Source organism: Atractosteus spatula, chromosome 6 (assembly GCF_055471065.1).
Source record: "Atractosteus spatula isolate fAtrSpa1 chromosome 6, fAtrSpa1.hap1, whole genome shotgun sequence".
Taxonomy (NCBI): domain Eukaryota; kingdom Metazoa; phylum Chordata; class Actinopteri; order Semionotiformes; family Lepisosteidae; genus Atractosteus; species Atractosteus spatula.
In genome coordinates, this window is record NC_142711.1 from 29,864,249 (window position 1) to 29,936,337 (window position 72,089).

General features: G+C 35.1%; 1 protein-coding gene across 1 annotated transcript; it reads right to left on the reverse strand.

The window, feature by feature from the left end:
- Window positions 1-19,980: 19,980 nt before the first annotated feature.
- myl13 (myosin, light chain 13) lies at window positions 19,981-37,182 on the reverse strand. The gene is made up of 7 exons (XM_088918190.1): window positions 36,946-37,182; window positions 31,172-31,199; window positions 25,167-25,316; window positions 23,974-24,147; window positions 22,104-22,181; window positions 20,173-20,206; window positions 19,981-20,089 (listed from the first exon to the last, which is right to left on the reverse strand). The coding sequence occupies exons 1-6, from the start codon at window positions 37,048-37,050 to the stop codon at window positions 20,178-20,180; spliced, it is 564 nt and encodes a 187-aa protein (XP_088774316.1). The 5' UTR covers window positions 37,051-37,182; the 3' UTR covers window positions 19,981-20,089; window positions 20,173-20,177.
- Window positions 37,183-72,089: the final 34,907 nt, after the last annotated feature.

A 72,089-nucleotide genomic window follows, 5' to 3' on the forward strand; every position in this document is an offset into this window, starting at 1 on the left:
AGATACTATGCCCGGATAAGTAGCATCACTTTGGCAACACAGGCAGCTGAGGAATCTTCCAGTCTTTCTTCCAGCCAGTGAACATCTTGCCCAGAGTTTCCTTAGGCAAGCAAAAATCAGTCTCCAAATATTCTAATATTGCCCTTTGTGGCTTGCAGAACACATATTTTTCACAAAGAGGATTTCACGTTTGGATTTCTTTTACAGAATGAGCCCTGCTCACCCTGAAATCATGTCAGAGGTCTGTTCTATATAATTTCTTAAGGAAAAGTAAAATTGAGTTTTCATGGTCCTGCTTTTGAAGGCAAGACAATCATCTCAATTTCACAATTGAAAATGTAGAAGGACTACATTTATGCACCCAACAGTTCTATTACTCTGTTAGTATTTTTTGTGGTAGTACTGTGTTATAGCAGGACAGTAATAAAAATGTGTTTTGTTTATATACTGTAGTGTTTAATTTAATTACAAAGTATTATTTTCTGGTGGTTGTTCCTTAGGTGGCCATCCTATATAGTATGCTTATCACTGTGTAATAACAGTATATTGTTGAGTCTATGTTTTGTATTACTTTATCTTCTGTTTGAGCTTAGTTAAACAGAGGATGGCATAAGACCAACTAACGAAGATAATGTTCTTTGTTGTAGGAATATATTTCCCTACTCCTGGCCTAATAAAAACTTGTTTCCTGTTATAAGTGGATCCTGTCACTTTAGTTAACATCCATGCTTACACTATTTTACCATCACTGCTCTTACTTAAAAAAATAAAAAAATAAGCCACCTTAATTCTGAGTCTGAATGCAAGCTGGCTCTATTTCCTGAGGGATATGCTATTTTTCCAGTGTATGAAATCCAGGACATCTGTGTTTTAGTCAGCCAGTTGTCAGCAATCATATTACTCTGCAACTCACAACTGGCAACCCACTGAAGCTAAGCAGGTGTGAGCATGGTCAGTACCTGGATGGGAGACCTCCTGGGCAAAACTAAGGTTGCTGCTGCAAGAGGTGTTAGCGGGGCCATGTGGGTCCTAATGCCCCAGTACAGTGACGGGGACACTATACTGTACACAGGCGCTGTCCTTCGGATGAGACGTAAAAAACCGAGGTCCTGACGCTCTGTGGTCATTAAAAATCCCAGGGCGTTTCTTGAAAACAGTAGGGGTGTAACCCCACTGTCCTGGCCAAATTTCCCATGAATGGGGAATCTATGAATTGGCTTCATTACTCTGCTCTCCTCCCCACTGAAAGCTGATGTGTGGTGAGCGTACTGGCGCACTATGGCTGCCGTCGCATCATCCAGGTGGATGCTGCACATTGGTGGTGGTGGAGGGGAGTCCCCATTACCTGTAAAGTGTGTCCAGAAAAGCAATATATAAGTGTAAGCAATTATTAATATTATTTAGTGGAATTCATATGCAGGTGTTCTCTTTTTCTAATTCCTGATCTAGGGTTACTGGAGAATAATTCAGTTTAGGCAGACCTACCTTGTCAAAGTTTATATTGTATAAAAGCTCAAATAAAATCCATAAACTAAAACAGTAAGCTACTGTGTGAAAAAAAAAATCAATATGATTACGTGCAAATAATTTGCAAATAAAACTATTTTAAAAACAATGACAAAACTGTCAACCTTAATATTAAATTAATAAAACAATAAAATAATACAGTCTGCAATTAAGACTCAGTTAAAACTCTAAATAGGAAAATATATTTTTAAAGTTCTATTTAAAAGCCTCACCGAGAATAAAAGAACCAAATATAGTTGTGCAGTCCGTCTATGAGCATGTGACTCATGTATTTTCCACACTGCTTACCACCCACCACTAACAACATTCTTCCCTTCCATTCAGATGAAATTGCTGAACAATAAGACACATATAGTTAAAAATGACTTAATATTTAAACATCTTACATAAATACATGTGTGTCATTATATATTTTTTTTCAGGGGAAGTTTGACTTTCTGGTTTGGAATGATTCCCATTGGGAATTATTTTTCATTTTCACAATTTTGAATAATGCTGTTTTTTCAGGAATGCATCTCCTGTGTAAATTAAGAAGTATATATGTAATCTTTTTACATGTATTCTTATGGGAAATTACTTTTAATTTTCAGGATTTTGAATAATGCTGTTTTTTTTCAGGAAGGCATCTGCTGTGTAAATTGAACGTTCCATGCATCTCAAATATCACAGTTCTTCCCTATAGTGGAGGCTTTACCAGGAAATGTGCTCTCACCAACAAATTGACCAGACCCCAGAGAGAACATTGTTCCTCTTCAAATGACATTTTCAAATTTTAAATTTCAAAGAAGACAGCTGCTGATGAGGAATTTTCGAAAACTCTTTTGGAGTGTATAGAAGTATGGGCATACAGTATACTTCTGGTGAATACAACTGTACTTACTCCCAAAAGTTTCCATTTCAAATTGTTAATTAATTGGAATAAGCACAGCCTCTTTCCACCAGACAGGGATAATGTTGCATTTTAATTCATCCATCCTACATTTTACAAGACAAATTTCTGTAAGTAGAAATGGATTACAGTGCAAAAAGAACAGTTCTCTATATGCCTAGATGCATTCTGACACCTCTTACAAAAAATAAAATTCTGTATTTAACCAGAACTTATTGAATCACTGACTCCAGATCAGGAATTGAACCTAGGTCAACATCCTACCCCTAAATGACAAGACTGGTATGTAAAATAATTTCAAGGCGAGAATGTACATTCTTTATAGAGCGTGCTTAGGAATAACAAAAAATAATACTAAATTTTAATGTATTGTAATCATCATAACTTCAAACTACTGTCTAAAATTGACACAGGATGAAAGTAAATGCTATGATGAGGTAGTATATAATAGGAAATCCCAATGATGAAAATTTTGATTTTATATACAATCCATGTATATTCTGTATTATACAGAAATTGTATCGGATATTACTTGTTAAATCAGCCAACATGAAAGCAAACAGCATCTTTACATACTGTGAATCTTGAATAAAAGTATATAATTGGGCAGCCACCGTAAGCCCCACATTAACTGCAACAGAATTTGACATTTCCTGCTCTCTGCTGGAATTCACTTTTTTCTAAAACAAGATACTGGCCAGTTATAAATTAGGAGTTTTTTTATCAAGCGATTTTTGTTAGTGTTTAGAGCTGTTACTGTCTTAGTAATTTTAATAAAAACTATAAATTATGAGAGAACTGGAAATCAAGAGATATACTGTAACAAACTGTCAAGAAGACCTGCAAAAAGCACGAAAAACAAATAAAAAACAAAGCCGTATTTTAAGTTATAGTAGGTGAACCCTTGAATCATTTTAGTAAAGTATTCAGAGTCATGTGGAATGGAATAAGTCTCTGAAATGTTGGGATCTCACAAAATAAACCAAGGTAAACTACAAAAAAACATCCCTCTGTAGGGCCTGTGGCAGTTTTAAATTTGTATTTAGAATGTTTAAATTAGCAACATAAGCAAAAATAAAGACAATTTCTTCTGATCACTTTTAAGCATTTTATTTTGTGTTCTCAAGATAGCTCATTCGATTATTACTTTAGATTTCAGTCCTTCAAGAGGAATACAAATAATGAGAATGACCACTGATATTTGCGCTTAATTATTAAACCCTAGCAATTATATTAGCTTATGATTTCTCCCTGGTTCATTCAACCAACCCAACCTGCAAATTCATCCTTCAAAAATATTTATTTTGGGATCACATGCTCATATGTGGTTAACTTGGAAAATATATCAACATGTACCGTGGAAAGTTGAAACGTAAACATCTATTTAAATAATAAACCTCTTTCAATTAAAGTCAAATATAAAGGACTATCTGCTTACTGACATTATTTTTGGCTGGCACCATTGTCATGTTTTTCTACCACAAAAATCAATAAAACTGCATTTGGAGCATTCATGCATATGAAGAATTTTAAAATATATTTACATTATGTTAAAATTCACAAACCAGCTACTTTTATGTTTATTTGTGTATGCTCCCTGTGTTTTAAATTTAGTGAAAAAATAAATATATCTTGAAATAGGAACAGACCATAGTCATTAGCTGTCTGTCCAGTATGTCACCGCATCCCCACACTAGCCCACATCCCTTTAAAAAATAGCACATCAGAAGCATGAAAGGAAGGCTTATTAGGTAGTTTTATAAAAATACATCAGTGAAAACACTCCATAAAAAAGCAATCTGTAAAATGCTAACCTATGATCATTGAAATCCACACAGATATTCCTACTTATTTTTTATAAGATACTAGATCTTTTTAGGTAAAATTGTTCACATCAAACATGTTGTTTTGTGCTTTTCTCTACAGTAGGAATGGTTGCATATTTGGAGCTCAATGTTTTAATTAGTGCTCACTGTTAATTCTAAAATGTTGCTGGTGGTATTGTTGGTGTCAATTTAACTCTGCATAAAGTACTTAATCTGAGATGCATCTTATTACTGTACTAATATGGAGAGATTTTCTGGTGCTTTTGGGTGGTGCTTATGTACCATTGTTCTGCTAAACTGCTGTTAAAATATAACTTTTATTTACAAGTTTAATCTGGTTTCTCTCATTTACAATATAAATCATCCACAATCAATACAAAGTCAAATCCACAGAACTGAGATAAGACTTATTCTAGCTGAGATACAGTGGTTCTTCTCTATGTTTCATTAAACCTTTCCAACGTTCAAATTTTTATGAGCACATTTTTGTTTTATTTTTCTGAGCCTAGCAAATTGAATTAAAATAAAACTCCACTCCACAAATCCCAATTTTCATCTCTGAATTCCCAACTGTAAGAGGTGTCAAAAAGGGAATATACTGTAGATCTTCTTAGCAAAGAGCTAACAACATTTTCTAACCATATTAATTCCAGCCCTTTAATTTCAATCATTTTATTTTTCCCCTGAGGTAAAACATATGTATTGAGTGCATAGGCAAACGTGTACCCCAGGGGACACTGTAGATACTCTTTTATGAATGGAGACTTAAGTACAAAAAATAGAAGCCTTCTAAGTTATTTTTTCAATTGTACAGTAAATCTTTGAATAAGAATATCTGCTATATCTGCTATAATGTAAATCCCTTTGACACTTCAATGTGAAATCAGGAAAAGAGATTGGCCCATAAAAATATGTAGGAATGCCATGTCTTCTGGGAGTTCATGAATCGTTCCACTAAATGCCATCTTATAATTATGTATGTACTTATAGGACCAAAGCATAATCTAGTGTCTAAAGGGAGCACATGTATAAATTAAATCAGATTAAATCTTGAGTCCTGTATGTAGAGCCCACACTTTTTTCAAATGTACATTAAGATACAGGAGTGTTAGGATTAAATCAAGCAGAAACCTATTGCAAAACAAAGCAGTAAAATGATTAATTTCACAGACTTACGATCTTGTACACCTTGTACAATATTTGCATGCTGCCAATTCTGATATCAATTCTGATATAAGAGGGGAGAGAAGCATCAGAAACCCAATAAAATCTAGCAAGAAAGAAAATGCATTTTTATCATGGAAACAAGTTTGAAATTAATTGTAAATACTGTGTCTGTCTATTTTTTTCAAGTCTGTGTTCACTTGTTTAAAACTGTATTAAAATAATTTACTGTTCTCAAACAAAAGAGGAATGAAATTCAATACCAAAAAAATTGAAAGTGTTTGACAAGCATCCCCTTCAAAGGTACTGTAGGTTCCACTGAAAATTTAAAGGCAGACAGAGCATTAAAATAGTCAGACATGTTTAACAGATGAGACAGGGACTGATAAAGATAGACTATTGTCAACACAGAGCAGCAAAACATTGAAATCTCTTCCTCACCTTTTTCATACACATGTACCCAGATTTAATTCCTAAATGTCTTCAAAGTCTGTCAAATATTATATTCAAAACAGCATTTATGTCTGTACCCTGTATCAGATCAATCTCAGTGTGTTTCTGCAGAGATTAATCACATTCTAGGGGATTGAATTAAATCAAAGGCATTTTCTTCCCCTTGGGTTTACTAATATATGAAATATTGTTGTTTTATATGAGACTCCTACTGTATATCATGACAAAATTTGTTTTACTCATGTTATGCAAATATAATCCAGCAGCACATTTTGTGGGAGAATATATTGTAACTCACATATTGTCCTGGACAGAAAAGAATAAAACATTAATCATCTGTATCAGAGATAACATCCAATATCAGCAAGGAATATATATATATTATATAATATTATATAAATAAGTTAATTATATATATATAATAGATACTAAAAGAAAATGGAGAGGCAGAATAACAAGACATAGAATGGAGATCCTTAATTTTGTTCTTAAATAAGTTACCATTATCACTGCCAACACATCCCTGCCCTATAGAAAAATACCCAGTGTGAAGATACCCTCACCTGGTACAGTATACTGTCCCAACCTCACTTCCTGTTATTTTTTAATCCTTATTCAATATAGAAATTACATATAGCAATTATGATATACAGTGCTTTGCAAAGTACTCAAAACCTTGGACAGTTTTTTTTTGCATTTTGTTCTTTTAAAACTTTGTGCTCATGACACTTTGAAAAAGCAATTAACATCATCATGTACAGTACAGTACACAGCATTCACATTGCATTCCAAGCAAAAAAACAAAAATAAAGAGGTGAATCTATACTAAATATGAAAGAAAAATGGAAAATGATGATTGAATAAGTATTCAAACCTGTTTCAAACCTATGCTGTAGGAAACTTAAATCAAATCTGGCACACACAATTTTGTTAACCAGCCACAACATTAGATACTGTAAGTGGCCTCTGTGTGCAGTAATGGTGGTTCACATGACTGAGGAAGAAACACATTTCTATCTGTAAGCTTCTTCAGTCAGGTATAGACAAACAAAGTTAGTCTTTGCAGCTTTCAAAACAATAAAGGAAACAGTAATAAAGTTACAGAAAGGCAAAGATCAAGAAACGCATAAAAAAATAAAAAATACACTCCATATTCAGATAGATATTCATGGTAGAGCAGATAATTAAAAAATTAAAGTATTATAATTTTTTAATGATAATACTATCCACACTTTCCATGATCAAGCTATTCCTCTAAACAGAGAAGGCAAACAAGGAGGAAACTGATTAGTGATGTTGCTGTGAGGCCAACACAAAATAAAGTGAGGCCAGCAACTTTAAAAAGCTGAGTTCAATGCTGATATGAGAGAAGAAGGAAGAATGGCACTGTAATTATTCTGCAAAATCTGTTTCGTCATCAGATGGACAAAACAATGAAAAATGAAAAATGTTATGTCTAGTACAAACAACAGCATATCATCTAATGAGTTTTATCCTTGCTGTCAAACATGGTACAGCAGGTTCAACATTATATTATAGGGCTGTTTCTATTTAGCTGGGATAGTAAAACTTTAAAACATGGACACAGCAAAGGCCTAAGCTTCAGTACACTGGTTTAAGAATAAGGAAGTCAATGTCCTTAATTGGTCCAGTCAAAGTCCTGAAACAATCTGTGGAAAGGCTTGAAAACTGTTGTCTGTAAGTCTATATATTCTCAAACAACTTGAGAAAGAATTAGAAAATATGCCAAGAAGAGTGTGAAAATTTGCACCAAGCTGGTGTGCAAAGATGGAGACTTAACCCAAAAGGCCTGCAGCTGGCGAAATATATTGAGTTTGCGGACTAAGTACTAATGGAATCAACATATTTTATTTTTCTTCTCTTTAGTTTTTGCTGCCCTTAACTGAAACTTACTCTTAGATATCTTTAGTTTAACCATTTAGGTTTTGAATAAAATATTAAGTTTAAAAATTGTTTATAAATTATTTAGTAATTTCACAAAATGGAACGCCATAGAAAGGGTCTGAATACATGTGCAAGCCACTGTATAGTCAAAAGACCAATATTCTCCCCCTTTAAATTCAATCATAGATATTGATTAAAATAGAAGTTACAAAATAGTGAAAAACCAGAAAATGAGCATGTGGATAAATCAATAAATAAAATAATCATAACTCCCAGATTGATAGCCAAGCATATATCCATTCTTTGTTCTCTGGTACAGCTTTGGTGAACAGAATAATAAGTCAGGTACTGTACAGTACACTGGGTTAAACAATTATTTATTAATAATGACAATACACACATTGAACAGTACTTAACATACAACATACTGCACATGTTATACTATTTACAAACATACAAACAAGGCATTTCAAAGGCCTACATCCTGACCAACCTGAAAACCCCAGATTTCTACCAAGCATTCAAATCGTATCTAACACATACAAAGGAAGACAGAGATAAAGCTGCCTTCTTAACTAAACAGAATGTGAATATAGTTATAGAATTCTAGTTATATAACATAGAATTATAGTAGTTCAAGTAGGTAGCTGCGTCAGCATGCATTGGCTGCAAAGGATCAGGTAACAGGTTAATTCCATGCTGAAAAGAAAAGAAAGGAAACACAACATTTCGGCTGTGGAGCCTTCTTTAGGTGTGAGAAAAACAGGGTAGACGGAAAAGATTAAATAGCACAGGAGAACAAAAGTTGGAAAAGTGGAGGAGGAGGGAGAGGGGAGAGGCAGTGAAGCCACTCAGGAAATGCAAAGTGGAGAGGAGTGGAGAAAGTTGTGAAGTCAAAACATGCATGAGAATAGAGCAGATTAAACAAAAATAAGTCGAAAATAAGTCTTTCATTGAGGGAAGGGGGAAGGTGTGAACCTAATTTCAGGATGAGTTTGGTTTCTGTTGTCTTTCTGCTGTGGGAGTTGAGAAACCCTTCTTTGAGAACAGAGACAGAGAGATCAGTGTGATCATGGCCGTCTGAGGTGAAATGAGAAACTATGGGTTTGGAGAAATCTTTAATCTTCACAGCCCTAACATGTTGTTTGAAGCGATCTCCTAGTCTCTTTCCAGTTTCCCTAACATAGATTGCTGGGCATTTTTTGCAAGAGATACAGTAAATTAGGTTGCTGGTGGTACAGGATGTTGTCTGGGTGATTCAGAATTGACCTGATGGGCCCTGAATGAGCGTGTTGTTACAGATGCAGCCATTCAAAATGCGCGGGCGATACCGCATTATTTTCCGGTACGCTGTACGCAGTCTACCGCAAGCTACCGGTAAATACCGCGAGTTACCGGTAAATACCGCTAGCAAAATAATAGTATCCGGAATTTCCGCAAGGTGGAGCTAATAAAGCTCAACCTCTCATGTTTGAGCTGTAGCCATCAAAGTCTTTAACGAAGATATTAATAATAGTATTAATAATAAATGACCTTGGACAAGCTGTAAACTCAAAGTATTGCCCTGGTCCACATTCTTTTTTTCATTGACCGTCTTTGTAAAAGTAACGCCACAGCATTTCGCAATCACGCATTTTTTTCCAATCATGCAAAGTACAGTGATTCACCATGCCTTTCACATGCTCATAAAAGAGATTGATTTAGGGACATAAACATATTACCGTATGCAAACTGTACTGTATACAGTATGTATATGTATATTTAATGTCTTAACTGTGCCCGTTTAAGTATTGAATATTCATATCTAATTTTACCACTGAAGGGAAATCTTAGTAGCTGAGCATAAAAACAATAGGAGCATACTGCAACGCGTGTGAAGGCCATAAACGATATTAATTTTGGAACATAAACATACAGTATATGGCTGGTCTCGGTACTTTAAAGAAAACATACACGAAACATGGTTTCATTATGACCAGAATCTTGAGATATTTTTAACTTGATTTACAGTATTTGAGAGGTATGTCTTAACACCGATACTACAGTGCTTAAGTACTACTCACGTATATGTTTCTAGGTTTATATTATGCATTTCATACGGTCAAATTACTTTTGAGCAACTAATAAGAAGCGCGAAACGGTATGCGTTTTACTTTCGTTTCGTGCTGGGACCCGTGGATTGATTAGAGATATCAAGTACATACAAGTCATTTTTTAAATGTTGTAGTTCGTCTTGAAAAAATGTTACGAGTACATCATCTATCAACAATTACACAGGTTCTGTTTCCATATTGCGGATTTTGGTTACGTAATATTATTTTCTAGATTTCACGTTGTGAATATATGATTTGGGCAAACAGAGCCGCAAAGAAGTACATTATGGGTTGTTGTTTTTTTTTGCAGTTTTATCTAGAACAAGCGATGCTTAAACCTTTGTCTGATTCTTGTGAAACTATCCACACGACAGTTACAGTACCTAGGAGTTGACTTCAGTGATGTCACTGATGGGATGTTTCTAAAAATCCATCCTCTGTAAAACGTCTTCTCTAGTTGTCCTGCATATGTATTCGCTAATGAAGCTGTGTGTTCTGAGCCTGGATCTCTACATTTCTGTATGAACCACCTTAGAGGGCTAAAGACAGCTTGTGTTTAAATTGAGTGTAAGGCAATTTATGCTTCTAAAGTCATGGTCAGCATTTTTGTACTGTGCTGTAAACTTGTTCTGTGCCTAGTCACATTATTTTATAGCGTTTTCATAGCGTTATCAAATCTGGTGGCGCTGTGTTAGTTTCCTGACTCCCATGTCACATGGTCTGTGATTGTAACCTGTAATACCGGTTTAATTCGTCACAGCCAGCACTCCGGTTGTAAAGTAGAAGCAGGCGAGATTTCCAGCGAAAAACACCTCCCCCTTCTTCAGGTGTGAGGGTCTTCTGCTCAGAATGAAACGCTAAAATGTAATGTAGGCTCTGAATGGGTTCTGACTTGCTTTAACAAAATATGTTTACAAATCCTTTCACCTGGCATTTTCGTAGTTAGAAATTATGGAACGCTCTGTTAAAAGCAAGGGAGTTTTTATGTCCGTTGCAGTTCTTTTGCAACATGAATATAATTATATCGTTATTAATTTCTTGAGATACGCGATTCCATATTATATTCCCTTTTAATCAAATTCTAAAAGTATGCTTGTTGACTCCGGTATCGCGTTAGTTAAAGACTTCGATGCTTAAAATGTTTAGGAGAAATGGAATACTGGTGTGTATGTTTTCTTTAAAGTACCGAGACCAGCCATATACTGTATGTTTAAGTTCCAAAATTAATATCGTTTATGGACTTCACACGCGTTGCAGTATGCTCCTATTCTTTTTATGCTCAGGCACTAAGTAAAAGGAGATGCTTCATATTGCTTGACTAATTTTAAAAACTAAGTTAGAAATGCAGACGCTCCCTCGGTGCGCTGCTCTGGTGCGCCGGCTCTTACACAGTGCCTGTCTGCCGTAAGCGTTACAATATACATACCCAACACTGCTTGTACCCATCTGTCATGCAAATAAAACACCTTGAATTGAATTGAATTGAGGGGAGAGGGGGGAATACTAAAGGCAATACTGGCTCAATACCCTCGATGGGCTTTGACGTGCTAATGCGTTGGTTTAACAGTCCGGGTGTGGCAGGCTTCCAATGTCAACTCGACTCGATTGGAAGACAATGAACGTATTTTGTGATATTTAGAAATATAAATTTGTTTGGTGCGAGTGAGGTTTTATTTAATCTCTGACCAAGGGAAACGTTTCATTTTTTCAAAGAAATGTTTGTTAAAAAATAAAGTCATAGTTCTATGGGATTCAATCACAGACCATGTGACAAGGGAGTCAGGAAACTACTCTAACACACAGCGCCACCGGATTTAATAACGCAATAAAAACGCTATAAAATAATGTGACTAGGCACAGAAAAAGTTTACAGCACAGTACAATAATAAATGCTGACCATGACTTTAGAAGCATAAATTACCTTACACTCAATTTAAACACAAGCTGTCTTTCTGTATGAACCTCTAAGCTGGTTCATACAGAAAATGTAGAAATGCATTAGCCTGATTATGATTAAAAAACACATAATTAAACACGCGTTTGCGATTTAAATCAGAACACGATTTAAATCAATATAAATGTTTATATTGTAACGCATACTGTCCAGCCTCCATTTCTCTATAAAAATTTACTCTGTTGCACACACACACACAATAGAAGGAGGAACCGCTGTCAGAAGGGAAGATATGTTCAAAATATCGCAAATATCGTTCATGTTGCGATATTTTGAAATATAAAAGTCAATTTATTGTCCATAATATCGCTATTCTATTTTTTCGAAGAAATGTTTGTTAAAAGAAAAGTCCGGCACCAGCTGGATTCGATCACACAACCTCCCAGTTGCTAGTCACGCACCTAGACCAGTCGGCTAGAAGACAGCTCGCATGAACAGGCAGGCGAAAAAGCCCTACACAGCCCTGTCGCAGCACACGAATACCGTTATTAAATTCTTTAGATACGCGATTCCATATTATATTCCCTTTTAATCAAATTCTAAAAGTATGCTTGTTGACTCCGGTATCATGTTAGTTAAAGACTTCAAAGCTTAAAATGTTTAGGGAGAAATGGAATACTGGTGTGTATTTTTTTCTTTAAAGTACCAAGACCAGCTACAGTATATACTGTATGTTTATGTTCCAAAATTAATATCGTTTATGGCCTTCACACGCGTTACAGTATGCTCCTATTCTTTTTATGCTCAGCTACTAAGATTTCCCTTCAGTGGTAAAATTCAATATCTACAACGGGCACAGCAAAGACGTTTTTACTGTAAGTCTTTCTACGACAGACCAACGGACCACGAGTGCCCCTGTCGGTCAACCAATCACGTACTGCGGTGCCACGCGTCATCTTGCGTCATACTGAGCGACGTCACCTGCGGTACGTGTCTGTGACGCGCACTTTGAATGGCTGCATCTGTAGATATGTATTTGCAGGTGATGCAGGGAGTTCTTTTGCAGGGGAAGGTGCCTGGTGGGGATGATTGCCGAGTGTGGTCAAGGGAGCTGTGAACAAGAAGTTTACATAAAATTATAGTTATAATTATGAATATATAATATAGTTAAATCTCACTCTGTATAAATCACAATGTTACAAAGTGAACTGAAAACTATCTCCCTATTCTAATAAATCCATCAACTAATCAGGGGATTCTGTTTTAAACCTCAGGATTCTCTGTATAGGAAATCAGACTTTCCTAAAAATAACAGAATGGCAAGCTTTCTTTATAAGGTTCAAATACTTAACTCTAATTTGGCCTTAAAGGCTGATCAGAACAAAGAGGTTCTGCCTTGTGTTCCTTTCTTTTCTGATCTCTCTTTCGTCTCCCTTCTGTCTTTCTCTCTCCCCTTATCCACATTTTTTTATGTTTTGTTCCTAGACTGTTGATGACACTTAATCATTTACCCAGAACTTAATTAACCAAAGTAAATCAGAACTCAGTAAACACCCCAGTTCCTTTCTTGCTTCGAAGCTCCCCAAGAACTGTAATTGTTGACACCAGCCAGATGTTAATTATTGTCTCTAAATTTCTAAGATGTTTCTTAAATATGGGTATCATTTCTGATCTGTAACAATACAGTGCATTTCCCCTCTTTTTTCTCTACTACTGTATATAATTCAGTTTACACAGTAATCATCTATTCTCCTCAGACAGGAACCATCAAACCCCCCCCCCCAAATTAAGAAATTTCAAGATGGAGGGCTAGAATGCTACAGGACATTCAAAACTCAAAACAAAATTAAGAAAAACACTGAAAATATATGTATTACAGAACACCTCAGAAAAATAAGTAAAAACAAATGAAAATGGATCAAGTGTCAGTTTTGACAAATAATAGATGTGAATAGTTTGACAGTACATATCCATAACTAATACTAGCTAAAGACAAAAACTTTAAATTGACAGTACCCCAAACATCTAAGAAGCAAATGTGGCAAAAATAATAAACATTGGAATGACAATTTATTAGTTCATTCTCTAAGTACAGAAGTCTTTCCTTTCTATCTTCTATCTATGATGTATTTAATCATAAAGACATTAATTCTGTGAATGCTACTACTAACACATAGTGTAAGTAACAATATTATAACTAAACTATCTATCTAATTATATTGTATTATAATTATATTGTATATATTATATTGTTTGGTATTTTTTTGGAATTACCTTTATTCTGTCTACAGTACAGTATATAAAGATACTATTAATAGTGCTAATACCTCAAGTCCAAATATTAGTGATAAGAACTAGTGATTTTCAAATATTATTGAGGAAATTCCACCCACCAAAAGTCAATGGAATACTGTTTGTACTGAGTGAGTCTGTTGTATGTACATGGGAGTGACCTGGAGGCCACAATCATAGTAGTTTTGAACCTCCCTACTGACATCTTTGTGTCAATTGGATTTGTGATTAGGAGGTAAGATAAATATGGCTTTGCAACTTAGGTGGCCAAGTGATTAAGGTGTCAAGAGTCAAAGAATGTATGTCTGTGTGGGTTCAGATCCCACCTCTGAAGTATGATGTTCTTTGAAAAAGAATTCAAAGACTGATGTTTTAATAAAACACTTTATGTTTTTTAAAAAGAATTTAAACAAAGACTTTGCTGACATTTGAAAAGCAGTTAAATGTCTTTAAAACAGTTAAATGCAGTCAGTTAAATGCAGCTAAAAACAGTTACTGTACACTCAAATCTGAAAACACACTATAAATGTTGAGCAAGCATACATTAAACCACTCACACACAGATTTTAGGTGAGGAGAGGTCATGGGCAGATAGAGATAAGCACACACTAATAGATGTAGAGCCCTGAAGACAGAATTAAATGAAAAGCATAAAGAATACAGAGGTTTAAAAGTTTCATTTACACTTTTAACACGGAAAGCAAGTACACTCACTTGAAGATCATAGAACACATTTTTGGAGGAGATGATACATTCATTACTAGTGGTCACAACAAGATGACAGAAGAATTCAGAGCTGTTTAACAACATTTTGACAGTCCCATCCTCTTATCCTTTCTGTAGTGGCTAAAGGTTTAAATAATAACAAAGTAAAATGTTTATTCTGACTTCACTACCTTGTATTATGGAAGGCTAGGACCTCTCAATTACATTACGCAAGTAGGAGTTTGCAGGCTAGAAGGAAGGCAGGAAATAATCTTTAACATTAACACAGGCTTACTTCAATAAACCCAAAGCAGTCAACAAAAAATATATTCCTTTTGAACCCTGCACTACTCTACTTAATTCTGTGAAGCAAAACTAGCTTGTTCCAGGGTAAGAAAAAACAAACAACAAAGCAATGTGCCCACTTTCATAGATTGTAGAAGAAAACCCCTGTCTTCTAATTCTCTGGGTGCTCCTCCTCTTAAGTCTGCCATCCTAATACTATGAGCACAGCAGCAGTAATCTTTACAGAATGAATAATAAATTGCCTTGATACTCATTAATTATCATTATAGTCAGGGGCAATTAATTGGATGTGAACGACACTTGAACAGAGGGACAGAAAGAAAACAGCACAGCACAAAACTTGTGAATTGTCATGCAATAACAGTTTTACTATAACCTGCAGAATTGCATTTCCACACTTCGTACTCAAATTGTCAAATTCATTGCATTTTCAAATTAACACCTCCATTTATTTTCAGTTTTATATCTAAATACAACTGCAAAACAGTAAGTTTCATTTTTTTTTTACGTTCAGCTGCATGTCTTTCACTGTTTTCAGGACTTTACAGTTTTTTTTCTTCAGCCTGATGGGCTATTGTAAAGGAGGATTGAAAATACATTTTCTATAAATTATTTTACATAGAATTGAACTTTCACTGGGAGATCTATAAAACATAGGCAGAAAAGTGTATTGTGGTGGAGAGAGGTCACAATGCAATATTTTTCAACTTTACTTGAAACCTTTTTTGTTAAACAATGTAGTGTTTTTTGTGATGTCTCGGATAATTCCAAATATTATTGCATGTACATTTTCAAGCGAGAAATAGATGTTGTGGTGGGTTATGAAAACATCCTTAATAAATGTTAGAATATTACATTTTTCCTGCTCCTGCTCTGTTTCTTGTGTGATATTAAATTCCTCAGGAAATGGGCTGTAAATAAAACAGTGCCTAATAAATATGCACAGCTTCTTATAAATGATTTGTTATAAATATCAAACACAACAAATGTTTGCATGCCCAGCCCCTGTCTCTCTCAATAAACACATACTGCATGCTCTGCCTGATTGGTTTGTCAATTTCACAAGCAAAACAATAAGCAATTAAAAAACCCCTCTAAACAATAAATGTAATGAGTATTGTAAGGGACTGGACACACCTGCCTTGATAACCTAATTTGCCTCCAGTGAAATAGAATTCCACAGGCAGAAAAGGGTACATCTGATTGACCCTCTGCATAATTCAACATTCCTCAGGAGTAGCAGGGGTTAGTATAACATCAGTCAGGTGCAGAAGGTATGGGGCTGTGTCTAAGCTCCTGTAGTCTAGGGAGGGAGCGTGTATGAGTGACATCCTGAGTTGTGGAGTGTTTAGATAGCACAGGAGTGTTTATTCAGCTCCTGTGTGTTACCATCAGCAGGCATCTGGCATTCTTAAAACCAGTTTAGGTTTGATAAAAGTAAGAAAGAGATAATGAAGACTTACAGGGATTTTGTTGTGAGTTCCTTTAGTAAAGAAATAAGAGAATTTAGCATTTGTTTTGCTTGCATGTATTCATGGATTAACTTGAAATCTATGTACTCTCTACAGAATAGAAAACTAGTGTTTATAGCTAGAAACTGGGTGCCAGTGGTTAAGTCAGGTATGATGTTCCAGTAGATCTCTGATGAGACAGAGACTGTGTCCCTTCAGTGAAAGGAAAACTGGTTGTAGATGTCAGAAGCTAGTTTAGTATTCCAAAGGTTCCAGGGCATTAAAAGAAAGAGTTTTTATTTTGCAAGGAAGATAAATAAATTTTGATAGGAATTTGTCTGGTCTGACTCTCCTGGTGGAATAGATGACTGTGGAGGTTTTCCACAGGAGAACAGGGACTGAAGACCTTTTGGCTCACTAACACTGTACCTCTGTGATGGACTAGTTTTTTGGGACATGCTAGGAGCTTAAAGGGGTTCCGCATATCAAAAGTGCCAGACCACCCAAATGCATATTAAGTGTAAGCTGGTGACATACTGGGTCAGGACAAGAGTTTGTGCCAGGGAGGCTTGAATTACCACAATTACCTTCATATTAGTTACAGTGTATAATTAATGTTAAATAATATCAAGGATCTTAATGGAGTTCCCAACCTAAATTACAGGTGGAAGACTAGATCCTAATTTCACACTTCCATTCACCTATTTATGTGTCTTGGATGTGAGACTTTGCATCGCATATTTCTTTCACCACCCCCTCTATTCCCTTGCAGCAACTCTCTGGCTCAATTCTTATTATAGCAAGGAGGGTTCCGAGTGTTCTTGCTGTTCTAGTTAGGCTGCTATTCTGTCAGATAGGTGAGAGATACACTTTACATATCTTTTCTCTCTGTTACATTAAATAACAAAGTTACTGAATAATTAGTTAATTCACTTCAGTTAGTTTGATATTAACATTAATAGCAACACAAATATGGTACTTGTACATGTGCATGAAAAATCATTCTTGATGACCAAGAATTTAATAACTGCTTTTGAGCAAACTGTGAAGAAGCTACAGAAGTCAAAACAGTTTAGATTACACTTTATTATGCAATACAAAAGCACTGTTTTAATAGTGCAAGTGATTATACACCAATAGTATTCACTGTAAAATAATTTTATGTCTTAGTTCCCTTATCATGTCCTTGTGTGTGTTTGAAACTCAGTCTGCATCCAGATCTGTATTCAGAAAATCTACATTTTTTTGTCTTTTAAAATGATAAAAAAACTGTACTGAACAGCTGCATTATTTTTTACATCCAGCACAATTAATTTATTTTTCACTTAAGAAATATTTTGTATTTTCAACATTTTCTGAATTTTTAATATTCAGAATGTCAAGCTGAAGTGTTAACTAAAATACAAGTCTATTTATCTGTAAATCAATTTTCAATAAAGTTACAAAATTGCAATGGTATAAAAATAACAGAAATCCTCATAGCAATAGTGATATAAAATGTTTGATAGCACTTTTTCCCCTTTTTCTGTTTTGGTATTTAGGACACTAAAAGTAATCTACTTTGAGAATCTTTTTACTCCAAGGTGAATAGATATTCTCCTGTGTAGCATTACAAACCACATAAAAATCTATTTGTATGTTAACATCAAGCATTTGACATTAGTAAATAATTCATGACACTGATTACATCCATATATAAAATCAATTGCCTATATGTGACACATACAAGACTACTTTTGAGGCTTAAAATAAATAATCTGTTTTCAATCAATAAACCAATAAAATAGGAACATATTCCAATTGTATTGTTTTTGTCTTACAAAAAACTGCATTTCTGTAGTGGTGTTTTGGTTTCAGAGGGAATGTTATGCATTGTACAGTGTGATGTTTCAATTTCATTGGATCAATAAAAGGAATGTAACAGGTTAATATAATTCATGTACAACATTACACAGACTATTTCATAATAATATGATGTGCCAATTGCAGATGTACTGTAGATGAAGTTAATAAAAAAATTATAAATGCTACATTTCAATGTAAAGATACATGGATCTATAGTATAGTATTTTTTGTTATTCTCTTTAGTGTCCTTCTGCTGTATTTATCCATTTTTTTTAAAAGAGGACCCTGATGCCCCTTAATTGATCAAATCCTAATATTAAATTTGCTAATTTGGAAAATAAACTATAATGTTTCAATACTGTTTATATGTATATATTCATTATTCTAACAAATAATGTTATAGTAAATACAACATCAGCACATTTTAATTGGGTCAACGTTTTTTATTACCCTTATTTAGTTATAAATAAGAAGCATATGATAAAATCAAAATGTGTAATAACTAACACTATGCACATACAAGATCCTTTTATTCAGAACCTAATGTGTATTTTTGGCTGTGTAAACTTATGTATTTTGGTTCTGGTTTCCTTTTATTTGCTTTCTGTTAAATATACATAATGAAAACTCAATAGCTGCATTTGGCTACATCTGTGGCATGGCATAGGCTTTTAAAAAAGCCTACCTGGGAGTTAGCTGTGGTTTTGGCAGAAGTGCATAATCTATTTGTATCAGCAGGAGACAAAACCTCACATTCCAAGTACTGAAAATCTATTCAGTGACCACCAGCTCCATGCTCACATGCTTTCAGTTATAGGTCCATTTTAAAAATTTTACTCAGTACATCATCTTTTATTTCTATGATGCTTTGTCATGTCAGATAAGTTAATAAACACCTTGTGTGGATTTCTTCTGTAATGTTCATATTCTTCTTATCATTATTAATAACACTAATTGAGGTAATGTAAGGCAAATCTTATTTGAAATGGTAATAAAATAAATAAATAAATGTAAGAAAATGACAATAATACTGAAAGTTATTATAGGAAGAGTAACACAAGAGCCATTTGAAAGTACTGAGAACTAAATCATATACAGATTGTGCGGATGCAGAGCGGTTGTGTAAATTACTCTGGCAATATTAGTTAATGATTTCATACAACACTATGATGGAACGACAGAATATATATATATATGTGACTTCAGGTACTTGTTCTAGTTTGAACAAATAACATAAAAAAGGACATGTTTTATCATGCAATTATCATATTTGCTTTATTTTCTTGTAATTACATTATTACTGCAACTTATTTTATTTGTTAAAGATCAGGGAAAACTGGAAACAAATAATTAAGTGGTAGAATTAAGTTTCATACAAATATTTCAACATTTTAAAATGTTGTGTGTGTTCATTAGTTTGCAAATTAGCATGTCAGAGTTGGTAATAAGTTATTGTTCATTTCAGCAGTGCATTTTGCCTTGTACTTGATAACCTAAATATTAAAAGAATAACGAACCCCATGAACTAGTTCAATGATGTGAATCATTCACAGTTTATGTAAAAAAAAGTTTTTCTTATTTTCTTTTTTGTAAATATTGTTCTGATATACATTATTTTCCAGCCTTGTTATTGTTTTTATTTCATTTATTATCAAGGGCATCATTACAAGAGAACAGACAATAAAAGCTTGAAACTTCCCAGGTCATTTCCAGTGGAGAATTCTTGGTATAATAATTCCCTGGGAAAGGAAGAATCACAATGAATTTGATTAATATATCGTAAAACGTACTTAGAATTAATTAAAATAAATAAATATGATACCTCTTTTATCCTGCCATGATATGTTTGACGAAAGCTGTTGAGGAGAGAAATACAAAAAGGGTATGTTGTATTAAACGAGATACAGTATATGATGATTCTCCATTTACTTTGTTGTCAAAATCATGCAAAAGGTCATTTCTGCTGATTTTTCTAGTTGTCTCATTGTCTGTTTTTTCTGTCATTTTCTCTGTCTGACGATGGATGTCAAATGGAACTTCATGCATCTGCAAATTAAATGGTCCCACCCAGGCCTTATCATACATGATGACTGCTAACTCCAACATCAAGGGACACAAAGACAAATAATTACAGTACATTTGGATTCAGTGTGTGGCATTAATTAATTTTACATTTCCATTAAATAAAACATTCTAGGGTCAGTGTCTTTAAAATGGAAGAGGAGCAGTATCTGTCACCAAGCACAGCATGTAGTTTTTAATTTGGCACATGAGCCAAATAGATGAAAAACTACTTTCCCTGAATTCCCACATATGTAATGTTACCATTTATTACATATAGTATCAGTTAGATCAAGCAATGTCAAAATGAGTAAGAAAATAGTTAGAAAGATAAGAAATCCTTTGAAGTAATATCAATACATCAACTATTACATCCATTCTTGCAGACTGCCTCCTTCCAAATGCAATTATTTATACTACTTGTTTTGCAAGCTATCATAAAAATGATATTAAAACATTTTAAGTGGTGTTTGTTGTTACAGTATATTAAAAAATATAACAAGAAATAGTGAAATTAACAATTTAAATATATTTTCTAATAATAGTGCTCACTCTGTTGAAGTCTGCAATTGTATCAACTACTATATTAAAGTATGCAACATATTCAAATTATTACTCAAAACTTTATGTGTTTTTGCTCTTAAATATGGTTTTAAAGCCACTATACATATATAATGTATTTTATAATTAAAATCTAAAATAAAGGATTTTCTGATTTTTTAGATTTTTTTGTTTTCTTATTTCTATTTATATACAATTACTGATAACTGTACTGCTTGTAATTTAAAAAAAAGATAATTCTATTCAGTATTTTGACATACTGTATCTCATTTGGAGTTGTGGTAGCAAAGTGGTAACATCTTGTCTCAACAATGTGATCATCGTATTTAATGAATATAAGCACTAATGGGTTAATAAATATTTAATACTGTATCAATTAGACTGACACCCACACATAGCTGTAACTTTAAGGATTCACGTCATCACCTGGTAGTTTTACAGAGAAATGCAGTCTTACTTCAGATTATTCAAAAATATACAGAAGTGATGTGACCACACTAGCACCTCTTGTATTCTAGGTGGATACATCTGTATTTCTGCAGTTTATCACACTTTAATTAAAAATCAAAAAAGGCAGCACAGAACATAAGACTCTAGCAAGTGTAAAAACAAGCTGTTTTCACAGCTGTTTCACCAAGCTTTTTGCTGTTGCTGATTTGTATACATTTTCAAATATATTCTTCATAACAGAAAACTAAAAAAGAATGTACAGAACTGCATATACACTCTTCATTCCAACTAAAAATTTTATTTGATACAGTATGTGTTTTTAAAATATTTAAAGGGTTTGTTCAGAAAAATAAAATGGTAAGAAGAACTTTAGGACAGAAAGAGGTAAAACTACCATAGGCTAGCATGTACAGTATGAACTTAAAACACATTACAAATATTATAGCATTAGTGATGTTTATGCCTTAGTTATATGTTACATTTTTTTTCTAATACTGTCTGTATGTTATCTAACTTATTGTGGTTGCTGCTGCTGTTCTATTTTTATGTTTCTAGTGTTTCACTAATGTTGTGTATTCTTTGTATTGGAGCATACATGTAAATACGCATTTCATTGCACTTGTACAAATGACAATAAACTGAACTAAACTGAACTGGAGCTTTCTCTCAAAATGACATTACCTTCATAGTTTATGCAGCCATTAGCATCTTCTTGTCCAGCCATGAGTTGCTCAACCTCATCTTCTCTCATTTTCTCACCTGTACCAACACAGTAGTTAATGAATGCATTTGTTTTTGCTGTGCACTCAATTGAAAGTTACTTTTTATTGCACTCCATTATTAAATCATCTTACATGATGGTTGTGCTGCATCTCACGGGATGGTTGTGTTTCACTTGAGTTTGGTTTGCAGTTATCTGCACTTTATATTCAAGAAATTGCTACAGTAACATATCCACGGGCACTTACCTGTGTTTTCCATAGTATTTTCTTAACCAAAACATGCTGTCTTAAAACCTTTTTTTTAAAATCTCCTTTAAGGCCTTGAAAATAGTTATATATTGTAACGCATATGGCCGACAATACGGGTTGTGCGAGCTGGCTTGCCAGCGCGGTGACGTCACCGCCCTTCACTGTGAATAGCAGGGACCTCAGCCGCCAGGTTGAGGGGAGATCTCCCTTAAGCTCAACTGGCTGGTTCCCTGTTGAGTGAAGCTGGAGGCCTGGGTTCGAGCCCTTAGCGGTGGGGGACCGACCTGAGGTGGCAGCGGTGGGGGCGCATACTCACGTAAATCCAAAAGCGCTACAATATACTCAATTCTACAGAATGTTTCAAAAAGGTTTAAAAATACTGGTTAATGTCTGCAGAGGTGTGCATTAAAGCTATACCAATGTAGACTTAATCTACAAAGCCTGTAGTATTCATTCTGTGGGGAACATTCAACAAAATTTTCAAATGTGAAATAAAGTTTATACAACAGGAAATTTCAAAAAGTAATTGAATACATAATACAGCAGTAGCTGTTTCTAGTTTTTGTTTTACCCATGAAAAAACATATATTTGTAATGAAACATGATAGATCAGTATCTGCTGTGACTTCCCAAAGCATTCACAAAATTGTGACACTATTACCACATTAATTTTATTATTTTATCAATAGAATGTCAAGTGATATTTTGTCCTATTCTTTAGAGGTTGTGTCAAGCTAGAAAAGGATCACAAGTTGATACTGTCTTCTGCTAACTGTCGTCCATTAGGTCAAACAATGGACAATTCTAGTCATCACTGAATGAAATACCCTACCAAACTTTTTATTGATTTATTCAAGTGTTGCATACACCTCAATATATAATTGTGATGTTCAACTGCCTGAAATGTCTCCCAAACAGCCTTCAAATACAAGCATGTGTGACACTGTGCTACCATCATTCTGCTGATTCACAAATTGTTTTGCCCTAGAGATTCTTTCCATTGTAGGTAAACATTGATTCCAGAAATATAGGGAAAGATGGTTAAGGTCCTAGATGAGTGGGGTAACTATGTTAAATGAGGAATTTTCTTGTTTTCTTCATCAGACTGGAGCCATGGCTAGATAACCTGTTCTTTTTCTACTTGCATATCCTCTCAAGACAGCCTTCAATTGTATGAGAAATGATCACTCTGTTTCAGTAACAAAGATCAACTGCTCTTATTTCAGCGAAATGTCTTTTTGTGAGTTTTATATACACATTGTACTTCAACATATTTGGACATTTGTGTTGATTTTAAAATCAACAACACACACAAGCATTTTTGCCAATCCCATGACTTACAGTAGCACAACAGAATCATTGGCATTATTTATTCTGTACAGCAAATTCTGTATGCCTCTCTAATACTCTTTTAGTATTGTGTTTTTAACTGCTGCATTTGTATTTTGCATTAGTAAATGTATTGAAAATCTCAGTTCCATTGTACTTCCTGCCATTTAACATAAATAAATATAAATATACAATGATGTAGAGCATGTACAGCATCAGCACAAAGTATGCAGTCCTCATACTGTACTTACCAAGTGTAGCCAGCACATGGCGAAGTTCAGCTCCCATGACAGTCCCGTTTCCCTCCTTATCGAAAACCCTCAGTCCTTCCACAAAGTCCTCAAAGGTTCCTCGATCTTTGACTTTGCTGATATGTTGATGCATTGGCAAGAAGGTCTCAAAGTCTAGCATCTTGGAATTCATCTCTGTTAAGAAGATGTTTGTGATTAATTCATTAAATATCAAAGTTAGACAGTAAAATCCAAGAAGTTATTATGTGTTGTTTTAACTTAATTTTATAGATTTTCCAGTGCCATCATATGTTTTGATTAATTGTTGTGTGTGGGTTATATCAAGTGAGATAAAATCAAACAGAGTGTGTGTGCCATTGAGTTTTGTGGTATGTTTTCAATCTGGGTGATGCAGGGAAGGGGCAGAAGTGAGCTTAACAAATACTATATATTTGTATATTAAGTGCAGTTCGATCCTTTTGACACTTAAAGAATCTAATCAACGGGTGTTACCAAGTTACAAAGTCTGAAATGATGGGCTTTACAACAATAATGAAGCAATTTGACTCAAGCAATCTCTCTTTCATGAATCCATTCACGTACTAAAGCTAAATGAGCAATCACTGCAAAAAAAGCCTGGCCCTGAATCAATAATTTCCTAGATACCAAGTGTGACTTAAAGTCCTATGATGTTCTAGTTTAACTAGAAGCAGTTTAGAGGACTCACTTGTATAGATGAACTAACAGTAATTTAAAACATATTTGAAATTAATAGAACAAGTCATAAAAAATGAAAAATTGAACACTCCACTAACCTAATAATACAATTAGATTTATTCATATTAGAAAGTGTCCCTTCAGCCTGTGGCCTTGTGTTTTCTACCTTTCCAATTATATTACTTAGATATATATATGTATTAATTTGACTTTCTAAACATCAAGCAGATAAAAACTATAATCAGTGTAGAACTGACACCTATTATTGGAGAATCTTAAAATCTATATACTTATTAGCATGATGCTGGGAAGTTTCTCTAAACAGAAAATCAAGCTTTTAAAAATGCTAGTGAAAACAACAGAGCACATCACTTACAATTAGGATTATATTCACTTTTCTAAGGTATTGGGTATGTATTGAAAATGTGTATTTGTAGCTCTCTTTTAAATATTACTTTAAACAAATTTACTTAACTGAAAAATAATGATTCACTTACCCTCAGGCTTTGGCTTCCCTAAAACTTTCATGACTTCAGCATTTGTTGGGTTCTGACCAAGTGCTCGCATTAGATCGCCACACTGAGCGTAAGTAATTTTCATTTCACAAGTCGGAGTTCTGTCGAACAGGGAGAAAGCCTCCTTGAAGTCTAATGGCAGTATGGGGGAGAAAAAGCATTTTTGAACAATTTAGTAAATATTTTTATATCTTAACACAAAATACTGTGAAAAAAATGTAATATATATAATATATTTTAAAGGAGCACTGTTTCAGACTAGTTACATGAAAATATTATATTATAGCAAATAGAAAATCATAACCTTATAAAACCTTTAAGTAATGAATGATTAAATATGCCATCTTGTGGCATGTAGTTGTTTTAAAATACCTTTGGTATGAACTGAAAATCAAAGCCTACAAAATTGAATTGTGATTTTATCATTTATTTACAGTAAATAAAATATTATGTAGGATTTCACTTTCACAAATACAGTAGAGAAGTTACTAAATGTTCAAATTGGTATACATTTTCTTAGCTGTCAACTTTATAATGAGATTTCCATTTTTCCTCTGGGCATCTGAAAACAGTTTTAGTTTATTTCATCAGACATCCCAGTGTTTATAGACATGAAATGTAAAAGGTAACATCTGGGTCAACATTTATTTTAAAAATAGAATTTTACTTGGAGTTAAATATTTTTTTTTATAAACGCCATATACAGTACCTAGACACTGATTATGACATATTCAGAAAGACTGGAGGCAGATAGTAGCAAAAAAACTACACTGCCTGGCAATAGCTCACCATCCATAATTTTGTGTCTACTGAAATACCCTTCTCTGTCTGTGTTAACTAAAATAAATAAAAAAACAAAGTTACATTGGCACACATGGCTTTCTTTACTTATTATCCAGTTGTAGAATGTCAGCAGTGCTACCAACATATGGTTCAACAGCTGACAACTTATAAATAGAAATTATTCTACATAGAAAGATCAGTGTATTGTTATCCCTGAGAATCAAAGCCTATAATTAACTTCTCCTGTGAACATGCCCATTTTTGATAATGGCTGCCGTGTACCACATGATTCTTTCACAGATTTATATGCATGGGTAATATGGAGGAATTTGTTGGCATGGTTTAAGGTATGTCTTGGCATCATCTGTGGTAGGTCACAGGTTCTAAGCTACTTCCAGATGAGTACCAGGATATTTATAGTAACAGGCTTTTTTTTGTCTTGCCTAGAACAGCAGAACACTGACCTAAAAAGGAACCACAGTCTTAATGAAAAAAATCAAGTACCTGTCTTTAGTTATATACATATAATTAAAATATTTTTTGTGCATTCACATTCTAGCTTTCAAGTAGATACAGTAGTTTGAATAAAACATTGCATCTGTAAGCTTAGGAGATAAAATTGATACAACCATTTCAACCTTGACTAATTATGCTGAATATTTAACTGAAAAACTTTACTTGACAAAATGATTTCTGTAACATGAAGTTTGCTTTAAATAGCTACCTATAGGTCTAAGGCTATGTCAGTACAATTATTTTATACAATTTTATACCAAATCACTTAAATGCTTTGTCGCATCTTAGGGATTTGTATTTTTCACAGGCAAGTAATAGGATTGTACAGTATGTTTGTTCATCCTGTTCCTCATTTCCACAAAACACTTACAGTAGCTGAAGTAAGTAAATATGACTACCTTGTATCTCCTTTACATTTTCTACAGCTAAACAGTCATTTTAAAGTAAAAATATTTTGAAGGAAACAATAATGTATAAGTTAAATCCCATTCAATATCTGATTCCTATGGTTACAAAGCAGTTCAGAAATAGTTTATTACAAACTTCAAAAACTCAGTGACCGTAAATATACGGGACCTTGCAACAGTTTTAAGATTCCAAACTGGTATGGATTGGCTGTGTCATTCTTATCATATTTGCTAAATATGCAGTAAAAGTCATGGAAGGCTTGTGTTGTGGCAAGGGCTATCATTACACTAAAAATTAACTGTTACTAAACTTCTAATAATTTTTCTGTCACCTTAACCAGGCAGCTAAGGCCTCTTTGTAAAAGCAGAGGAATGTAGCTGAGAAGATAAAGATCTTCCAGGTCTGGAAGGTAGACTGGGACAATATAAAGCTTTACAGTATATTCAAATGATACGTGGTGCAGCTTGGCTCCATGCAGTCTCCCTCTGCTAAGACCAGGTGTCAAAGTTTACTTCACCATTCATCACCCAAATGATGGGGCTACCAGAAGTATACCTGATAAAATCCTAACCAATCATCAACTGTGATTTAACCCTTAAAAGCTAGCCCCCAACTCATTTTTTTTGGCTACTTACTATCTTATTTATCTTTTCTTTCCAGCTGAACTGGCAATCTAACTTTACCCCGTCTGCATGCAGTCCGAGTCAGGTTGTAAATTTTTCTGACAAACGTCACAATAAGAATGAGTCAGTAAGGAACATAAATTTGCCCAATATGTTGTTTCTGCAACAGAAGCAATCTTGTCTTCTCAAATACATTGTTCTTTTGCCTGATCAACCAAATAAGACAGATGGACTATTTCTGTCAAAATCCTAAATATCCAGGTACATTCCAGGTATATTCAGTAAAAAGCTATATTGTAGAAGGAACTAACTTTCCTGCAGAGCTACTTTCAGCAACCCTAGGCAAAGCACAAAGCAAGCAGCTACCAAGTTGGACTACAGACCAACCCAGTCCAACTCTGTCTTCTCACCTGGAAGTTTAAACTAATCAATGTACAGTACATGTGCCCAATAGGTCTTTGACTATAACGTTTATTTATTCATATTTTAATATCTGACAGTTGAGCTATTATTCCAATCATGTTTTATAGTTTAGTTCATGACAGTTTACTTGTATCTGAGAAAATGAATGATTTAATTATATGCGACTGATAAAACCTAAGAGATACTGTAGCACTTTATGGTTGATAAATTTTAACTATGAAGTTAGATCTGATCTTTGTAATCACTAAGTGAACAATCTGTTGTACTGTATATATTATGTTTCATGTGTGGGTTTGTTAAGCATGTTTCAGTGTAATATCAATAAATTGAATATTTAGAATCTGTCACGAACACGGACTGAGATCCGTGTCGGGTCTTGTAGTAGACCCTATGCGATGCGGTAAGAGCTGGAGAAAACAGGAGGCGTGGTAAAAGGGAACACACAGGGATTTAATAGTGCACAAAATAATAGTGACAATCCGTGAGACAGTGAACGGGGAAGACAGAACGGGATCCGAGAGTCCATCAACGAGAAATCCATCCTGGGACGCGACAAAGTTAAAATCCCTGGGAGAAGGGAACACACGGACAGACAAAACATGGAGGTCCAAGGGTGACGGGGCGAGATCCTCCAGACCCTGGGCTCAGGAAGCAGGAGGTGTTGGGGATGAGGCCTATGCCCTCAGGAGACGGACGTAGGGTTTCCTGGTGCTAGGCGGGCCTCGCGACATCTTTACCCTAATGATGAGCCCCAAGGACTGAAGGAGCTAGTCTTTAAATAATTAAGCTAAGAGGGTACACCTGGGGAGCTTAAAAATCACAGGGACAATAATGGGAGCAGTGGAGCGCCCTCTAGGGAGGGATGTCGGGCGTGACAGAATCCATGTGTGAGACTCTAAATTATTTGGTGAGATGGATCCCTAAGATTTATCAATGCACTCTCGCAATTTACTGTTTTAATGTATAATTGATACAGTATATTAAAAGCCTCACATGGATACACTTGTAACTTCTTCTCACTATGGTGCAGAAAAAAAAGATGACTGTATAATTGTCTGTAAGGGCGAGAACATGGTTTTTGGAAAATAAGCTGTCTGTGTCTGTATTGTTGACCAAACTGCGGAAAAAGGACTGGTCACAAGATGTTATCCAAATAATATTAGACAATAAGCATACGCTACATTGTAAGTTCTGCCTATAACATAACAGTAATAGTACCCTTAATGATCATTCTTCCTGCAACAAACCAATGTTGTTGAACAAATTGCAAACTGTTCACCCTGAAATTGATACACAAGGAATCCACCATCAGCAATGCCCAAATTAAACCCAGTTAATGGCATCTCCCTTTTGTCTGTGACCGATATAGTAGATCAGACATCTTTTAACTGTTTTGTCACTAATTTGTATGTTTTTGTGAAGTTGTGGCACATTGATGCCAGAATTATCATTAAAATTAAAGGATGATTTAACATGAAAGCACAAACTGTCTGTGAATCAAATTTATGAGTAACATATTCATTTGCTATTTTCCTAATAATGATAAAATTGTACCTGCCTACTTATGCTGTACAGTATATAAGATATTTTATGTTATATCTGTCAGACAGATTTGGTATTTGCACTGCCTTTTTATTATTCAAAGAACAATTATCACTGAAAATAGACTTCCAAGGCCCTTGGATACAGTTGGTATCCTTTACACCTTTAAGGAGCCTAACAATTTCAGCAATCATTTTTATTTTAGTAATAAATATATCTCATAGGCTGAAAGGCCTGTTACAATTCTTGATTCTTCTGATGTGATTTTTTATTACTGTGGAAGTTGTAAAACACATTTTGTACTTACAGGGTCTGTCTTAGACTTTTTATTTGTAAAATATAAGGTATTTGTGCCTTTAGAGCTGTAAATACCTTACCAAATGCTGAAGAATTGATACAATACCCTTAGATTCACCTTAATATTGATCCTTAATGCCCTGTTTTCTGGAGAAAAGCATTTTTAAAGTTAAAGAAATTCCAATATTCATGCTCATCTGCTGTGTAAGTAAGTATTGTTTGTATTATTTGATAAATGAAATATTCTGATTTTCTCTGAATCTCAAAAATCTACATTAGAAACATACATTTCATAGAGATATATGGTAAATATGATATATTATATGGAAATGTTCCAGTCATCAATGCTAAATAGTACAGTAAATTATACATACTGTAGAATATTATGTTTTGCCATACTATACTGTATGTAAAGCTACAGTATGTGCTCCTTAATTGGCCTTCCAGTGCAAAATTTGACAAGATCTGTAGTTCTACATAAATAAACCTGCAGGTGTTTCTATTTTCTTATGATACTCTCTGCTATATAGCATTCACTTCTTCCTCATTCAGAACATTCAACTCTTATTAAATATCATATGCTATAGAAAATCTATTTGCAGGTGTTGGCATTAGGCATGTTTACAAGTTGTTAATCATATATAGAAACAGCCATTTACAGTATTTAACTGCGTCAATATCTTCTTTAAAATCTTTCACAAACAGCACAAAAGGGAAGCACATACTCTTTGAAATGAGCCTCAGCATTTAGAGTACTTTGGCTTTTTTCATTTTATGCTATGTAACGCCACATAATTCAGATGTCAAATAAAATCAGTCTCAGCACAACATTGCAAACTCTGTGATAAATGACCACAACCATTTTGTCCAATTCATATACACTGTACATGCAATATATTATGCAAACTCTAAGGATGTTTGTTATTATCAGTTAAGATTATTTAAAATATCAAATTTGTAAATATAGTACACAACTTCCATGTCTGTTCTGCTGAAAAGAATATTATCATGATACTTCCTTAACAATATATGTATATATACTGTATATGAAATCCTTAGCAATAACAATTACCTTAACAATATATATATCACTTCACAAGGATTAACAATGTCATATACAGTATACAGTATCATGAGTTAAGTCACAAAGGTGAAGAAGAAGGTTGCTTTCATGATGAAAAAATGTCACAAGAGAAAAAAAAAACATACTGAAGACACTAAGCATAATGTGTAGTTAAATAGTTGCCTTCATTATTGAAACTTTTTCCTTGAAGTCTTGTAAATTATTTTCCCTTATTTTAAAATAGTTGAGCTTCTCTGAAAATAGGAATGTTCCCAGACCTTTAGAAATTAAAGAAATGTAATAGAAAATATTCCGTTTAAAAATTAACTTACCTTCAATTTGTTCAGGTGTAAATTCGATCTGAAAGAAGCACAAATTAAGGTTGTAAAAATTAACTTCTGTTAAACAGTGTATAGGCCATGCAGTGTCTCTGAACTGTTTTCTTTGATTTGAAAACTTGATTTTTTAAAAAAGCTGTATAATTTCAAAACAAAGAAACACACAGAAAAGAAAATGATGTAAACATTTTTGCAAGCATAACAAGTGAGATTTATGACAAAGGCACATGGACATAGTGCCCCACTAAGTTTTACAAATATGGTCAATTTTCTTCATTACCACCTGTTTCAGGGAAGCCACACTGCAAGCAAAATCAAAGTAGTCTCTCCCATATTCATCAGCCTAATGATATAAACAATTCTCAGTACTGTATAGTCAGTACAGTATATACTTTTTTAAATATCCACCATGTGGGAAACAGCATGGGGTTTGTAGTAAAGACACATAAGGACCCTGGAATGTACACTAAGACAGTAACCAACAGCAGTACTCAATACTCTAATTACTACTTGACTCCCGTACAGGTGATATAACAACTCATATGTTCCTCATGTTTACAGGGTCAATGAATATCTAATGTCAACCGAACTTTAGAATTATAAATATTAACATTTATAATGAATAGTATTTTTTGACTGTCCTGTATACCGCAATTAACAGATATGAAAATATTTTAATGTGTATCTTTTCCAATGGGAACTTCTATGCTAAAATAGAAGCAAGGTTTTGACAAATTGAAAATGTTTCTTAGACACATTACATTAAGGAGAAATTTAACGGTGGGTACAGAAAAAATGGGAAGGGACAGAAATGTATAATTAGAATACATTAAGAGTAAAAGTACTGAAAATCACTGACATGTAAAAAATGAATGTTTAAAATGAAATGACAAAAAACAAGAACTCAATATAAAAACAAAAAGTACCATATACTTGTGATACATAAGTTTGCTTAGTAAATTTGCTTTCCAAATGCCTAGAGCAGTACTGTATCATATTGTGTTTGTTCACTAAATTAAGCACTGTTACCACTCCAAGAATAGTTTGTGATAGGAATTAATAACAGTTCATTAATGTAAAATAACATGATTCAAAACTAATTAACCTAAACAGCATTCCAAAGATAATAATTCTTCTACAGCACAAAGCAGGGAATATAATTGTTAATAACATATTTATATCTTGGATCATCGTTCATAAATCCAATTATTTCTGTTTAAGGTTTTGCTTCCCTATAATCTTTTTAACAAACTTAAAATAATCAATGTTTATATTTCAGAAAGGTTTTGCAAAACATAGCTTAATAAATGGAATCTGTGTCAATTTTCATTGTAATATTCAGTACACCTCAATGCTTATTCTGTGTTAATTAACTTCTCATAATTTATTGCACTCCCTTCCCCTTCATTTTTATGTTTGTGAACTATAGATTAACTAAGATTAAGAACTAAGATTTACTTAATCAATATACAGTATACATATTACCCATTGGTTTTGTCTTTAATATACATAATGCATTAGCCATAATATATGAGCTAAATGCAAAACTAAAATTCAAAACAATGGCAGTGGTGCACATTGTGTTATCCAATGGTCCTCTTCTCTTTGTTTTGTGACATAGTACCACTTCTATCTTCTCCACATAAACCAATAATTTTGTCACCTTGTTTCAGTGTTTCTTAGTCTTACTATTCTTCTAAACTTATTACATAGAACAGCAGTCCTTAACATTAAAGAATAAGTAGAGGTCTTGAATATGGACTGCATGAGGTTATTGTTCTGCATGATAGACTAGCAGTGCAGCTGCTTGGAGGTGTTCTCAACGTGTCATTTTAAGTGGTTGCCAGGTACAAAATATATTACCACCATTTACTAAATTAGTCCCGTAATCTTTGCTTATCAGCTGGAGTTATTTTTTCTTTATATGAACAACAGGATGTAGTAGATTAGTTTAAAATTTGAATCTGCAGTTTTACAATTAAAAAGAAAAGTGGAAGCACAAGAAATTATGTGACATATTGCTTTTCAGTAAGGTAGAATCTAAAGAAAGTTCTTTAGATGGTTTCTTTTAGTCCATCACATATAAAAAAAACAATTTTGCAGCTCTACTATTAAAGTACAGAAAAAGTATCCAGCTTTCCAAATGGTGTATCAAAATACCACATTACTCAGCTCATACTGAAAAGAGAAATGCTGAACACAATTCTTCATCTCAGTTTCCATGTGATCATCTGAAGAAATTTTTGGGTTATGCTTAGAAAAGGGTTAGAATTATGGTTTACATAGTAACCTACGTCAGTGTTCAGAAGATGTGGATAAGAAAACCGGCTGTTATTCCTGTAACCTAATACAATTAATAATTTGTGCCTACAGGTTTAATGTGTGAAAAACTATTAAAACTTTTCAGGTACATACAGTACATAATAACCAATTTTTTTTTCAGTCCACTTTTTTGTGGTATGGGTCTAGGAACATACTTAATAATCCATTCTCAAAATTCATTTTTGTGCAGGGAACCTGTATGCAAAGGTGATCTTGAATTCTACCACAGAAAAATCTCTTAACTTTAACCAGAGTGTTTGAAGTTTCCAGTGTTGTTGCTCTTACTTACAGCAAATATTAAGATTCCTGAGGCTCTATACACTGCACACTCAGTACAATCTTTGTACTTTGTGTTGCTAATGATGTTAAATGGTTCTGTGATTTACTAACCTGACATTCAGTAGAATAACCTTCTTGTGCTATACACCTGTTGATTTTTATTTACGTGGGTAATTCAAATGTCTGTACAACAATGTCACAGAATATTGAATAATTACTGTATGTAAGCTTGCATGCAATAATACAAATTCATAAGCTTTAGTGTATTTTTACAAGCTTTAATTTTGCAATTCTGATTTTCTCTTATTGACAAAACCATTAAGATGGGCTGAATCTCTTATACATTGTTTTTAATTAGAACATATTTACTTCTTTTAGCATTCACAAGCCTTTGTCATGACATACTCATTTGGTTAGGTCTTACAGTATATAACCATCCATCCATTTTCTAATTGCTTTATCCATTACAGGGTTGCTGGGGAGCCGGAGTCTATCCTGGACTATCCTGGGCGAAAGGCAGGATACACCCTGGATGGAATGCCAGTCCATTGCAAGGCAAACAGGCAAAACTACCCACATACTTACTGTATACCAGGGCCAGTTTTTCTAGAAGCAGATTTACATACCATTATCTCTATGGACTGTGGAAGGAAACTGGTGGATTCAGAAGAAACTCACATGAACATGTGGAAAACATACAAATTCCATGCAGATAGTACCCCAGGAACGTAACCCAGGCCCTAGTGCTGCAAGGCTGCAATGCTAACCACTGCACCATTGTGCCACCCTTCCTATATATAAACAAACATTTGTTAATTATTAGGATTCCTCATAAAAAAATCAAATAAAAAATGAATTTATCTTGCCATTAATATTTTTCAATGAACTCACCGAGACTTACAGTAAATGTACAAGTAATACAAAATACACACTAGAAAAATGTAGATTTCATGTATCATACTAGATATACTGTAGGCACTTTTTAAATACAATATTAAAAGCATTTTTGGGCAACTATACTGTATATACAGTATTGAAAAAGCCAGAAATCTAATTCCATGTCTAATCCATAAGATGTTAAAATACTAAAATGAAAAACATATAAAGCTTCCTTCTTTAAAAGTACATTATTGATGCTACCACCTCTCTTAGAGATGACAAATTGCATGATGACCAACAGTAAAGTGAATGGTTAGTGGATAAGTAATGGCGCCTTATAGAACTATAATGTTCAGCTATTCAGTATTTTGTCTTTTTTGTTTCTATATACTGTATGTTTTTCCTCTTGGACAAGAGACCATATACATCTGACCATATGTCGTATGTGAAATAATTTATTTTATATGAATATTTACAGTAGCTTGTGTGAGGACACTTCATAGAGCAACATTTCACAATACTATTACACTGCTCACAAGATGCACATTAATAATAACCAGCAGGTCCAGGTGCCAGCAATGTTTGCATTGGTTCAGTTATCTGCTTTATCCAGAAGACACTTTGCATTCTGTCCATGTTAAAAAATAAAGGAATGTTCCAAAAAAAAAGTGTTTCAATTTTCTATCAGATCGTAAGATGTACCAATGTTTATGTGGAATGTTTTAATACTGTACCATCTGACTATTAGAGCTTCTGTAAAATCTTTTTTTTACAAAGTCACTTCACAGTACATAGTTTTAGAGGTGGTATGAAATGATTTAAAATGCATTTAAAAAGAAATAAAAGCATACAACAAGTCCAATAGAAATTGTTATGCTAGGAAGAAAAACATTTGAAAACAAGACCATAAACATGACATAGTAAATATAGTAATAAAATTTAGTTATAAGAACAAATGATGTATATAAAAACAAAATATGGTCAGAAATCTCACAAAAGAGCTTTTAAGAGATTTTAACATTTCTTTTCACTCCATTTTCTTTTGTTCAGTTAGAACAGGATGAGAGCATTTAATTCAAATGATGTTGTTGGCTTAAAATATAAAGCCACAGGTTTTCATAAAGGAAAAAAATGAAGTAAATTGTGGGTGGTCTGCACCAAAATCATAAGCATCATATTTCAAGTGTCAAATGCCTCATGCCATTGTAATTTATCTGGTTATTCCCAAAACCATTTGTTCAAACTTTTGCAGGAGGAGAAAATATGGAAAAACTGCCAAACCTTTCTTGAATGTATTTCATAGTGTCAGATGTGGACACTTTTAAAGATCAAACACTTAGTATTTTTTCAGCTTGACCATAAAAAGAAACCATGAATAGAAAATAATAATTTTGCCAGAATGAACTAACTGCATTTGCTGAATCTCTGAACAGTCATACAGAGATGTACAGTACAGGTCTGCTGTGCAATTGTTTGACTGCTTTTAATTGCGAACTCCACCCTTCTGGCTAGAAGTTGTGTGTTTAATAAGACTTTCTGTTTTCTGCTCTCTTTTCAATGATACAAAATTTAGGGTGTATATTTTGCAAATAAATATTGATTCCCATAATTCATTGTGACTGCTTCTTAAATTACAAAATGAGATTAAATCTATGAATATATTAAACAAAAACCAGTACACTAAATATTTGAAACCTTTATAGACAGATACCTTTCTGCAAATTTGAAATGCATTTTAAATATAATGTATGTAGATCTTTGTAGAGGCAAATGTAGATATGGGGGGAGGAAGCTTTAAAGTTCTAAACCTTAAGTGATTGTTTCATAATCACTTAAGGAAACTCATTTTTTGTTACTTATTTAATGCTTAAAAATGTTCTGACAACTATTTGGATTTGTTTTGCCTTTGCTACATCTGTATGAGATACAGATGAGATACTCTAGAGAGAATTTTAAAATGCAAGTTAAATACAGGTATGTAAGATACTATAAATACAGTTGTGTGTATATTGAACTAGTGGATTGAGTTTTGAAAGAAAATATTGGTTTTGCACATTCCACTGTATTTCTCTAATAAAACGTAATGCTTAAAAAACAACCGGTATTTCAAACTTCTTTTTATAGTGGTTATATGACATTATTTTATAGGACAATAGACCTTTTAATGAAGTCTTATGTGAGACATAATCAAAAAGGCATGCCAATAATGTATTGATAAATCAAAAAATGTAGATGTGTCAATGGTAGGTAACAGTATAAAAGAATTCATAAGCAGCTGCACTACATACCGCCACACTTTTGGGTTCAAACTCGGGTTCTTTTGGGAGCTCAGGTTCAGGAGGCTTAGGGGCTGGCTTGGGAGGTTCCTCCTTCTCTTTCTTCTTTGGTGCCATGGTGCTCCTGTTGTGTAGTTGGATGAGAGAAACTGAGAGTTCAGAGGTTCGAGCACTCGATGGGTAAAGAAGTCCAGCAGACCAAGGGCTTTATTGTGTGCCCTTTATGTCACTCACACCCACTTTCTTCATGCCTCTGCTGATAATAGTGGAGTGCTATAAAAGGACATTGGATTTGTGATGCTATTTAAAATTACTGGACACATCCATACTCACAATTATGCATCCAGTAAGGCACACACCTCATTTATTTATTGATTAAACTAGAGCTCAGGCCATTTACACATTACTTTCAGTAATGTGTAATTTAATTTGTGAGAATTTTGTTATATGATTTTAATGTATCTGTGCATAAAAGCAGTTGTAATTGAGATTACACTTCTTACTTCTCGCTGAAATATTCTTACCTCCTATAATAATTAATTTAAAACTGACGTCAGTTACAGAAAACAAGGAATAGTTAACAAAAGATTGGTTTTGTTGATATCTTGCTCATTACAGTTAGGTAGTAAATCCCATTTTCTACCATTTCACTTACTGTACATACTGTATGTCTCCTTTAATTTATGTGGCCAATAAGAACTAATGAAAAATTCTCAATGTTAGATTAAATAACATACAATATATGATGGTAAATAATTCAATTTCAGCTGTGTAAGTGACAGCTGCTTTAATAATATCTGATATTTAAAATGAATCACAAACAAATTTAAGGAGCTGAAAAGGCCAAAACATTTGGTTTTACCTGTCAAAGAGGGTTAACGCTGTCAAGCTTGACTGATCCTACCCGATCAATCCAAATGCTGAATTCAATCTGCCATTCTGATGTGAAACTGGGAAACTCTTGGGTCAATTGTTCGGTCAGGAAAGAAAAAAAAATGCCAGGCAGGAAATAAATCTAAGGTGACATTTATATTTAGTTAGGACTGAATATTTCGTTTTGCATTAGCTGCTCTTATTGCTGGCTACTTTCAAGAAGGAAGCGTCAGTTAGAGCTGTCCAATACATGAAAAAATAAATCTGAAAGTTATGAAAAATAAATGGTTGTAACTATGGTCTCATCTTTACTACATTTTTAGAGATTGTGATTTTATCAAGTCTATCTCCAGCCTTGTTCTCTGGATGACGACATCTGCAAAGGTGACCCCTAACATTATTTCAATTGCTTTCCATGCCATACTGAATGAACAAATGTAACCTACGTCAGCAAAGCTATGTACCAGTCCTAAGTAAACAGTGGTATTTAATTCCCCTGGGGTTATCTGAGGATGGCACTTCACTTTTGTGGCAGACAACTGGTTCAGACTTTATAAGGAACCAGGGGATTCTGCTAGTTACAGCTTGTGAGAAGTGCAAAGATAGTAATAGCTGTGTGGTGCTGCTCAAGTGAAATAGCTGTAGTCTGTAGAACATGCTAGATAATTTCAGAAATAGCAAGAGTAACAAATACAGATATATTTTAAACACAGTTAAATGTTCTTTGAGTTTCTACAAGCCCTTAAAAGAATAACTTTTAAAACATGAAAAAGAATCCCACATGTAAAGGAGCATATTGCATTACTCATTTTGGATTTTTTAAGAGATCAGAGAAAAATAAAATGGAAAGGCAAGGTCCAAAACTAAATACCAAGTCCTATAGGGAAGTACTGCATATAAGTACATTAGTAACAGAAAACAGAAATAGTTCTGTTTAGGTTTGGAGTTTAACTACAGTAGTAGTCAATCTTACAAATGACATTAACATTTTTTCTATTAGTTAAAACTATGCTCACAGTGGATTTGATGTACTTAAAAACATGAATTTTTCAGCATTAATATTCTGTATCCACTGCAACAACTTAGTTTAAATAAAAGCATACAGCAGCTCATACAATACAGTTTGAACACAAAGTTCAATATCAATGTTAAACATACAGACACAAAATGAGTATCTCAAAACTGTATGAATAGTATGTGTAATAATTAAGAAGTAATTATTGATAGAGTACAGTATTTCCCAATCATAAAATAAACTGAAAAATGTTTTAGATGATAAGGGTGCCCTTTTGCTTACGTTTTCCAATGGATTTCTGCAGAATTAAATTATGAAAAAAAAAGACCAACAAATGAAGCATTCCACTAAAACAGCTGCTACAGCATGTAAAAAGGGGTGTTTATAAACTGGCACATCAATAATCGTTTGGCTACATACTCTAAGTAAATGGCTGGTACAGTAGATAAAAGTAAGAACCCGTGGCCCACACCTCTTCCTGATCAAGAGAAAAGAGAACACTAAAGTTGATTAGCCAATTAAAGGAAGAGATTAAAAATGTTTAAATTAATAAGGAGGCAGGAAAGAAGAACCTTACAATATGTACATTTATAAACACACAGTTACAGCTGTACATGGGCTTTTGCTAAACATTACAAACCATTACAATTATCCAAATGAATCGGAAGATCTTACTGATTTTATTTTGGAAAACAAAATAAAACACTGGAAAAGACATTTTGTGCTCTCACTCATTCAAAGTGTTAATGTGGGTTAAAGTTCTTTTTCAAATCAGTTACTGATGAGCCCTTCCAGTATTGAGAGCAAATCAGGCTTAACAGTAATATTTCATGTCACTAATGAGTATGAATAAAGTTAACCTGTTTCCCATTTATGGGCTAAGAAGATTGAGATGTTTAAATCTTAGCGTATGATATACAGTACTGTACCTAGAATTAGTTCAAGTGGATAGCTGAATCAGCATTCTTGTTACTATCTGTTTTACTCTGTTTAGACCGGTAACATGTTTTAGAAGTACTCTACCGAACACTGAAAAACGAAATATAGGTTTATATACAGTAATCTGCAAATTAAATTAAATTTCTAAAGCAAAATGTCTGATAAGTGTAGTGTTAAGCAAGCCCATTCAGTCAGTTGCTTAGCTGAGCTAATGCCATCTGTGCAATGTAAACCACTTCAAAGACTCTATCTGGCTGCAATGGGCCAACACAAAACATTTAGATCACAAGCACCAGAAAGGAAAGCTTATAAACATTGAGCCTGTCCAGCTGTCTATTTTAGTTTTAAACTACTGTTCACTTGGTATGTAGCATGTGTGAACAGAAGGTGATTTATAAGAATTGCTGTCTGCAAAAAGGGTGTCGGTTTCCTCTGCATGACCTTCAGAAAGACACAGATTGAAATACAGTTATTAGGATGCCTCATGCAGAAAATGGTACTGAAAGAATGGCAGAGAATGCATATAATAATACTAATATTAGTAATCATAAAATATATTTAATTTTATAACCAATATAATCAAAGTATATACAGATATATTTTAAATACACTGTTGTCTATATTTTATATGTATATGTTGTCTATATAAGCTGTATTTTTAAATGTGTTGGAAATATATTTGTATATAAATATACACCTCAACTCACAGTGCATTTCCAAAACTCTGTGGTGTGGCTCCAAATGTGCAGGTGTGAACCCATGCGAGTATTAGTTCAATAAGAGTCAAACCACACTGAACTTTCCACGTGACTGGTCTTAGTCCAGCTAGAGGCTCATGCCAGGGTGATGTGACTTGGCTGTTCTTCATACAGTATATGGATCAAGAAAATCATTACCTAGACTCCATTATGTTATTATGAAAAAAGTGTAGAAGGTAATAAAGAAATAGTTTTTCAACTTTATGATATATTTTAGTCATCAAAATGTATTAAATACCCATATAAAAAAAAACAAGAAATGCACACAAGGAAAACAAATTCCAAAAAAGCTCCATTGCAGCACTTAATAAAACTTACATTAAGTATATTTCAGCAGTCTGTGATGGCTAAAATATGCTTTATATAAATTAAACTATGAAAATGTTTAAAAAACTACAATACTTTTTATACAATAACATGTCTGTGGCTTTACTTTAGTTTCATATCAAAAACAATAACTTGCAAAATTACTTGCAATAGTAAAATTATAACAGGCATATTATTACACTAAGAATTAAGTGTTTTAAAGATTTCAAATATTTTTTCTATTGCCTTGCCTATGAAGCTTGGGCCTCTGTAGACAATACTAGGAAAACAGCTAAAAGGTCCTATCTGATCAGCATCATACCCTGGGTCTGTGGTGACACAGATAAGGACATCGTAAGGCTATTCATTTTGAAACTCCCTAATGATACAGTACAGTATATTATGTAGCATGCCTCTTCTTGGTCTTGTACCTACAGTATGACAATGGGTCAGAAATCACCGTCCATTACCCAAATGGGTAACAAACCAATGAATCCAGAGGATGGATATAAAGATCAAGATGACATCATAACCAATCAGCAGCTGCCATTTCGTGCTTTAATTAATAGTGAAAAATTCATTTCTTAGCTTGCTTGCCCACTGGATCACTCATCTTTTCTCTCTCCATCTAACCTGGCAATCTGACTTTAAAAACCATGTTACTGCAAGCTGTCTAAATAAGAACTTTCTTGCCAGGCAGAGAGAGTCAAGTCAATAAAGAACAGAATTCTTTCTGCAACCAGAGGAATCTTGTGTGTCACAAACCAATTGCTATTTGTGCCTGATCAATAAAATTTAGACAGTTGGACACTCTTTGAAAACATTCTGAATATCCAAGCACATTCAATAAAAAGCTATAGTCTGTTTGAGCTGAGTTTCTCCCACCCAACTCACTTTTGGCCGGGCTCAACCAGACAGATGTGCACAGCCTGTTTTTAAACAGCAGCAAAATGCTAACTTCCTTGCTGAGGCATCATCAGCAGTAGCTAAGCAAAGCTCTCTCTCTCTGCACTAGATACTTCCAGAACAAGCCAGCAGCTGATGAAATGGACCTAGGAGACAATACAGCCCAGCTCCATCTTCAACGGGAAGTCCAAAAAGAAATGTTTGACCAACAGATCTTTGAATATAAAATGTCTATATTCACATTATAAATCTTCAGAAGTTTAGTTTAATTCATGATAATAAGTCTTTAAGATAATTAATGTGATTAGCTATATGAGATTGAAACCTACGAGTTAGACAATAAAAAATGTGATAGTTGATATACTGTATTTTAACTCTGATGTTATCATTGTACTGTAATACCTGAGTGAACGATCAATTATTCTTATCAAAGCAGTTCGATTCACAAGAGTAATATAATATATTTGTTGGTTTGCTGTGCATGTCTTGGTGTTGCATCAATTAATTGTATATTGTGTATTAAGAATTCTTGTGTGAGACTGCAAATTACCTGTATTGTGGTTGACTAATTTCTAACAGTCATTAAGTATTCAAACCCTCATCACTACAATGTAAAGACAGCTTCATGTCTAAAGGCAAGATAGATGTTCCACAAGAATAACATACACAATTGGCAACAAGCAAGTATTTGTTTTGAGGATTTTAAGAACCATAAAAATGGTTACATGGGTTTGTTTGGGCTTTCTAGTCCAGTGTTTCCAAAAACATTTTGACATGATGGTTCCATTTTAGTTTTCACCAAACCCTTACCTAATTGGAATAAATTTAACCCCTTTCATGCATAGTTATTGTTCATTTGCATTTTATTTATTTGTGGTGTTTTTATTTTAGATTTTGTAATGTATGTAATAATATATTGTATTGTAATTCTGATACATTCTATAAGGATTTTTAAACAGATTTTTTATTTTTGTAAAATAACTTTGTACCCATCTGGTGCAAAAGTATCATATATTTAAATATGTATATATTATTGAACATTTCCAAACAAACAAAACATATTTTCAGTAAATTTATTTTTTTTAACATTTTAATGTAGTTGTAGGAATGTAATACAGTAGTTCAAGTTTATTGCATGCTGAAAAGAAAAGAGACACAACTTTTCAGCTCTGGAGCCTTCTTAGGGTGTGTACACACTTTTACTTGTCCCTACTGTATGTAATACAGCATAAAATATAAATTATAAATTCAAACCAATTCAAATCAAACCAAAACCAGACTAAACTGTAGTAAACATGACTCTTCCAGGTATTTACTTTTAAAGATAAAACAGAAATTAAGCAAAAAAAATAAAAGTTTATCATAATAAATTAAATTAATTTAAAGGGATGGAATGAGATGGATATTATTTTCTCTCGCAAGCTCAGAATTAAGTCTAAAGGATCAAAAAGCACAAGGTAAGTCACTTTCTCCTTCCAGCCAACTGCTCTCTTTGTTTTAAATACTGTGTGAGTAAAAACAATAACTGATTCTCAGAGAAAAGAAGAATAAAAGTGAATGATCAAATGATCAAATTCTCTCAAAACTTCTTTCCATTTTGGGTAAATGGGGTAAATTTTACCCAGTACTCCTCAGACTTGAGGCTTTGATGTTCTTTTTACACTTGAGTGACAGTTGTCTTCCTACTGTGGTCTGTCGCCTACTGTTGCAACAGGTGTGGAAATTAATCCACAAAAGCACTGAACGGATTACATTTCGATTTTGCAACAGGATTATCCAACGCAGTATCTGGAAAATAATGTATTAACTCTTCAGAAAGGCAGTACAAATCAGAAACATATTTTTCTTTTGATCCAGGAAATGCTGATCAATACTGTATCTCCCTTTTGAGTTAAGAGTTTGTTGATATAAGGGAACAATACTTTCAGAGCTGAATTTTCTTTGTGAAAGCTCTGGTGGCATTGTAATGAGCAGTGATGTATGTGTTTCTTCCTTGAACTTTCAAATTTAGTTTATTGGTAGCCTCAGAAATGTCTACAAGGTAGATTAAGAAGAATCTTTACTTCATGCTTGATTTCATAGTGTTGACTCAGCATATTTCCCTTTGGCAATTTACTAATAGTTCTGTGAAATAAGAAAGTTTTATCCGTAAAATCTGTGCAGAAATCTGCAAAAGCCTAGCATTTAAAGCACACCTTTTCACAAAATTCACAACTTAAATGACCAAATTCAACACATTTATTTGTATTATTCATTATTTAATTTAATTTATTATTAATACATTTATTCAATCTTATAGCATAAGATGAAAAACAGACAATTAGCTGGTAAAAGGTCTAAAACAACAACAATAATAAGGGTCCTACCTTTATTATTTATTGGTTAATTTATTGGTTACATTTATTGATTAGGTCTTAGCACCACATACTTGTCTATGAATCGCACATTGAGTCCCAATTTTGTATCAGGATGGGATGAATGGCAAGAGTTATACAGATTCTGCTTGAAGCACAGAGCAAAATTATTTAAAAAGTCAGTAAATCAAAAGCTACAAAATACTACACCAAGTAGTTCAACTAATCAATTAGGAAACTGTGCACAAAGCAGGGACACGAATGGCTGCATCTTGACTATGGACTGGGTGATTGAAAATTGTCTCAAAAAGATCCAAGAAGAGATTCTGGTTGGAAACTTCAGGGGCATTCCTCTCCAATAGTGCAGTAGCCTATTCCACGACTTAGCCCAATAATTGTCTTGCACATCACAAGCTCATATAAGATGCTACATATAACAGTAATACAATAAGACAGTAATACAGTACAGCAACAGTACAATACTGTCACGATTGTAATCCTTCTCCCTAAGGGCGCTCCAGCTCGTTCACATTCTAGTTGATTTTGTGCACCTGTTCCCTGTTCCAGCCTCCCTACAAAAGCCAGACGCTCACTCTGTTCCGGGCTCTGCGTTGGAACATGGATGCCCAGAGGCCCGCCTACCACCGAGTTGCCCTATGTCCGCAGCTCGAGGGCATTGGCCTCCTATCGGCGTCCCGAACCAGCCGAGTCTGGGACTTGGAGCTCCTGATCCCGTTCACCTTTTTCTCCCTGACCCTTTGCCGGATCCAGTTTTTAACTTTGTCTTGTTTGTTTCGGATTGGATCACTCAGCTCTGGACTTCTGCCTGTACTGGATTTCCCTTAGGACTGTTTGCCTGGACCATGCCCCCCCCCGAGCACCTTCGTCACAGCCCCCTGTTCGTCTGCCTGCCCAGTTCCTCATCTCCTCCCCGTGTTTGTTCACTCCCTTCCGGATTGTGCTGTCTGCAGAGGGGCCTGAAAGACGCTTCCTAAAAAATACCATGATACAAAACAACGTTTAATTACATTGCTTAGTCAGAACTCAATCCAGTATCATAACATGGAAAACAGACCATTAGCTGGTAAAGTGTTTAAAACAACAACAATAATAAGGATCCTATTGGCAAACAATCTTCATCTTTCAACAATTAATTGCTTTTAGGTATAAATGAAGTAAATAGTCTCTTAGTTTTTATACAGGGGATCTGGTACCTCCTTCCAGAGGGTAAGAGAGTTCTGTATTTTTTTAAAAGACTGGATGAGAGGGGTCATCTAAGATTTTATGTGTAAGGTTAAAAATATGCCGCTTCTTTAGACATAGTTATTGAGTACAAGGATGCACCAGTAATCTTGCCACCAATCCTGATCACCTTGTTCAACTTGTTTTTGTTGTGCAAGGACAAAGCAAGTCCACAGCTCTGAATACGAAAGGTTTGATGCTTTCAAAAATGACACTCAAAAAGTGTCAGCATTGTGCTTTCTACATTAAAACTCCTCAATGTTCTTATAAAATACAACCTTTGTTGTACCTTTAAATACTTTGCTTCTGTATTGGTGCTCCAAGTTAATTTACTATCAATACTAGTGCAAGGGTATTTATAATCTTGTTACAATAGCCCTTCCATTCAGTTATAGAGTTCATACAGATGCAGCCATTCAAAACAAGCGGGGTATGCTGCGGTACAACACGGTGGGCAGTTGCAGTATACCGCAATTACCATATGCAAATTAGATTCAAATTAGATTATGTTAATAGTATCCAGAATCACCTTGTAAAACCCGCAGGTGGAGCTGTCGCCAGAAAACACCCAGTTTTAAATCCTGATCACTGCTGAGGGACAATCTTTATTCAATTAAGAATTTAAGTAGTGTACTCTTTAGACTTTTAAATTTAAACTGTGCATTACAGCATATTAATCATTATAAATTAAAAAGTTGGTATATTTTATGGAAGCAAGATTGTTCTGTTTGACAAAAGTACACAACCTACCACCTTTAACACAAATATTTTAATTATGCAGAAATATTTTCTTATAAGTCTTTACCGAAGATATCACTAATAGTATTAATAATGAATGACCTTGGACAAGCTGTAAACTCAAAGTATTACCCTGGTCCACATTCTTTGTAATTGTCTTTGTAAATGAAAAGACTTTATTTTTTCATTGACAAAAACTAACGCCACAGCATTTAGTTGGTCCGATCACGTATTCGTTCCAATCATACAAAGTAAGTCTTAAGAATCTCCGATTCACCATGCCTTTCACATGCTCATAAATGATATTAATTTAGGAACATAAACATAATATGTAAACTGTACTGTATATTGCTGGTCTTGGTAGTTTAAAGAAAAAATACACACCAGTATTCAATTTCTCCCTAAACATTTTAAGCATCAAAGTCTTACATATGGTTATTTTGGAAATGTTTTTTATGTGCTCCTTCTGATCATATATTACTGTATGTTTATGAACTTTGTAAAAATTGATCGTTTAAACCTTTTCTGCGAATACGCTTGTTATCGGATTAAACAAAAGCATACTTTTAGAATTGGATTAATAGGGAATATAAGATGGATTCGTGTATCTAAACAAATTAATAACAGTATAACTATATTCATGTACTGTTGCACAAACAGTAGTATAAGAATTTCCATTGATATATGCTTGTCACATGACCACCTCGGTAGCATGATAGCTTAAGTGACTGACTTTTAACCGTGAGGTTGAGTGTTCAAACCCAGCTGTTGCCATCAGTTTTCTTTTAACAAATAAACATCTCTTTGAAAAACTAAAATAGCAAATATTATAAGCATTATATTGGCATTTTTTATATTTCTAAATATCACCACATGTTCATACTGTACGTACACATCGGTACCACAGGATGTAGGACGCAAATCCACATGAGCCCGAAAGCCCTACATTAATGTTGTAAATTCGCCTGGTGCTGCTCGGTTATCGCATCTCTATCTCTCTCTGTGTCTACATTTTTTTTGTAAACAAACCGGTTTCACAGGTATTTTCAAAGTAGAATAAGGGCAAGTCCATCTTCCCCCACTGACATGTTTTCTTAGAAAAACAGATTCACAACGCGAAGCTGTGTCAGTCTTCTGTGTAAAAAAAATCTATTTGAACACCGTGGGTGCTGTTTTTAAGATGCTGCTGAGTAAAGTATAGGAATTTTCCTGCTGTTAGCAGTATTGTGTAGATAGTGTATATATGTATATATACTTCTTTTTGTGCTCAGCTACTAAAATTTCCCTTTAGTTGTAAAATTCCATATAAATATTCAATACTAAGTGGATTAAAACATACACAGTAAGGAGATTAAATGATTAATCATGCATTTTGAATGGCTGCATCTGTAGGAACAAAACATTTCTTTGTGAAACCACTTATCATCAATAGGAAACTGGTTCCGGAAGAGATGAACTATGATATCGGGAACAGGGAGCTTCTAGCCATCAAGCTCACCCTGGAAGAATGGAGACACTGGATGGAGGGGGCTCGACATCCATTCACCATACTCACGGACCATAAGAACTTGGCCTATCTGCAATCAGCCAAACGCCTCAACTCTCGCCAGGCAAGATTCCATTCTTCTCCATATTCTTCTCCAGATTCAATTTTTTCATCGCTTACACCCCAGATCCCAAGAACATCAAGGCCGATGCCTTTTCCTGCCTACATAATCCTCCCAACGCTGACATTTCCCCTGAACCCATCATTCCACCTACCAAGATTCTCGCAGCTGTACGTTGGGACATCGAGGACCAGGTGAGATGTGCTCTTCGAGATCCGGGCACTAAACAGTCCATTGACCTAATCTCCAGCGTTTTCTGGTGGCCTTCCCTGAGGACCAATATGACAGAATATGTCCGGGCCTGCACTACTTGCTCCAGATTCAAAACCTCCCGGCAGAAGAAAGCAGGTCTTTTACAGCCCCTTCCAGTTCCCACACATCTTTGGTCCCATCTTTCAGTCGACTTTCTTACAGATCTCCCTAAGAGTGAGGACAAGACTACTATCATGGTAGTAACTGACCGATTTTCAAAGGCTACGCATTTTACATCTTTTCGTTCTCTTCCATCTGCCCGGGAGATGGCTGACCTGTTTGTTCCATTTGCATTGCATTCCGAAGGGCGACATCTCTGACAGGGGAACTCAATTTATTTCCAGATTCTGGAAGGCGTTCCGCAAGGTCTTCGGGGCATCTTCCTCACTTACCTCTGGATATCACCCAGAAGCTAATGGCCAGGCAGAGAGGATAAACCAGGATCTGTTAACTTTCCTGAGAGCGTATGTCTCCACAACCCAAGACGACTGGGTCTCCCTTCTTCCATGGGCTGAGTACGCTCATAACTCCCTCTACACTTCTTCCACCAAGATGCCCCCCTTTCTTTGTTCACTCAGTTATCAACTTTCACTTTTCCCTCACACAATTCCTGAAACCAATGTCCCTGCAGTCAAGACCTACAGTACTTCTCCTCCCTCCATAAACTTTGGTCAAAGGCTTGAACCGCACTGTTAGGAACTGTCTGCAGACAACAGACTTCCGCAAATACATACCAATGACCCTTCACCAGATTAAGACAAGGACAATTTGTTTGGTTATTTACCAAAACATTCCCCTCCAACAACTGTTCCACAAGCTGGGTCCTTGTTTCATAGGATCCTTCTGGATTCTTGCCCGGATCACACCTGTTTCCTACCGTCTCGCCCTTCCTCCCTCCCTTAAGATTTATCCTACCTTCCATGTTTCCCTTTTGAACTTACCACAGATCCTCGCTTTCTAGACCAGAACCTTCACATTCCCATGCGCACCCACTTAAACAGATGCTCACGCCCCAACTAATCTTCCTTTCACTCTCGTCACTTTAACCCTTTCTCTATTTCCTTACTGTTGCTCTCTAATTTGGATTCTCTTTGAAGCTCCCTAGTGTGCGTACACTTTTTCTTTCAGTTTGATCTCTTCGTTGGTTCCTGGACTCTCGCTTGTTTCTGACCTCATTTCTGCCTTTGCAATTTGGATTTGTTGTCTTGATTGAACTGTCCCAGCCCAGTTTTGACTTTCGCCTGCCCATTGGTTTTTGATTATTAGGACTTGCGATTCTGTGACATTGTAACACTTTTTATAAGGACTTCCTGCAACAACGCGGGGAAATCACCAACTTGAGCCCTGCAGAGGGTCTTTATTTTTTAGCATAATGATTACTAACTCAGAGGGCATTAACATAACAGAGAGCAACATATTTTACAATAAAAATCAATGTATACTGATGGAAAAAAGAAATGCAACATTCTCTGGAATAGGAATACTAGTTATAGCTTATGTACTTTCACAAAAAGTTATCAATTTGTTTTAAGCCCTCTGACCAGCAATATAGCTTGTGTAGTGAGGCATTGCAACTGGCCAATCACACAAAAGCTCGTTAGGTGGACTTTTACTCAACGAGGACCAGGTGGAACAGTGCCTGATCAGTTCACCTTTAAAAAGGCCTTAATTCAAAGCTTAGCTCGCTGCAAGGAAAAGGCCATACTTAGTCAGTTTTCTGTGCATTCCATAATGCCTCGAATGTCATCAGATGAAAGGGAGAGGGCCATTGGCATGCTGCAGGCAGGCATTTCATGTGCCAGTGTTGCCAGACACTATGGAGTAAGCCGCTCTACTGTGTTCCTACTGCAGACAAGGTTTCAGCAGACCGTCAGAACAAATAAACATCCAAGACCCGGTCGCTCTCGAGTGACAACACCAGAGTAGGAACGACACATCAGACTTGTCTATCTGAGAGATCGTTTCAGATCTGCCACCAGTACTGCTGCTGAAACTGCCGGCAGACACAATGGCTGCATCAGTGACAGGACAATGAGGCTCCATGCTGCTGGCCTTAGAGCAAGGTGACCTGTCAGGGGCCCTCTGCTCACACCTCCTAGACATTACACCTGACTGGCTTGGGCCAGACAGAGGCTGTGATGGATTCGTCAGCAGTGGCATCAGATCCTCTTCACAGATGAGTCACTCTTCAGCCTGTTCCACGCAAACTGGAGGGCCAGAGTGTGGAGGAGGAGGTGTTGCTTTTCTTTTTTCCATCAGTATATTTCAACAATTATAGGGACTGGAACATGACAGAGTACATCTACAGTACTGAAGAAATTCAACTAGGTAGCTGTGTCAGCAAACATAGGCTGCAAAGGAACAGAGGAACCTGAAAAAGGTTCCACAGCCGAAATGTTGTCTACAGTACTCTACATTCATGTTTTCTGCTTGTAAACAGAACTTTCATTCTGTTTCATTCAATTGTGTGTAAACACAATAATTACGGTAATTACCTGTTAAGCTGAGCCCTTAAATGTAATTTAATTTTAGTCAAAACAATTTAGAAACACTTGTAATTTGAAAATTAACAATGAATGAGAGAAAGCTTATGTGTGAGAGAGATATTTTGTGTGTGAGTGAACAACCATACATGACACTGAGAGGCAAAGCAGCAGAAGGTGTGAGATGCTGTACACACACAACATGGCATATTGTATTGCAAATGTAGAGTACAGTACATGCAAAGATAAAAGCAACAGAGCAAAATGCCGTTAAAATGAACTTTTATGTACAGTATAATACATTGTAAATGTACATCATTCAATGTAACATGATTAACATGATAGGAACATGTAATACCGTATAAATTAAATTACTTATATTTTAACTTACATAGTAACATAGTCTAAACTTCTTTGTTTAGAAGACATGAAGTTGGAACAGAAAAGATGAAAAAATTACATAAAAATCTCAAATGCATACATTTACAAAATAATAAGGTGATACTGTATATCTATAATGATTTTTATATAAAGAGCAGCATGGTGGCTCATTGTTTAGCATTGCTGGCTTGCAACTCTGTGGCCCTGGGTTCAATGGAGTTTTTTTATGTCTTCAGAGATCTAAAGAAGCTAAAGAGAAGTTTATTTAACAAGCAGCAGAAATTTAATAGCTTCTTATGTTACTGAAGCTGTTTTTACAAGATGCCAAGCAGTGCTATTAGATCCAACTATTTTCAATCTCCTTATTCCCGTGAGGGTCATGACTGCAGCATGTTGAATATGGAACACCAAATATTATACCAGTTTTAAGCTTTTTATGATTATTTTTAGATTAATTGAGAGTCAATCTGTGGGATAGACTCTCAAGCTTTCCTCAGTCATCTTAGAGCTATAGTCTGTACAGTACATCCTCACAGTTTCCTCCCTGTTGGATGTCTGCTAGTGTAACAATAGAAACCTCCCAGTGAGAAAGCTTTGCTAATCCAGATGAGTAAATTTCTCCAGGAAAGCTGAGCTCCTCTCCATGTCATGGAGAGTAAGCCAAGCAATCCAATGAGGAATCCTAAATTCTACCCACAATCTTGTCTCTTTAGTCATTAAACAAAGTTAATGGCCATGTGTTAAGATAAGGATATAGATTGAACAAGTGTTTCATTCACAAACTTAAATCCTTGTTATTTATGATGGACTGGAGCTTTGCTCCCACTTTCCATAATTCAAGGTACACAAACTCCACCACTAAGGGAAGCTGCCTTAACCTATCAGCTGGAAAGGGCATTTCATTCTCATTCCAGTCAATTTGGGCAAATATTTTTACATAAAACATCAAATATTACAATTTTACATTTCTTTGCAGTTTTTTCTTACATTTAAGCTAAAACTGGCATTCAAGCTCACCATAAAATGATGAGTTTGAACATTCAGGTTTAAATGAAAAATATTCATTTAAAATTTGTCTACATCATTTGTTTCAAAAATGGGAAATTTTCTAAGGGGATGAATACTTAGGCAAGATACTATAGAACATATGCAACCTCCAAATCATGAAACAGATAATCCCTGTACCTTGGCTGATAATTGAAACCCGGTCCTTCAAACTCACAAATGTAGATTAGAGACAAGCGTCCTTGGCAGAATCCTGTGTCTGTTTGAATATATTCATTTTAATGCCAAGAATATGGACATAGTTCAAGACACAAACAAACTTTATAGAGTGTAGTAGTGGCACTGGCACCTAAGTTTCCTGCAGAACATCCCACAAGGCATTTCAAAGAAACATGTTTGGAAGTACATTTGATTAAAGATTCAAAAACACTGATATAGTCTTTGGTGGGTAGTCTTTCACCTTGCCTTGCACAAAATTTGCATCGTACATGTTCATTAAGGGAGTCTCTTACAGGAGCACTAGCGCATCAGCCCCTTCAACAACGAAATATAATTATTAGAGTAAAAGATAAATATTAGAGTAATAAGTTAAAATAGATTTAAATTTGATGTACTGAATGTACAGTACTGTATGTGTTATTACAGATGCAGCCATTCAAAATGGGTGGGGTATTTCGCGGCATACCCCGGTGGGCGTGTCGCGGTATCACGCGGTATCACGTGGTATCATGCAGTATCACGTGGTTAATCGACGTCATTTGACGTCATGCCTGAAACTATCCGGCGTCACCTTGTAAAACCGCCAGGGGGAGCTTAACCTCTCATGTACAACATTTGAGCTTTTAATTTTGAACTGTGTATTACAGCATGTTAATCATCAGTCATTAAAATGTTGGTATATTTTATGAAAGCAAGATTGCTCAGTTGGACAAAAGTACACAACCTACCTTTATCAGAAATATTTATGCATCAAAGCCTTTACTGAAGATATTACTAATAGTATTAATAATGGATGACTTTGGACAAGCTGTATACTCAAAGTATAATTTCTTTAGCACATTTGTACAAGCACTTGGAATCTGTCCAAGCCATACTTTGTCAGGCATTTTGTTTTACTTCAACGGGCATAAAAACTCCCTTGCTTTTAACAGGGCGTTTCATAATTTCTAACTACGAAAATGATTTAAAATGCGACACTTATCATTCAACTAGAGCTCAAAATATCACAAGGATCCTCAAGAGCACAGCAAAGACTGTATTAAAAGATACTTGTATGAGATACATGAGAATCCAGGCTTTTTTTATCAATGCTTTCTTTTCCGTATACCAGATTTTATGGAACCACTTCAGAAGGGTGTCAGCCAGTCAGATTCCAGGAATCGGTACTTTAAAGGAAAAATACACACCGGTATTCCATTTCTCCCTAAACATTTCAAGCATTGAAGTATTTAACTAGCATGTGAAATAGCGTGTGAAAAAGTGGTAGTTTTAAGCTTTTCTGCTAATATAATATGGAATCGCGTATCTAAAGAATTTAATAACTTTATGATTATATTTGTGTACTGCAACAGGGCTGTGTAGGGCTGTTTCGCCTCTCTCTTCATGTGACTTCTCTTGTAGCCTACTGGTCTACGTGCCCGATTACCAACTCACGGGTTGTGTGTTCAAATCCAGCTGGTGCTGGACTTTTCTTTTAACAAACATTTCTTCGAAAAAATAGAATAGCGATATTATGGACAATCAATTGACTTTTATATTTCAAAATATCACAACATGATCGATTCTAAGTCATTTTTGATAACAATGAATAGTCACCTTCTTCCCTTCTGACAACGGTCCCTGCTTCTGCTTCCTGCTTCTATTGTGTGTGTGTGTGTAATAGAGTAAATTTTTATAGAGAAATGGAGGCTGGACAGTATGCGACACAATATAAACATTTATATTGATTTAAATCGTGTTTTGATTTAAATCGCAAACGCGTGTTTAATTATATGTGTTTTTTTAATCATAATCAGGCTAATGCAACATAAATTGATACAGTATCTCTGTCTTCTAGGTATCTTAATAAACTTTCAGCATAGCTTTCTACCCGTTTAGATTTATATTTCTTGGGATTTTGGAATCAAACGTGGAAGGATTAGATTGTAATCGTTTTTATTTTTCAAATACGTTTTAGAAAAGTGTAATCTATACCTGCCCAGACTGTACGCCTTCCTAAACCCCGCCTTTCACTAGTGTCCTGCCCTTCCCCGCGCACCCCAGCCGGGCGCTCTTCGGCCTGTGCCCGGGACAAATGTATATTTTGATATTTACACCCGGCGCGGCACCGAGGGAGTGTCTGCATTTATAACTTAGTTTTTAAAATTAGTCAAGCAATATGAAGCATCTCCTTTTACTTTTAAGTCCCTTAAATACATTGAGCACAGCTTTCTCACCACTTAAGATTACTTTTTTGATACCATCCTTACACAAAGCAGAAACTTTCCGATGACATACGGTACAAGTGGAAAGATTACAGATTTTAATCGTCTTTAATTTTGTTACGTTATACGTTTTAGGAACGTTTCATCTAAACAAACACCACAAAACTATTCTCGATTGTATTTCTGAATGTTATGTTACACCTACAGTAGTTCACTGCTTTAAATACATCGAATTAAGAATGTTAGGTGTAGCACTTTAGATCTTTTTTTCTGAACCAGGGAAAATCTGATCATGTTTCTCTATAACAATAATAAAAAAACTTTATTTTACATATCACCTTTAAAAGTGGCATCTCAAAGCAATACAGTAGATCGAAAAACAGTTAAAAGGGACCAAAGTAAATACCAGACAAACGCAAACGCGTTTTTAATAAAATGCTTTTATTCATTCAGCAGAGAGTGAGAGGGACATCCAGCAGAGAGAGACACACACACCGGTTTCCATTGACAAAAAGTAATTGTTTTTTTTACATGTTTTGTTTGTGGACAGACTGTCCACAAACGTGAGACTGTCTTTCTCAGACTTACATTCCCGAATGTCCCCCGCCCCGGTCAACAATCCTAGGAAGGCTAGGTGCCTTTTGCCGAAGTAGGGAGACATTAGAAGCTTGCCACACCAGGACTGTTAAACCAACGCATTAGGACGTCAAAGCCCATTGAGGACCCGGGCGCAATAATTGTTTTGTCCCTTGATTTACTGATCTGCATTAATTATGGAAATCGAGTTCCTGCTCTGTGCAGACGACCTGGTCCCGCTGTCGCCCACAGAACAGAGGCTGCGCCAGAACCTGGCACTGCTGGAGCAGCACTGTCAGACCTGGGTGCCGACAGTCAATCTGGACAAGACCAGAGTTATGGTTTTCCAGAAAAAAGCCAGACCTCAGGGAAACAGGTACAAATTCACACTTAACAACACATTAACACCTAACAACGGGAGCAGGGACGAATTAGGCCAGTACCCACTATTGTTAAACATACAGAAAAGGATATTAAAGTATTGAATATTAGTATTGGCTTTAGTATTAGCCATACAGAACATTGAAGTGCCCCTTTTCCATTCAGCGGGTGCCTGAGCCGCTGTGTCCTATCTTCTGACAGTCGCCGTTGTGAATGTCTGTAGAATGGAAACCGGTGTGTGTGTCTCTCTCTGCTGGATGTCCCTCTCACTCTCTGCTGAATGAATAAAAGCATTTTATTAAAAACGCGTTTGCGTTTGTCTGGTATTTACTTTGGTCCCTTTTAACTGTTTTTCGATCTACTGTATTGCTTTGAGATGCCACTTTTAAAGGTGATATGTAAAATAAAGTTTTTTTATTATTGTTATAGAGAAACATGATCAGATTTTCCCTGGTTCAGAAAAAAAGATCTAAAGTGCTACACCTAACATTCTTAATTCGATGTATTTAAAGCAGTGAACTACTGTAGGTGTAACATAACATTCAGAAATACAATCGAGAATAGTTTTGTGGTGTTTGTTTAGATGAAACGTTCCTAAAACGTATAACGTAACAAAATTAAAGACGATTAAAATCTGTAATCTTTCCACTTGTACCGTATGTCATCGGAAAGTTTCTGCTTTGTGTAAGGATGGTATCAAAAAAGTAATCTTAAGTGGTGAGAAAGCTGTGCTCAATGTATTTAAGGGACTTAAAAGTAAAAGGAGATGCTTCATATTGCTTGACTAATTTTAAAAACTAAGTTATAAATGCAGACACTCCCTCGGTGCCGCGCCGGGTGTAAATATCAAAATATACATTTGTCCCGGGCACAGGCCGAAGAGCGCCCGGCTGGGGTGCGCGGGGAAGGGCAGGACACTAGTGAAAGGCGGGGTTTAGGAAGGCGTACAGTCTGGGCAGGTATAGATTACACTTTTCTAAAACGTATTTGAAAAATAAAAACGATTACAATCTAATCCTTCCACGTTTGATTCCAAAATCCCAAGAAATATAAATCTAAACGGGTAGAAAGCTATGCTGAAAGTTTATTAAGATACCTAGAAGACAGAGATACTGTATCAATTTATGTTGCATTAGCCTGATTATGATTAAAAAAACACATATAATTAAACACGCGTTTGCGATTTAAATCAAAACACGATTTAAATCAATATAAATGTTTATATTGTATCGCATACTGTCCAGCCTCCATTTCTCTATAAAAATTTACTCTATTACACACACACACAATAGAAGCAGGAAGCAGAAGCAGGGACCGTTGTCAGAAGGGAAGAAGGTGACTATTCATTGTTATCAAAAATGACTTAGAATCGATCATGTTGTGATATTTTGAAATATAAAAGTCAATTGATTGTCCATAATATCGCTATTCTATTTTTTCGAAGAAATGTTTGTTAAAAGAAAAGTCTAGCACCAGCTGGATTTGAACACACAACCCGTGAGTTGGTAATCGGGCACGTAGACCAGTAGGCTACAAGGGAAGTCGCATGAAGAGAGAGGCGAAACAGCCCTACACAGCCCTGTCGCAGTACACGAATATAATCATAACGTTATTAAATTCTTTAGATACGCGATTCAATATTATATTCCCTTTTAATCAAATTCTAAAAGTATGCTTGTTGACTCCGGTATCTCTTTAGTTAAAGACTTCGATGCTTAAAATGTTTAGGGAGAAATGGAATACTGGTGTGTATTTTTTCTTTAAAGTACCAAGACCAGCCATATACTGTATGTTTATGTTCCAAAATTAATATCGTTTATGGCCTTCACACGCGTTACAGTATGCTCCTATTCTTTTTATGCTCAGCTACTAAGATTTCCCTTCAGTGGTAAAATTCAATATCTACAACGGGCACAGCAAAGACGTTTACTGTAAGTCTTTCTACGACAGACCAACGGACCACGAGTGCCCCTGTCGGTCAACCAATCACGTACTGCGGTGCCGCGCGTCATCTTGCGTCACACTGCGCGACGCCACCTGCGGTACGTGTCTGTAACGTGCACTTTGAATGGCTGCATCTGTATGTGTAAACACATTTTAACATATAGGGGTGTTCACCCAGTATCCTGGCCAAATTTCCCATTGGCCTTTACCAATCATGGCCTCCTGATAATCCCCATCTATGAATTGGCTTCATCACTCTGTTCTCCTACAGAGTGATAGCTGTGTGGTGAGTGTACTGGTGCAGTATGGTTGATGTCATATTATTCAGGTGGGTTCTGCACATTGGTGGTGGTGGTTGATGGGAGTTCCCATTACCTGTAAAGTGCTTTGAATGGAGTGTCCAGAAAAGCACAATATAAGTGAAAAGGAATCATTGTTAATATGACAAAATATGGAGACAGATTTTAGATAGGGTATACTTTGATCCAAGAATTGTAAGATGTCTGCATCTAGTATTCTGAACTGAAATGTAGTCCTTTACATTCAGAAGAGAAATCTGAACTACATTACCTAGCTAGCTGTGGGTGGCTAGAAGATGGCCAATTGATTCTATACATACTGTAAGCTTAACAAGGCACACCTACAGTATGAATAATTATGAGTTCCCGTGTTCGGAAATGGAGCATGCCAAACTTCTGTAAGCCTTTTATTCCCTGTTGGGAGTGGCGTTTGTTGTACAGTGTCGTAGTGCAGGAAAAGGAAAGAAGAAAGTTGATGGGAAAGAAAAAAAATACACTTAAGAAAAACAGTGAAGGCCTTGGTGAAGGATACAGAAGAAATATAAACATTTTTATGTTCGTCAAGGTATATGATGGGGCTAGCTAATTGACTTTTTAAAATGCAGTGTGGTATATGAAAGTATGTTTTGACTGCAAATTTTCTTTTGACCTATGTTAATATACTGTACATTGCTTGTTAACTGTATTTACTGTTGTTATACCATTACTTGAAAACTATAGTTTATTTGTGGAAAGACTTTTACACCTGGACGTGTTCTCACATATACCTGATGATCTTTACCCAGAACTATATACTATTTGCTAAAGATATCTTTTGATTCAAATTTCATGCATTATCTGGCTCTTCTTTTAAAATAAAACTTATTTTATCATGATTGAAATCAGACACCACATTTCACTAATAAATGCAGCTCCCAATTAACACAATTGAATCAGATTATACTATTTACTGTGTATCTCACTCATTACTACACAATGCAAACCAGTAGTGCCCTGACAGGTTAATGATTAATCTACAGAGTTTTCCAATTGTTTATCTCAATCAGAAAACAGCTTTTCAAAATGCATAACAAGAAAGGAAACTAAGATGAGCTGAGCACATAATTCCTTTATTTTCAATTATCTCGCTGCCACTTATTAAGACCAGCAAATCTATTTCTAGAAATAAGTAATATGGAACTTTTCTGTGCATGTTAAGCAGTCTAATTGCTGTTTGTGTTACATGATGAAATAGGTCAGGCTAAATGCTTATAATAATGCAGACTGAGATTTAAATTATGCTCAATTTAATGAGCCCCTCAAAGGATGTCTTTATTTCATAACTAAGATTTGATTAGCTTAGATTAGATTTTTTGGTGCTATAAAACTGGCAATTAATATCTCCTTAATATAAATACATTGGTCAAATCACTAAAAAGGCAAGCTGTTTGCATAATATAATTTTAAAAGAAGGATTTCAAGTAAGAGGAATCTAGTTATTTACTAGTTTCTTCTAGTAAATAAAAGAAACTTAAATTTAATCTACAGTACAGTAGATGCTTCTTTAAGGAGCCTTGAGTTTGGGCCTTAATCATCTGGCTGGAAAATCAACTCTAAAAACCCATACCTTTGTGTAAAGAAGCTTACTCATCTGTGTCATATGTGTTTGCTTTTCAGTTTTCTGTCATAACAATGTCTTTAGTCTACTACTTAATCTAAGGTAATCCTCTGAGTTGACCCTGTCTATATTCCTTAGGATTTTGTATACTTTTTGAAATCTCCTTTCAATTTAATTTGTTCCTGACTGTTTTATGATTTATGATGAGCATGGTTATAACTGCAACAAATTAATCAACTTCTCAGGACGATACAGTAAAATCTTGGTTTTCCAAATTTTTCCAAGTCCTTATGGGTCAGCTGCAACAAGGTTTAGCTATTTAGTATACTCCAGATAAGGACAGGTAACTACCTGTGCTATTATCTCAGTTATAATGAGAACTCTATCAATTTGAATGTGCCAGGAGACAAATACTGTCAGAGTCACCACACATCCACGCACTCGCTGCCACATTCCAACATACACTGTTCACCGCGATTTAATCAATTATCCAACCTCTTTTTAACCTTTCTCCCCACTTAAGCCTTTCTGCCGCACCTTTCCATGCTCACTATTGAGTTTCACTCACCAGAGCTACTCCTTTCGCTTGTTTGTCTAGCAACGTTTCGGTTTATGGATTTTGCCTTACTAACGACCTCGGACCTGCTTCACGATTTGAATTTGGAAATCTCTCCCGACTCTTGGTTTACTGATTTAGCCTCCCCATCGACTACACACCTGCCTCATGGATCGGATTTGGCTTTTGGACTCTGCTCTCTGGATTACAGATCTCTGCCCTCCTTCTTGATCATGGTATTGCCTTACGATTTGGACTTCGGTAACAGAACTCGCACTCTCTCTCTACCTTTCTCTCCAGTTCCGCACAGGGTCAGAATCAGCCCTACTGGTTTCTGACAAATACAGCTTCTGTTGGGGTTGAATTTAATTGTGAGGCTAATCATAATGGTTTTAAGTTTTATTGGCAAATGAAAGAGAAATACTGAGATACTTTAGACACTAAAACGAACACATAAACATAATTTGTTTTGTATGATAGGCTTAGGCAACATATATGTGTACTAAATACTATAAAGATGAACGTCGTGCAATTTCATACAGTATATAACATTTGTTGTACTTCATCAGGTTTTTAAATGTATGTCTGTGAATCTTCAGAGCAGCTAGGTCTCTACAATGTTAATAATAACCCTGATTTTCCAAAGATTAAGCTACTGGAGCCTTGACTGTGATTCAATGAATCTTTCTTTTATACAGTATACCCTTACAATGAACTACATAAAATAACACACTGCATCTTTGTTGTTCAATATCCCCTCTGCCCTCTCAGAACTACCAGGGTGAAGTCTCTGCACTCCGCACAATAAAAAACAGAACAAATACTAAAGTGACATCAAGATGTTACTGAACACACTTATTGAATCACATTCCATTTACTTAAAGATATGCCTAGTTCACCTCCCTCGAGAGAATACAGTACATATCTTAGAACTTTGCATGCATATTGATGACACCATTCTTCGTGATTAGAGTATGAGACATTGGTATATTTTATTGTGGTTGGAATGTGATTTTAGTTTATTATTACAATAAATGTTGGGCAATGGGCACTTAAATCATTATGTATTAACAATATTGTTTCAGTAGTACTTTTAGTACTACTATATCTGGAACTTACCTGTGCAATCCAGTGTTCTGCTAATGGTATGGTATTAAATTGATTAGTCTATAGCAAGAGTTGTACTAACTTAGAACTGTACTTTAGTATCTTCTGGAGATCAGCAGCTTTTACTTTAGGGTTTGTTACAATTGGTATTGGGTACTAATTTCAGCAGCCAAGTTTGTTGCAATAGGTATTAACCTAGCATATGGAGCTGCTTACTAACATTCCCACGGGACCATCCCAGTTAATATGCTGTTTTTCATTCATTGCAATTGACCCTATGAGACTTAAAGAAGGAGTAAACATGAATAAGGGAAAGGAAGCTGTCAATGACAGATCTCCTAAAACACAAATGCACAGACAGTAACAGTATATTCATTTCCACTACAGCTTGTAACTCGATTCTGAATTTTTAAACAATGGTAGACAGTGGTTAACATTAGACTTCCACAAAGAATTATTTCAAGTATTCTGTGATTAATAAAGCATTCCAAATGTGGAAAATTACAGGTTTTTACAGTTTTCTGCTGTCTATTGTGAGTGAAATAATTTAAAGAATTGTCCTGAACCATCTTATTCCTCTTACCAAAAAACACTTCCCATAATCCTTGCGTGGGTTCAGACCTTAAAGAGTCACAACCAATATGATTTTTAAAACCTGTCATTACATGACATTAAAAATACAATCAAACTGGTCTACTGTGCATCTTTGCAACCATCAGCTAACCTTGGTTTGGTTATACTGTATGAATGTAAGAATTCAGGATCTCAAAGAAGGGCTTCATCTCTTATCTTAGCCAAGGCAATTGCACCAGAGAATAACAGAAGAAGTGTTTCAAAGACATGGTAAAAACAAAGAATAAGAAACATTGATATCAGCTTCTGGGAGATTATGCCCCTTGACAGAACATTAAAGAACAAGAACATCTGGGATGCCATTAATAAATGAATAGGGACTGTTGTGCTGCATTTAATTCTAAACAAAAATGCACAAAGCTGATTTTTTAGATAATTCCAATGATTATACAGATTAAAATTGAACAAAAATAACTTCCTGTAAAAAAGGCACATCTAGCCACTCTAATGAGTGCATTTAATCATACCAATCACACCAATCCTGGGGAATAATCCCTATTTTGCAAGACAGGGTAGCATTGCTACAGGAAATCACGATTAACTTCTATTAAAGCAATCAAAGGAATAATACACTTTAACACAGAGCAAGTTAATTAAGCATCCAAAAACTTCTGTCTAATATTTTTGAATGCTGTAAAAACTTGCCTGATGTCAAAGAATTCCTAATTCTAGTGAAAATGCCTCAGATCTTAAGCAGGCTGAGAGTTTAGTATTTCAATAACTTTGAACACTTAAAGGCAGCTGTTCAATATACAGTATATTCCTTAGAGAAGTATTTACCTCCTTCCAGTGGTGTTCCATTTTGTTGTATTATACAGTAAATGATGTATACACAATTTATAAATCAAAATGTCAATGTTCATTGTACGTCATTAAAAATCCCAGGGTGTTTCTCGAAAAGAGTAGGGGTGTAACCCCGGCGTCCTGACGCTACATTACTTTGTTCTCCCCCCCCACCCCACCCCACTCCGACGGCAGGCGAAGCGACGCGCCAGTTGGAGTTTTCTCGGTCACATTTAATGGCAACGTCAGCTCAAAGATTTGGTTCAAACCACCAAATGGAGACGGGCGTGCCGACAAGCGGACCCTGCTGATGCGGGATTAACGCTAGGATGAGAGAGAATGTTTATTGTACAATGTACATTTTTTATGGGTGAAATAGTGTAAAAAAATAAGACAATCAAAACCTAAACTCCCTTTGCTATGGCTAAATTTGTTTGCTATGGCTTTGCTATTTCTAAATTAGTTTAGGTGCACATACAGTAGGTAATTTGAAAGATCACCTAATTAGTAGCCTCTAGCCGTGTGCAGGTATAGTGGTTCACATGATTTCAGAATAAGTACACATTCCCCTGTAAGGTCTCTTAGTGAGGTAGAACATTTCAACTAAAGGTTCAACCACAAAAATCAAGGAGTTTTCCTAACAACCCAGAGTTAGATTTGAAGAAAGGCACATATCAGAAGAAGGGTATTAAAATGAAAAACAAAGAACATTACTTTAAGCATGAAACATTTGATTATTACATAGTCAAATGTGTTTTGTACTACCCAGACAGTACTTAGATCAGGCTGTGCCTCTGAACTAAGGTGTTGGTTAAGGAGGAAATTGGTTAGGGATACTACTGTGAGGTCAATAGCAACTTGTCAATGAGTCAGTGGTAACCCAATCACTCCACAAAGCTGACCTGTGAAATGAGGAAAAACTGAGAGGAACATGAATGGACAAAAAATAGGCAAAAAACTAAACTGGGAATAAAATCACCTTTCAGCAGAAGAGAACAATGCAGTTATTAGCAGTTTTTAAACATTACTTCTTTCACCCTAAATTGTAGAGTCTAAATTGTGCTTCTATTATAAAAAATAGTTAATGGTGATTAATTTGAAAATACTTTATAAAAATACTTAATAAATATAAAAATAAAATATCACCAAAACTTCTCAGACTAGCCCTTAGTAACTAGTGGAAGTGGTGGCACTGATTTCAATCATTTCATTGGAGCCATTTTGGGGAGAATAGGGTGCATTAAACAAAAACAACCAACGTGGTATTGAGAAAAAAGACATAGGATTAGAATAGAGTGCCTCATTGTGTACAGTACAGTATGTTTTACAATAGTGTTTGGTATAGATAGTCATATCCGTGGATATTAAGTGTTTATTTTTATATTACAGTATTTCAAGCTAAACATTCTGAATACAATTAAAGAACATTTGACTTGATGATCTTTACTATCTACATTACATGATAGAATCTAAATGAGAAAAAATAAGCATACTTTGTTGTATTAGTACTTAATTAAATTATTGTATTAATTTCTGATCTTACTTAATGCCCATTACCATTCCTAGAACAAGGAAGCTGGCCTGGCTTTCTATACATTATTGTGGTAGTAGTATACCCATAAGTATTATTAATCACATTTTATAAGGTTTATAAGGGTTTATAAGGCTGAATTTGATGTTATCATAATAACTAAATTGACCAATTAATACACTTAGTAAAACAATTTGGATTTCTGTATTGTATCTCTGATTTTCTTCTCTTATCTACAGACAGCTCCCATAAAATTACCTTTATGTAATATAAAAAGAAGACAAGCTGGATTGGTCCTGAATGGGATACAGGGTCAACGTCTAAAACAAATGTGTAATTGAGTTGGATTTTGTCTGACTCATTTATTTCCTTGAATATATTTAATGAAATTACATTCCTTTAGAATTGAAATACTACAGTATATATTTTACTCTGGGCCAAAGGGTATGGTCCAACTGTATTAACCGATGCCTGTTTTGTAATTGGAAGTGTCGTGCTAAGAATTTTAATTCTCAAGTGGTAATGAGGGAGGTAGTGGTGTGGGCATCATGTACGAAATGAAATTAATTGTTTAATGATGTTTGATTATTCTGAATAATTCCTTTCATTTATTGCCTTGAACATTTTCATATTTGTTTGTTTTTTTCACATTTTACCTTTCTTTATTTCTTGATTTTGTTTCTGCATGACTGAGTTTGATCTCAAACAGATCCTGTTTTGAGATAGTAGGTAGGCTAAGATAAGATACTGTAGCTGTTCTAGTCTACTAGACTTTGTTAATTGGTGCATACTGAGGACAGAGGAAAAACATTCAAAATGCTGAAGGCTCTAGTGTATCTGGTCTGCATGTTTTTTTCTGTAAATTTAAGTACCAAAATCTATTGATTTTATTGAAGCACAATGTGAAATTAAATCAATCTCATCATTTGATACATTACTTTGATATACTTGAAGCTACTGCTGTTGGCACTTGAAAGTGCAATCATTTGCTCAGGTCTATTGCTTTCTCTGGCCCTCTATTCATTATATGACTGTTAATTATTGTCTGCATGTTTCAGAGTACTGTATAAATACAGTACCTGTATGTGTATTAAAATTGTTTTCTCTGAACCTCTCTCTGAAACAGAAGATGTCTCCATATGCATCTCATCAATGATCAATAACACATTTGCATGGTCAGCAACAGCAAATAATAGTACTTACAGTTACATCAATATGTTGACTATGTATAATGAATATCTTATTGACTGTTGATAGTTGCCAATATTTGTATTTGTATTTGTTGAAAACAGAACATCATTCATCTCACTGTGATAAAACATGTCATTTGTAATAATAAGAGGATTAAAAATGTTATAGCATGTGTTAACAGTAATTACAGTACATGGAGCCATATGAAAAGCAGTGTTATTAACATAACAACAACATACAGTAATGTGAAATGTGGTTAAATCTAGACAAAGTTGTAAAGAACACACAGTATACAAATATTGTACTTTAATATGCAGAGAGAAAGAAAATACCAATACCAATAAGTTGAACAAACATAGCATAATTTGCACTAAGTGCTGTCGCTATCAACATTCAAATAAGAACCTTCTGAGACACTGCAAGCAAACACAACTAGTGGGACCCACTAGAAAAGGTGAATGTCTAACTCACTGTCCTTTTCAATGTTTTCGATGTTTGCCATGGTGTCATCTTAGGTGATGATGATCCATGATGGTTATATCTTTGCAGCCCCCTTCACTGTGGACAAATGAACCAGCTCTAGACTTTTTCTTCCTGACACTTAAACTTCTCAGTAGAGCCCTAAATCAGTTCAAGCAGGTAGCTGCATCAGAATGTGTAGGCTGCAAAGGAACAAGTAAAGGTTTATTCCATCCTGGGAAGAGAAGAAAAGAAACTCAACATTTCAGCTGTGGAGCCTTCTTTGGGTGTTTGTAAATCACCCACTGGCCCATTTAGGGTTTAATAAAAACTAACAACACCTTATGTTTGCAATACTTTTGATCCCAGGGAATCCAAAAACAGTTAAAACAAGTAAGTTGTTAGTATTTATAAATACTAAAAATAAAGTAACACTTTTCCTTTCACTTGAGTTCCACCACCAACAGAAAAAAAAGATATTCATACTTCTACTTCTGCTCTGAAATGCCTTTGGTGTTCAAGGTAATGTGCAGTGGGCTGGAAATAGTTGGAAAGACTCAAGTCCGTGCCCCTGGCTCTGTGTGTGTGACACAAATATAACTCACATTTTACGCATGAAATAAAAAAAAAACATTAAAAGTTTAACTTTCAAAGAGAAAAACCATAGAACCTGTTTTCATTGCTCAATTAGAACAGTTGCTTAAAATTTCTTTTCTTATTAAAATGATCTAATACACTAAAGATGTACCTGTTATATGCATTTCTTTGATTACTGTATTGAAATGCATCTTTGGATGGGACAAAGCTCTAGTCATGGCCTGTGTTGGAAATGTTGGTTACTGAAGTATTCTGAATCATGTACTTTAAGAACATAGGAACCCGGTGTATTGTCTTCAACATTGTAGCTGGGTAGTTGATTCCAAATTTCCACAGCCTTTGCGTAAAGAAATGCCTCCTTACTTACAATTAATTTCAACTTTTTTTCCTGTGATTTGTACCCCACTTCTCAAGAAGTCCACTGCATTGAATTTATCAGTGCCTTTATATACTCTCCTAGTTAAGAGTTTTATATTTTGCATTTATAACTAAATATATATTACCTGCTTGTAAACCCTACACTTTACAACATCATATTTTTATCCAGTCTTGAATTTAATTGAAATATTGTTGAATTTCAATTGCTACTTCTGCAGTGTTTGCTAATTTCCCTATTTTGGTGTCATTGCAAACATGACTAGTTTACTAACTATACCAATATATAGATCAAGGATATAAATTAGGAAAGTCTGTGGTCCTAGTACTGTACAGTATGTACAGATGCAGCCATTCAAAATGAGTGAGGTATTTCACGGCATACCCCGGTGGGCGTGTCGCAGTATCACGCGGTATGACGCAGTTAACGTGGTGTCACGTGGTTAACTATCCGGCGTCGCCTTGTAAAACCGCCAGGGGGAGCTTAACCTCTCATGTACAGCATTTGAGCCTTTAATTTTGAACTGTGTATTACAGCATGTTAATCATCAGTCATTAAAATGTTGGTATATTTTATGAAAGCAAGATTGCTCAGTTGGACAAAAGTACACAACCTACCTTTATCAGAAATATTTATGCATCAAAGCCTTTACTGAAGATATTACTAATAGTATTAATAATGGATGACTTTGGACAAGCTGTATACTCAAAGTAATATTTCTTTAGCACATTTGTACAAGCACTTGGAATCTGTCCAAGCCATACTTTGTCAGGCATTTTGTTTTACTTCAACGGGCATAAAAACTTCCTTGCTTTTAACAGGGCGTTTCATAATTTCTAACTACGAAAATGATTTAAAATGCGACACCTATCATTCAACTAGAGCTTAAAATATCACAAGGATCCTCAAGAGCACAGCAAAGAGTGTATTAAAAGACACTTGTATTTATCAACGCTTTCTTTTCCGTATACCAGATTTTATGGAACCACTTCAGAGGGGTGTCAGCCAGTCAGATTCCAGGAATCGGCACTTTAAAGGAAAAATACACACCGGTATTCCATTTCTCCCTAACGATTTTAAGCATCGAAGTATTTAACTAGCATGTGAAATAGCGTGTGAAAAAGTGGTAGTTTTAAGCTTTTCTGCTAATATAATATGGAATCGCGTATCTAAAGAATTTAATAACGGTATTCGTGTGCTGCGACAGGGCTGTGTAGGGCTGTTTCGCCTGCCTGTTCATGCGAGCTGTCTTGTAGCCAACTGGTCTAGGTGCGTGACTACCAGCTGGTAGGTTGTGTGTTCGAATCCAGCTGGTGCCGGACTTTTCTTTTAACAAACATTTCTTCGAAAAAATAGAATAGCGATATTATGGACAATCAATTGACTTTTATATTTCAAAATATCGCAACATGATCGATATTTGCGATATTTTGAACATATCTTCCCTTCTGACAGCGGTTCCTGCTTCTATTGTGTGTGTGTGTGCAACAGAGTAAATTTTTATAGAGAAATGGAGGCTGGACAGTATGCGTTACAATATAAACATTTATATTGATTTAAATCGTGTTCTGATTTAAATCGCAAACGCGTGTTTAATTATATGTGTTTTTTAATCATAATCAGGCTAATGCAACATAAATTGATACAGTATCTTTGTCTTCTAAGTATCTTAATAAACTTTCAGCATAGCTTTCTACCCGTCAAGATTTATATTTCTTGGGATTTTGGGATCAAACGTGGAAGGATTAGATTATAATCGTTTTTATTTGTCAAATACGTGATTGTATTTCTGAATGTTATGTGACACCTACAGTAGTTCACTGCTTTAAATACATCGAATTAAGAAAGTTATGTGTAGCACTTTAGATCTTTTTTCTGAACCAGGGAAAATCTGATCATGTTTCTCTATAACAATAATAAAAAACTTTATTTTACATATCGCCTTTAAAAGTGGCATCTCAAAGCAATACAGTAGATCGAAAAACAGTTAAAAGGGACCAAATTAAATACCAGACAATCGCAAACGCGTTTTCAATAAAATTATTTTATTCATTCAGCAGTTTGTGAGAGGGACATCCAGCAGGGAGAGACACACACACCGGTTTTCATTGACAAAATTGTTTTTTTTCAATTCCTCTTGTCTAACAGGAATGTTTTGTTTGTGGACAGACTGTTAGACAAGAGGAAAAGACCGCCTCCTCCTACGAAGCATTAATCGCGTATCTAAGGAAAATTGCAGTATACCTTTGTTCATGCACATCATTATACAGTACAGTATCTCAATTTGTATTTCGATAAAAAAAATTGTTTGCCCAGCCACTACTGTTGTTATTGTTTTTATCCTGTAAAGCGTTTCCTTTTTCTGCGTTTTCCATTTCCTTTTTCTGATCACTCGCTTTCTGGATACACATCTCACCTGTCCTGTTCTTTGTTTTCCTTGTTTGCTGATTATGCCTGCTGCGGTCCACTCCTACCCTCAAACCTAAAGAATACTATTTTAAATTTCTTGGCACAGTTCATTAACCCTTGTATGTGCTGTCCGCGACGAAAATGCAATTAAAAAAAAGTCAAAAACCGCGCTCAAAATACAATTGATAGCTTAATAAGATACACTCCACAGGCAAAATTAAAGACGATTAAAATCTGTAATCTTTCCACTTGTACTGTGAGTCATCGGACAGTTTCTGCTTTGTGTAAGGATGGTGAGAAAGCTGTGCTCAATGTATTTAAGGGACTTAAAAGTAAAAGGAGATGCTTCATATAGCTTGACTAATTTTAAAAACCAAGTTATAAATGCAGACGCTCCCTCGGTGCCGCGCCGGGTGTAAATATCAAAGTATACATTCCCAACAAGAATTGTACCCATCTGTCATGCAAATAAAACACCTTGAATTGAATTGAGGGAGAGAGGGGGGTAGTGGGACAGAGATACTGTAGACAGACTCAAGGCAAATAAGATACTTATGGGTACGCAGGCATTCACGACAGCAACATACGAAAAGTTTGCACGTACTGTATAGTTAAGTTATTACTTGGTTTTCAAAGTGCAACGAAATACAATATTGTTGTTGCTGCTGTTCTGGTTGTTTTTATCCCGTAAAGCGTTTTGAGAAGCCACCTTTAAAGGCGATATATACTGTAAAACCGCTGATTCTTATGGAATGTGTTCCGCAGGAGATTCAAATTTTTATTTATTTATTTTTTAATCGCGTATCTTAGGAAATCTCAGTATAACTTTGTAACATGCCACTGTTCATGAACATTATCATTCGTTTTTTTAACAAGGCTCGCCAGCTAATGTGAATCGAAACCTGTCTTGCTAGCTTTTAAAGTCGTGCATGTGTAAACTGTACTAGAGGGCATGCAAGTTACTCTGCCCCTTTCAGCTACAGGGAGTCCCTCTGCTGCAACACACAGCAGACAGAACGGGAGACTATTGCCTTTCATATCTGACACCAGTGAAGTAAAAGGGGTGTCTAAAGGGGTGATTTCAGACCACATTTTAGTTACTTTATTTTGTTTACTTTTAACATTTCTGTAATTTACAGTAGATGTCACAATAGAAGACCGAAGCCTATTATACTCAGTCTAGCCTTGGATCCTCTGAGTCCCATGACTCAGTCTTGTCTGCTTTCCTAGAATAAAACCAGTTAAGTCTTGTGTACTATGCAATTTATATTTTCCGATTCCATGCATTCCCTTAATGTTTAGAGTTTACTATATTCTCCAGACTCAAACACATAAGTACTAATAGCTCTGTCCCTTTAGGAGACTCTTTGCAGTACTGTGTCCCACTACCCCCATGAATTCTTTAGGTTGGGTCTAATATTTTCCAGTAATATACAGAATGGGATACAAAATGCTGTCAGGCAGGTAACAGAAAAGAGAAAAATATAAATATTTCCATTTTACAGACATTCACACATTTATAACATTTTGGCTCAATAAAAAGCTGCTAACCCAATAATTAAATGTGATAAAGTATAGTTTGGATGTTTATACATTCATGTTAATCGTATTCTTGATTTATTTCATGTTTCATTTGCTAACTTAGAGCATATTGTGCAATGAAGAATAAAATAGCTGCATGACAAGTGACTTCCTTCTCTCAGTGGAAATTAAAAGGTAGCCTGATAAATTATAATAAGACAGTAAGAAAGGTTCCAATCAGGAGGAGACAATTCTTTCCATTTTTTTGTTTGATTGCTGGTAGCAAATTGATCTGAGGATCTACTCCAGCTCTTTCTCTTTTTATCATACAGTAAATCTTATTTTCTTGCTTTCTGAAACACAATATAACAAAAAATAACCTCACAAACTCAAAGAAAAAATCCTTGCTCCCCCCCTTCCCTTGGCAGTACTTCCTCCCATGCTTTTAACTAAGGGAATCTAAAATACTGTCAAACAGCTACAATGGTATCTCTGTACAAGGCTTTGACTGTGTCAATCACAGCACCTACCATTCCCTTACCAGCAACAACATGGATTCTAACACTCAGACATTAAAAAAAGTCAGGCCAAGAGAGAAAATACCGAGCTTTACAACATGCGGTACCAGTAACATTTTACCCACAGTAGACTCACCAACCAGATGTGTTTCAGTTTCTGTGATAAGCCTAGATTAATCATATCCTCTCCTCTAGTAGGAGCACCAAGTGTAAACATGTAACGCCCCTATTAAAAATAATGGCAAAACAGAAGTTCACTCTTTCTAGAACATACCTTCCTATGGACACTCCTAAAATGTATAAAATAGTGTCCACAGCATCTCATAATAGAGGCAAATGGGGAACTACAAACTCATTTCATACAATGCCATCCATGAGGGGTTAAATACACCCTGAGAGAAATTAATTTCTGGATAATTCAACGGCTGTGATTTCTGGAATATGTATTATCCCAAATATTTTCAAAAGAAATTGAATCATTTCAATGAATCTGTGCCATTCAAGTACCTGCTCCAGACAGTAACCACTGCTAAGGGTTTATATGAAGCTTGCATTAAAAGACTTTAAAAAAATGTCATGTTCCCATAAAAAAGTCATGCCTTGGAGTATAGACCCCCAAAGGAATGCCATAGACTCAAACTGCAAAATAAACACATACAGAAAGAAAGTATTGGTATTGTAATTGCAAATCCTGGTATGAGTGATTGGTATGACTTTCCTCATTACAAATCTCTTATTAGAATTTAAATTTCTCTGTAACTCCAGGTCAGAACAGAGAAAATGTAACTGCCTTAAGGAGTTTACGATTATGAAAAATAGAAGGATAAGCATGATACGTATGTCTTCTGTCATTTTCTAAGTCATGTTACTGAGCACCAAATCTTATTGAGAATATGAATCCATTTAAGGTTTACACCATTAAAGTAAAGGTTTATTCCATGCTAAAAATGTTTGTACCAGACTTTTTTGAGGCCTGTTTAATTGTGTCTGAAGTCTGATGTTGTAAATTTTATTGTTAAAAAGATCCATGAAAATGTCACTACTAAAGTTAGCTGGTACTGTTGGTACTGTAAGTGGCAAGTAGAGCTCATATTTTAGATTTTGTGTAGTTGCTAGCGTTGAACTGTGTGTTGGATGCACATGAATTGAAGGAATGGGCAAACATAGCTGATGCGGATCCACAGAGCCAGCATATTAAGATGTTTATAATTAGAGGCAATTTGTTTAAATAACTAGGTATGGATACTGATGTGCAAGAGAGGTGGAAAGGCTGTTTCCTTAAGCCAGCACTATAAAATGTTTTTTCAGTGAGATGCTGCCATTTCATAGTGGGTTTCTAACACTGTGTATAGTTCCATCCACACAGTGCCTTTACTTCCATCCATTTCTAATCTCT

What these genes read in the sequence shown, in the direction of transcription:
- myl13 (XM_088918190.1), bottom strand. Translation starts at nt 37,050, where the DNA reads ATGGCACCAAAGAAGAAAGAGAAGGAGGAACCTCCCAAGCCAGCCCCT. An exon ending in TACACCTGAACAAATTGAAG is followed by an intron (nt 25,317 to 31,171) that starts GTAAGTTAATTT and finishes TACTGCCATTAG; the next exon opens with ACTTCAAGGAGGCTTTCTCC. An exon ending in CCATGTGCTGGCTACACTTG is followed by an intron (nt 22,182 to 23,973) that starts GTAAGTACAGTA and finishes GTGTTGGTACAG; the next exon opens with GTGAGAAAATGAGAGAAGAT.